The sequence below is a fragment of the Diadema antillarum genome, unplaced genomic scaffold (genome assembly GCF_040938485.1).
Source record: "Diadema antillarum isolate AM-2024a unplaced genomic scaffold, OU_Dant_1.0 seq00000169_RagTag, whole genome shotgun sequence".
Lineage (NCBI taxonomy): Eukaryota > Metazoa > Echinodermata > Echinoidea > Diadematoida > Diadematidae > Diadema > Diadema antillarum.
In genome coordinates this window covers 1,518,857-1,586,405 of record NW_027271238.1, presented here as the reverse complement: position 1 = coordinate 1,586,405, position 67,549 = coordinate 1,518,857, and the positions used below count along the sequence as shown (strand labels likewise).

The 67,549-nt window shown below is 39.4% G+C and overlaps 3 protein-coding genes across 3 annotated transcripts; 2 read left to right on the top strand and 1 right to left on the bottom strand.

Moving 5' to 3' along the window:
- Window positions 1-6,818: 6,818 nt before the first annotated feature.
- On the bottom strand, window positions 6,819-43,809 carry LOC139728207 (beta-ureidopropionase-like). Its single transcript, XM_071639168.1, has 10 exons — window positions 43,570-43,809; window positions 40,561-40,732; window positions 39,910-39,997; window positions 39,402-39,496; window positions 38,279-38,363; window positions 36,609-36,685; window positions 35,875-35,929; window positions 35,362-35,476; window positions 34,769-34,850; window positions 6,819-6,976 (listed from the first exon to the last, which is right to left on the bottom strand). Exons 1-10 carry the CDS (start codon window positions 43,668-43,670, stop codon window positions 6,875-6,877), a joined length of 972 nt encoding a protein of 323 aa, XP_071495269.1. The 5' UTR covers window positions 43,671-43,809; the 3' UTR covers window positions 6,819-6,874.
- On the top strand, window positions 21,777-26,967 carry LOC139728206 (uncharacterized). Its single transcript, XM_071639167.1, has 3 exons — window positions 21,777-21,946; window positions 24,507-24,585; window positions 25,536-26,967. The coding sequence occupies exons 2-3, from the start codon at window positions 24,547-24,549 to the stop codon at window positions 26,493-26,495; spliced, it is 999 nt and encodes a 332-aa protein (XP_071495268.1). The 5' UTR covers window positions 21,777-21,946; window positions 24,507-24,546; the 3' UTR covers window positions 26,496-26,967.
- Window positions 43,810-50,214: 6,405 nt separating the features above from the next.
- Window positions 50,215-65,562, top strand: LOC139728205 (uncharacterized protein KIAA2013 homolog). Its single transcript, XM_071639166.1, has 2 exons — window positions 50,215-50,473; window positions 63,450-65,562. Exon 2 carries the CDS (start codon window positions 63,603-63,605, stop codon window positions 65,472-65,474), a length of 1,872 nt encoding a protein of 623 aa, XP_071495267.1. The 5' UTR covers window positions 50,215-50,473; window positions 63,450-63,602; the 3' UTR covers window positions 65,475-65,562.
- Window positions 65,563-67,549: the final 1,987 nt, after the last annotated feature.

The following is a 67,549-nucleotide window of genomic DNA, read 5'->3' as shown; positions in this document are numbered from 1 at the left end:
GGGGGGCACTTTGGGGCTACTGTCTAGGGCCCCGTACAGGACAAAATAACTGGCTTTGGTGTTTTGTATGTCTCTGATGGGTACTTCTTCCATTGCAAATGAAATTAGCCGTTACTCTTATCAGCTGAATAAAGTAAATGTGTGTGTGTGTGCGTGTTTGTACGTAGGGCTTATAGGGGGTGGGGCACTTTGGGGCTACTGTCTGGGGCCCCGTGCAGGATAAAATAGCTGGGCTTTGGTGTTTTGGATATCTCTGATTGGTACTCCTTCCATTGCAAAAGAAATTAGCCCTGAATCTTTTTAATTGAATAAAATCAATGTTTGTGTGTGTTTATACGTAGGCCTATGGGGGGTGGGGCCCTTTGGGGCTACTGTCTAGGGCCCCGTACAGGATAAAATAGCTGGCATTGGTGTTTTGGATATCTCTGATGGGAACTACTTCCATTGCAAAAGAAATTAGCCGTGACCCTTTTCAGCTGAATAACACCATATTTCTGGGGCCCTTTGGGGCTACTGTCTGGGGCCCCGTACAGGATAAAATAGCTGGCATTGCTGTTTTCATGATAAGTACACCCAAAGGAACAATATCCACCAACTTTTGTCCGTGACCCCCTTCGGCTGAATAAATCCATTTTTCGGGGTCCCTTTTTGTGGTCCCTAGGCTTACGGTACAGGATGTGACTTGCCAGCAATTCATTTTATTGACCCTTGACCACATCCTTACATGATGAGACCATCAAAAAGTGTGACCCTTTTCAGCTGAATAAATGCTCTGGGCCCCCGGTCTATATTGTGAGAGGGAGACAACTGAGAAGAGAGGACGGAAAGAGGGTCGGAGGCCGAGGGAGGCTGATCGGAAGGCTGACACGTGCTCGCTTGTTGTCACGCTTGTTGTCGGGTTACGCAAAAACAAACGATATGAAATGCATGGCCCCCTCCGCCAAATGTTTTTTTTTATTGTTTTTTTTTGTTTGTTTTTTGTTTTTTGCTGCTTTGGTTTGTTTGTTCGTTTATCTGCCTGTCTGTCTCTCTATTCGCAAAATAAGCGAACATTTGGGAACAGATTAGGATGAAATTTTCAGGAACAGTTGGTAGGTAAAATGGCGCAAGGAACAGATGATTAAATTTTTGATAGTGAGCAGGATTTATAATACCACCGGAATTCACCGCCAGGATCCAAGATTTTTAGACTTTGTGTCGTATATTTGAAAGGATTCGTATCAATTCTTTAGGAAGCTGGCCATCGGCAATGACGCAAAATTAGATGCGTTCAAAGCATTGCCGCAGAGAGAAAATTAACTCCATCTTTCGTTAAAAGAGAAAAAGAAAAAAGAACGTGCGATGGAGTAAGCAAATGCAAATTGTTTTTTTTTTTTTTTTTGGTAGTTTCAGCGGGTTATTTTTTTATTATTATTATTTTAAAAGCCATGCGTTCTATTTGAGCCTTTTCACTTTCCACGGATTTGTAAACGTCATTCGTGACCCATTTTCCTTCTCCGGGCCGACATTTATAGTAATTCTGTCATAATGGTCTTTCAAGTTCAACGTACGTAATGCTCCTCGTGCTTCTGGCTTGGTTTGTTAACAGGTGGGTTAGGGGACCTTCATGGGCAGAAAATAAATGTTCATCAATGTTCCCAGCTGGTTTACATGCTATTTACACGCTGTTTACGACCACTGAAGCAAGGTGGCAGTAAGCGCGGCATTCCTTTATCTGACACCTGGCTTTCGTGGAAATTTCGTGGAAATTTCCACAAGCCATGATATCAAGTTTCCCCACTGCCTGTGGTCGTGTTTTTTTTTTTTTAATTCTTTATTACGAACATCAATTTGTTCAACTTGAAAAGTGTAGATAATTTGCTTCGAGCACGTGTTTCTTTCTTATTTTTTTTTATTGCAGCGTGGGTAATATTCTGTTTTGTTCATTGTCCGTGCATGGCTGGGGTTCACGGGATTAGAACGATAGGAATGACTGGGGAGAAAATAAACTGAAAGAAGGAAGCATCTTTTGAGCAAGCTGTCTTTGTTTTTCTCTACACCAGCATCAGTGTGTGTCTGTGTTTATTCATTTTTTTATCATGTTCTTGCTTCAAGGAGCTATTTACGCTTTTCCCCGCGTAAAATTAATAGTGGATACCGGCACGCAGAGGCCCACGTTTTGACGTGAAGAACCATACATTCTTTATCTATTTGTAATATTTTTTTTAATCTAAAATAAAGAATGTTTGGATGTTCAAGTATAAAATGTAAAAAATATTATTTTGACATTTCATGCGCTTAACTGCCGAGCATTTTCTCTTTTTTTTTCTTTTACGGGAGAGAGCGAAATGTCCTTCTTTTTAGCAATGACGGCCTAAACAAAAAGTCATGTTTATTATATGATACATATCATAATTGTGACGCAGTTTTGATTTTCATGAACACGTGAATTGTTCTCTTTCCAGATCAGTTCTTGATTTAGTGAAAGTTAACAATGTTTTTCACATTCACAAAAGCAGTTTGGTTACCCTGTGTTCAGTTCGCTGCCGATGAAATTTCTAAATAAAGCGAAGCCCCAAACGGGTTTACTCTGAGGGTTTGTTCCGAAATAATAATAGAATAATACTACATTCCTTATTATTCTGAAGGTTCGTTAATCGGACAATAATAAAGAAACAATGTCCGTTAATTTCCAAACAAAATTAGTTTTGTTGTTTCGAACGTTCTGCCAGTGAAATTTCGGAATGAAACACTAACAGTTTTCTTACTCTGAGGGTTCGTTACTCCGACAGAAAAAAAAAATAGAAATGAAATATAGTACTAGATTCTATATTCTGAAGGTTCGTTAAAAAGATAATAAAGAAAAAAATATGTTCGTAAATTTCAAAACGAAATCAGTTGTCATTTCGAACGTTAAACCCAGTGAAATTTCGGAATGAAACGACGGCACAAAACAGCGTGTTTTCGTATACTCTAAGGGTCTGTTAATCCGACAGAAATAGCAATGATAAAAATAAATACATTGTAGATTCTTTATTCTGAAGGTTCGTTAACCGAAAATTACATAAAGAAAAATGTCGGTAAATTTTAAAACGAAATCAGTGCGTCATTTCGAACGTTTTGCCAGTGAAATTTCGGAATAAAACGACTGCCCCCAAACAATTGCAGTTTTCTTACTCTGAGGGTTCGTTTATACTCCGACAGATTAATGATAAAATGATGCTATATAGCTTCTTTATTCTGAAGGTTCGTTAATCCAAAAATGATTAAGAAAAAATGTCCGTTCATTTCATAACGAAATCAGTTTTGTTATTTCGAACGTGAATTCTACCAGTGAAATTTCAGAATAAAGCGACGGCCCCAAAACGGTTAGTTTTCTTTTATACTCTGAAGGTTCGTTACTCCGAAAGAATAGTGATGATAAAATACTTTAGATTCTTAATTCTGAACGATCGTTAATCGGAAAACGATAAAGAAGAAATGTTCGTTTATTTCCAAACGAAATCAGTTTTGTTATTTCGAACGTTCTGCCAGTATAATTACGGAATAAAACGACGGCCCCAAAACGGTTAGTTTTCTTTTACTCTGAAGGTTCGTTACTCCGAAAGAATAGTGATGATAAAATACTTTAGATTCTTAATTCTGAACGATCGTTAATCGGAAAACGATAAAGAAGAAATGTTCGTTTATTTCCAAACGAAATCAGTTTTGTTATTTCGAACGTTCTGCCAGTATAATTACGGAATAAAACGACGGCCCCAAAACGGTTAGTTTTCTATACTCTGAAGGTTCGTTACTCCGAAAGAATAGTGATGATAAAATACTTTAGATTCTTAATTCTGAACGATCGTTAATCGGAGAACGATAAAGAAGAAATGTTCGTTTATTTCCAAACGAAATCAGTTTTGTTATTTCGAACGTTCTGCCAGTATAATTACGGAATAAAACGACGGCCCCAAAGCGGTTAGTTTTCTTTTACTCTGAAGGTTCGTTACTCCGAAAGAATAGTGATGATAAAATACTTTAGATTCTTAATTCTGAACGATCGTTAATCGGAAAACGATAAAGAAGAAATGTTTATTTCCAAACGAAATCAGTTTTGTTATTTCGAACGTTCTGCCAGTATAATTACGGAATAAAACGACGGCCCCAAAACGGTTAGTTTTCTTTTACTCTGAAGGTTCGTTACTCCGAAAGAATAGTGATGATAAAATACTTTAGATTCTTAATTCTGAACGATCGTTAATCGGAAAACGATAAAGAAGAAATGTTCGTTTATTTCCAAACGAAATCAGTTTTGTTATTTCGAACGTTCTGCCAGTATAATTACGGAATAAAACGACGGCCCCAAAACGGTTAGTTTTCTTTTACTCTGAAGGTTCGTTACTCCGAAAGAATAGTGATGATAAAATACTTTAGATTCTTAATTCTGAACGATCGTTAATCGGAAAACGATAAAGAAGAAATGTTCGTTTATTTCCAAACGAAATCAGTTTTGTTATTTCGAACGTTCTGCCAGTATAATTACGGAATAAAACGACGGCCCCAAAACGGTTAGTTTTCTTTTACTCTGAAGGTTCGTTACTCCGAAAGAATAGTGATGATAAAATACTTTAGATTCTTAATTCTGAACGATCGTTAATCGGAAAACGATAAAGAAGAAATGTTCTGTTATTTCCAAACGAAATCAGTTTTGTTATTTCGAACGTTCTGCCAGTATAATTACGGAATAAAACGACGGCCCCAAAACGGTTACAGTTTTCGTTCTCTGAGGGTTCGTTACTCCGAAAAGAATAATGGTAAAATAATACTCTACATTCTTAATTCTGATGAATGATCGTTAATCGAAAAATGATGAAGGAGAAAATAATATTCGTTTATATCCAAACGAAATCAGTTTTGTTATTTCGAACGTTCTGCCAGTATAATTTCGGAATCAACGGCCCAAAAACGGTTAGTTTTCTTACTCTGAAGGTTTGTTATTCCGAAACAATAACGATGATAGATGATAGATTCCTTTCTGAAGGTTCGTTGATCGGAAAATGATTAAGAAAAACATATTTGTTAATCTCCGAACGAAATCAGTTTTTTTTTTTTTAACTTTCATCTGTAGTACCGACTTTCGTTGTTGTTGTTTTCGATTACAAACCTTCGAAGTATACTCGGTAATGAATCGTTTCATTTTATGATGAAACAAACCTTCGGAATAATGACCATCATTACATTTTTGTATGATATCTCTTTGATGTCACGGCCAAACTACCGCAGTATACCCAGAAAGGAAAGTGCAACGATGTCCCGAAAGTTCTCGATCGCTTCTCGCGCATCTGCATGCAATAGGCCTACCACGTGGTCGAGCAGACGGCGAGAAAGCAAATACACGGCGCGCGTTGTTGCGATGCAGAGATGGCTTATTATTGCAACAGTGAAACAGGAAAGGCCTAAAAGAAATCGGAACCTTCACCATCGGCACCTACTTCTCTTTCATTTATCATTTAGGAAACTGCCGCCAACAAAAGGTATGGAGTTTCTGCATTGTTACTACGAGAATATGCCCCTCACAACGTTCATTACATCTCCGTGAAAATGTCGCATTTAGTGGCATTTTAGCGGCGATTTAAATCTGTGTTGTATTGAGCATTACCGAAGGCTTCCGCGCTTCACTTTGCTAGCAATCAAGAGCTCAAAATCAACTTACCATAGAAATGTCCAAAGTCATGGTGAGCTATTAAAAAAGAAAGCAAACAAATAAACAAAAATCAGAAGTAATGAGAAATATGCACACACCAATACATTTACAATTACTTTTAAAATTCTGCTGGCCGCAATTTTGTCTGTTTAGACTGGCGGGCTCAGCCGTGCTTTTAATTCAAACCTTTAAATATTTTGTCGTAGCGGCGCTCTGCTTGTAAACAAACGCAAATTGGTATAGCATGGTTTTCAGACCCTTTGCCAACTGGATTCCGTGGCGACAAAGTCGCCGTTCGGGCAAAGGCCTTTGCCGAAGGAAAAATCTTTTGCAGGACAAAACCACCTTAAACTATACTAGTTTTCGACGTTGAGGGGGTTAATATCGTGAAAAGCGAAATTATAGGGCTCATACCTGTAAATAAAATGGACTGTCCCAGACCCCTTTACAAATTCGTACCAAAGATACCAAAGTAAATGAAGAAAAAAATTAATCAAAAATCAATTGATGTAGTTTGGCAAAAAACTGAATAGCTGTAGACATGGAGTATGAATTTGTCTACAAACTGCATTTTGGTTGGAAGATGAAAGCTTCTCTGATGGAATTTGAGGGGACTATATTTCATTGGGCACGTGTACGGAAAATAGCTGATTTTTTTTGAGTGACAAGAACTCGTAGTCTGGCTTTGCGGACCCTTGGCCAGAATTAGAGCAGAACAACCCACCCTGGAAATCTGATTATTAAAACGCTGTCCTAGGAGGGGATCCGTGAAGCCAGACGCAGTCTCCGCGGAACATTCCCCGACGGACAGATACAGACCGATCTTTCGGTCAAGTCTAGTTCATGCAGTTATGCGATGCTTGTTGATGGGTTGTTGATGCACATCAGCGGTTAGTTTGTAAAGTCGCGACTGTTCTAACGTTTAATAGACCATCAATTGCCAACTGGACACACAGGGCAATTTAGGAAGTTGCATGCAGATTTTAATGATGCATTAATGTAACATTTATACTAGTCACTTTGCACATTCCTGACCGATCAAATGTTTTCTCATACTTTGTGTCCAATCAATCATCTCTATAGTATATACACCAAAGATGAAAACTGTGAGCAAAGGACTTTCTTACGACATATTTTTGTGCTTCTCTGAACCTGTGTAGCGTTTAATAGACCAAGTTAACAAGACAAGTATTGAAGTACCCAGCATTACAAATTTTTAAGTGTAGAATAAAACCACCTGGTGATGAATTGGCTGATCTTCTTACCTTTCTTTCCATCTCCAGATGTAAACTCATTAGGAAAGGACTCCTGGAAAAATAAAGCAATATCGAAGAATTACCGTAACAGATCCATCGTGTTTGATTACCACTGGTCTAACCTGCTAGCTGGTTTAGGGTGGGATTTCACGGAGCACGCGAACGATTTGCGAAGGACGCGAATGACAAAATCCAACGTTCGGAAAAGTTTTTCTCCGAATGTGTTCCGACAATGAAGCTGAAAACTATTCTTGCGCAATTTGCGCGAAGTTTCCACGACGTATGTGCGAATGTCGTGTGTATCATTGCTAAAGTACAGCATGTTACGTACACGAAGAACACGCGACGGAAATGCGAACAACGAAAAATGTTCAATAATCATGGGAGAAAATGTACCCAAGGAGAGGTGGAAGCTGTCTTAAGTTGATTTTTTTTTTCGTTCCTCTATTCTCCTTTGTTTTTCTCTCATTTCTCTATCGTGTGCTTGCCTACATTTTTTTTCCTAGGACCTATCTCCACTAGTAAAGCATTTCATTCTTTTTTTTGCAGTTCCTCCAACACATAATCTCTATATTATACAGTTCAAATGAAATTTTGCATACTTTAGATTAATATTAAGTGTATTCTGCGATTTTTTTTTTTGTATATCAAACATGTCTTTTTCTTTGATAGTCTTTAATTTCTTTTGTTACTGTAGTTGTTAATGATTGTTTGATGTGTAGATGTATGGTACGATTTTTATATGTAGAAAATGTATAGGTCATACATCCCCAAACGTGCGCCAAATGTTCGCGAGAATGTCTCAAAAGGTACGCGAACAGTCCCTTACGAAAAAATCCTGTGGTACTCCTGTGGTAATTACCACAGGACGGTACCACAGGACAGTACCACAGGACAGTACCACAGGACAGTACCACAGGAATTGTCCTGTGGTATTTTGGGACATACCACAGGACAGTACCACAGGAATTCCTGTGGTATTTTGGGACGTACCACAGGGCAGTACCACAGGAAAGTACCACAGGACCGGTACCACAGAACAGTACCACAGGACAGTACCACAGGAATTCCTGTGGTATTTTGGGACGTACCACAGGGCAGTACCACAGGAATTCCTGTGGTATTTTGGGACGTACCACAGGGCAGTACCACAGGACTAGTACCACAGAACAGTACCACAGGAACTGTCCTGTGGTATTTTGGGACAGTACCACAGGACAGTACCACAGGTCGATCATTACCACACAGCATTACCACAGGGCAGTACCACACAGCATTTCCATAGTACCACAGGAGAGTACCACACAGGATAGATCGAGAAAAAAAAATCTGGGAGACTTTTAGCCACATTTCAAGGAATATTTCTGATAGGTGAGTGATGGATTTTAGGACAAACATGGCCCTACTTAATAACCTGTCCTACTCCTAACATATAACCTCAAACGAGAGTCTAATGGCCAAGTGCCAATCTAGTCCTATAATAGATCTATATAGTCATATTCTATTCCTAGGTAGCCATCGACCCTCTCAGTACATATATATATGGCCGTCTATCCGTAAAGCATTAAGGCATGGTTACTAACTCGATTATACTTTATTATCAAGATATGAAATTACACTTTCATAACAATATCTATGATATTGGGAATAACATAACATAATTAGACAATCTTTCATAAAGTTCAAAGTAAGTTCCATCATTAATACTTTGACTTTTTAAGTCATATATGTATTTTCTAAAATCTAGAGTGCTTTTTATGAATATTCATGAGCTATGTAAAAATTTGTACCACAGGAGTACCACAGGAGTACCACAGGAGTACCACAGAAGTCCTTATGAAATTTCTCATGCTTTACATCAGCACTTTCACTAAATAGGTAATACTGTAGGAGTATAGGACAGGATAAGTAATGGCAAATCAATTGTTATAATTCACAGCATAACTCATCTATCAATTAATTGAGGAATATTTATATGTGCTTTTTTGTTTGTTTGTATTTTTGTTATAAATTTCAGTTGATTCTGCCTTACAATTTTCCTGTGTGGTACTCCTGTGTGGTAGGCCTACTGCTGTTTGATATTCTCCTGATGTGATAGTCCTCTGGTATAAAATGTTAAGAAAAAAAAAAGAATATCCTGTAGCATTTTTCTGTGGTACTTACGAATTTAATTTGCTGTGTGGTACTTCTGTGTGGAATAGCACCATATTATGATTTTCCTGTGGGATTTTGGACAGTTCCTGTGGTACTCTCCTGTGGTATACATCAAAAATTACCACAGGAATTCGTGTGGTACTGTCCTGTGGTACATCCCTAAATTCCACAGGACAATTCGTGTGGTACTGTCCTGTGGTATGTCCCAAAATACCACAGGACAAGTCATGTGGTACTGTCCTGTGGTACTATCCTGTGGTACTTTCCTGTGGTATTGTCCTGTGGTACTGCCCTGTGGTACTGCCCTGTGGTACGTCCCAAAATACCACAGGACAAGTCGTGTGGTACTGTCCTGTGGTACTGTCCTGTGGTACGTCCCAAAATACCACAGGACAAGTCGTGTGGTACTGTACTGTGGTACTGTCCTGTGGTACTGCCCTGTGGTACGTCCCAAAATACCACAGGACAAGTCGTGTGGTACTGCCCTGTGGTACGTCCCAAAATACCACAGGACAAGTCGTGTGGTACTGTCCTGTGGTACTATCCTGTGGTACTTTCCTGTGGTACTGTCCTGTGGTACTGTCCTGTGGTACTGTCCTGTGGTACTGCCCTGTGGTACTGTCCTGTGGTATGTCCCAAAATACCACAGGACAAGTCGTGAGGTACTGTCCTGTGGTACTTTCCTGTGGTACTGCCCTGTGGTACTGTCCTGCGGTACGTCCCAAAATACCACAGGACAATTCCTGTGGTACTGTCCTGTGGTATGTCCCAAAATACCACAGGACAAGTCGTGTGGTACTGTCCTGTGGTACTGTCCTGTGGTACTATCCTGTGGTACTGTCCTGTGATACTGTCCTGTGGTACGTGTCGTGTGGTACTTTCCTGTGGTACTATCCTGTGGTACTTTCCTGTGGTACTGTCCTGTGGTACTGTCCTGTGGTACTGCCCTGTGGTACTGTCCTGTGGTATGTCCCAAAATACCACAGGACAATTCCTGTGGTACTGTCCTGTGGTATGTCCCAAAATACCACAGGACAATTCCTGTGGTACTGTCCTGTGGTATGTCCCAAAATACCACAGGACAAGTCGTGTGGTACTGTCCTGTGGTACTGTGGTAGTCCTGTGTGTACTGTCCTGTGGTACTATCCTGTGGTACTGTCCTGTGATACTGTCCTGTGGTACGTCCCAAAATACCACAGGACAAGTCGTGTGGTACTTTCCTGTGGTACTATCCTGTGGTACTTTCCTGTGGTACTGTCCTGTGGTACTGTCCTGTGGTACTGCCCTGTGGTACTGTCCTGTGGTATGTCCCAAAATACCACAGGACAATTCCTGTGGTACTGTCCTGTGGTATGTCCCAAAATACCACAGGACAATTCCTGTGGTACTGTCCTGTGGTATGTCCCAAAATACCACAGGACAAGTCGTGTGGTACTGTCCTGTGGTACTGTCCTGTGGTACTGTCCTGTGGTACTGCCCTGTGGTACGTCCCAAAATACCACAGGACAAGTCGTGTGGTACTTTCCTGTGGTACTATCCTGTGGTACTTTCCTGTGGTACTGTCCTGTGGTACCGTCCTGTGGTACTGCCCTGTGGTACTGTCCTGTGGTATGTCCCAAAATACCACAGGACAAGTCGTGTGGTACTGTCCTGTGGTACTGTCCTGTGGTACTATCCTGTGGTACTATCCTGTGGTACTGTCCTGTGGTACTGCTCTGTGGTACGTCCCAAAATACCACAGGACAAGTCGTGTGGTACTGTCCTGTGGTACTATCCTGTGGTACTTTCCTGTGGTACTGTCCTGTGGTACTGTCCTGTGGTACGTCCCAAAATACCACAGGACAAGTCGTGAGGTACTGTCCTGTGGTACTATCCTGTGGTACTTTCCTGTGGTACTCTCCTGTGGAACTGCCTGTGGTACTGTCCTGTGGTACTGTCCTGTGGTACGTCCTAAAATACCACAGAACAAGTCGTGTGGTACTGTCCTGTGGTACTATCCTGTGGTACTTTCCTGTTGTACTCTCCTGTGGTACGTCCCAAAATACCACAGGACAATTCATGTGGTACTGTCCTGTGGTACTGTTGTGTGGTATACATCCCAAAATACCACAGGACAATTTGTGTGTATACTGTCTTGTATTGTCCTGTGGAACTTTCCTGTGGTAATGTCCTGTGGTACTCCCCTGTGGTAGGCCTACATCCCAGAGTACCACACGAGCCTGTGACACAGTATCACACAGTTCCTGTGTTAACATATATTTGTGTGGTACATTGTGTGGTACCAACCAGTACCACAGGGAGTACCACATGAGCCTGTTAAACAGTACCACACAGTTCCTGTGGTAACATTTATTTATGTGGTACATTGTGTGGTACTGACAAGTACTACAGGGAGTACCCTACAAGCCTGTGGTACAGTACCACACAGTTCCTGTGGTAACATTACAAGTGTGTGGTACATTGTGTGGTACCGACAAGTACCACAGGGAGTACCACAGGACTTTTTTGTTAGGGGTTTGCGATTACGTCGTAAAATGATCGGAAAAACTTCGCAGATTTCGCGTATAAACATACGCGAGACATTCTCCAAAGTTTCGGGAGTCTGTTTGGGGTTTCACGAACATTTTGCGAACATCGCGCGCGTCTTGCGAAGGTCTGGGGCCTGTCTTATAAAGACTTGTGATAGAAATCAATCACAAGTTTCTTGTGAGCTGCAATGCAAGTTGCGATTGATTTGGGGACTTGTGATTGATTTGAAGGCTTTATAAGACGGGGCCCTGCAAGCGCATATGACGAGGCTTTAAAGACACTTTCGAGAACAATTCACGAGCAAATCACGACCAAGTGTGCGGAAAAGGTTCGCAAAAAATTTCAAACTTTTTTGAAATCATCGCCGAAGTAAAAACGACATTCACGAACAATTGACGACGCTTCCGAACCCTCACGTTCGTTTGGCGATCTTTTGCAGACTAAAATACGAATGCTGGATTTTGCCTTCGCAAATCGTTCGCGTGCTCCGTGAAATCCCACCCTTATAGTGCAGTACACTCTGCAGAACTTAATTTCTAATCATCAGCAGGCAGCCCAGCAGTATAGATCTACTGTGTATCATTTTTCCACTCATATCTCGAATCAACATACCGTGTGACTTCGCAGCATGTTTTGCTTGAAATAGCTCTTCATAGTGAAGTGCAAAACTGTTTCTGAAACAGACCCTTTGGCTTTCAATGGATACACCCAAACAGCCCTATGACTGAGCTATACATGTGCCTATTCTAAATGCAGCTGTCATTTGTATGACGCACCTCTTGACCCCCAAGCCCCAGGGATCATGCAGACGACAGGTAGGTAGGTGCGTCATCGATCCTACCAATGTGCGTCATACCTTTCAGTACTAGCCCACTAGGTACGTACGTCGCGCGCGACAGGCGTATTCGCACAGCGTACTTACATCGTCTGGTGCATGGTCGGGCTACGTACCCTCCGTCACAAAAAGTGACACACCTCTATGAAACATTGACGCATTTAACCATGCAAAATGCAGATTCCACGGTCAACGGTCGATGCTACACTACAGTGAGAGCGAGATTCTGGTGAGTTTGAACAACTTTTTAATATATAATTTCAATGAACAGCTTCACACACCGGTACCACTGATTTTTCAGAAATGTGAAATACAAGTCCTTTCCTTCCATCAGTCTGTTACTACAGTGACACTCTGTACTAGTACGCAGGTGCCCGCACCTCGAGGCCCGAATACCGCCACCCTGCAATTAAAATTGTTACAAGCGCACTGAGCAAAATTCATGCCTGGGACTATGTTCATTAAAAAACTTGGCAGGATTACCACAAACGAGCAAACTGTGGTAAAAAAAGAGCAGATTTTTCGCGAAATTTGAAATTTGTATTTTGACTGTTAGAAGTATCATCACGGTCACCCGCACACATCTTTTACGTGCTTGTATGGGAGCTTCACTGTCACTCGCACACGTCTTTTACGTGCTTTGTCTATGGGAGCGCGGGTGGCGAGTTGCGGGCCCCTTCCGTTAGCTTCCTTAGCGCACAACTATTTCGCATCGTTCGCGTTTAAGGACGATAGCTGAAAATGTCCGGTACCGATCAATGAACTTGTGGTTCAGTTGGAATCTTCAGCATTTTTTCTGTATATGAGTGGGATTTCATAGAATTTCAGTGACGAAATGTGATTCAAATATGCATAAGCATTAACTATGGCGAGGTGCGGGTCACCCAAGTATACTCCATACTAACCCCGGGACGCTCCGTAGACAGTTACACACTGTGGGAGCGTCCTGAGTCAATAGAGTGCTATATCGGTAAGCTTGAAAAACATACACAGTCTGTCACAGATTTTCGCACCTCCGTAAGTTTCGAATATCACGAGGAAAAAACGTACTTTTATAGTATACATAAGATTCTTATCTAATTAATACCCTTCGTTCACCTTGTTCTTGTTCACACTGGTCCAATGATCTTGAAAAAACGTTTTTTTCACGGCCATATACGGGTCCGTAGTCCTAGCTCCCCATCCCATTCACCATTTTCGAAATCAGTATGCAGTACACTGCGCACGTAAATATTCATGTGCTGGCGGAGTCGCAATGCGTTTAGCCTTCTGACAAGGCCTGCGCGCGCGCACCCACCCAGAAAGCAACGCAATATACAGCGAGAGGGTTTGCCAACAGTATGATAAGGCCTTGCCACAAAGCTACACGACTTGACGGCCAGCGCATGCGCACAAATCTCAAATCCATTGACTGTATAAGATGTAGTTCTCCCGAGTTCTTCTCGACCGAGTCGCATTTAACTCATCAAACCGAGCAGAAAGGGACTATTGCCAGAACCAAAAGTTGAACGCAGTCAGTCTTCAACATTACATCTTCACCTGTAAGTCTTCATATTGCAGAATTTTTGCGATTTCATATTGATTTTTAGGCGCTATACTTCGCCTGTCATGATCATGTCTGCTACAATGCGCAGCCCCAACACTGCGTGTTGGGGCTGGTCGCAGTTAACTCCATACTAGTACAATGTATCAGAAGGTTCACAATCAATCGCTTCGGCCTTTGCTTTGCCGACTGTAACTGCAAGTCACATGCACGGTCATTAAACGTAAACTAATACAGTTCATGACTCATGCTACATACCATACCGTATCGCAGCGCAGCTTTGCCGGCATGCAAGCTTCGAGTAGTGAAAGGATCCAGGACAACTTGCCCTCGAGACAGGTCGCCCCGGAGGCGTGTTTTTTTTAGACGGCACAGATTGGGGAAACTAAAAATCTATCGGGGACCCTATCCCTAAACCTAACCCTAATCCTAATCCTAACCCTAACCATCAAACCCTAACCCTAACCATAACCATAACCAAAAACCCTAACCCAACGTTTTTCCCATAGGTTTAACACGCGCCATGCCCCAATCTGTGCCGTCTTAAAAAAAAACGCTCCCCTCCCCGGAGACATGTCTTGGGTCCGAGGGCGAGTTGTCTCAAGTGGCAAAGGAATATAGACCAATTCTGTGACGCGCTATATGTATTTTTGGCATGGGCAGCGCCATTACTGCGGTGTCTCAGCCGACCCCCCCCCCCTCCTCTCTCCCCACCCCTCTCATGCGCACGGAATGAAAAACTGATGCATGGTTGTTTTAGCCAATGGGCGTCTCGTACTGAGTGCGCGAATGCTTGCTTAGTGCGCGAACCTTTGTTACAAGTGCGCGATAAACATGTTGCCCATGGGGTGGGGGAGAGGGGGGGGGGGGTCGGCTGAGACACCTTAAAATGAGCTCATGGCAGCGCCCAGTGCCACAATTTGTCTGCTGCCCTCAACGAACCCGAATCGGTCTATACCCCGAATGTTTGATTTAATTTCAGACAAAATAAAAGCTGCTTAAAAATGATTTTGCATTTATCTGCCTAAATTGAATTTAAGAATGCACACAGTTTCTATTTTCTCTGATTAAAATGATTTTCAAAATGAAAATTATGGCATTTTGTTTTAATATCGCACTTTCCCAGCCCTGAGCTCGCTAGAATCGTCCATGCCCAATTTGAGCTCGCCCCCTGATTCTCATCGGCAAATTGCAGTAAATTTTTCAACTTTGAATGCACCTCTTAGACTTCATTTATTATTCAGGTTTGTATTATTGATTAATGATGCTAGATATAGGTAGTTTGAATTCGATTAATATTTCACTGTCTTTATTAAGCAAAGAAGAAGAAGATACAATCTCACAGGGGAGACATAATATGAATAGGAGTCAAGTTCATCATCAAAACTATATCAAATTCAACTTCACATTGTGAAGACGGCAAAACATTAAACCCGGCCGGCAGTGGAAGGCCAACGGGAGGCCAGAGATAAGTTTACCCCGGAGTCTCGCCCAACGCTCAGCTCTGGCATACCGGGAGCACAATGCAGCCCACAATGCACGTCGCGCTAGCCGGAGAAAAAGAGGCGAGGGCGAGATCGACTCTACTTCTTCTATTGAGTAAACGATGACAGTAAAATATAAACCGAATTTATTCTACTATCTAGCATCATTAATCAATAAAAGAAACCTGAATCATAAATGAAGTCTAAGACTTAAGAGCTAGGTGCATTCAAAATCGAAAAATTTACTGCAGTTTGCCGATGAGAATCAGGGGGCGGGCTCAGATCGGGCATGGACGATTCGGCAATTCTTGCGATCTCAGGGCTGGGAAAATGCGATAACAAAATGCCATATAATTTTCATTTTAAAAATGATTTTAATCGGAGAAAATCAAAACTGTGTGCATTCTGATATATTTAAGGCAGATAAATGCAAAATTATTTTGAAGCAGCTTTTATTTTGTCTGAGATTAAATCAATCATTCGGGGTACACTAGTATTCCTTCGGCCTTGGCCTTCACCACTTAGGACAACTCGCCCTCGGACCCAAGACAACTCGCCCTCGAAAAATGAGGGCGAGCTGTCTTCGGGGCGACTTGTCTCGAGGGCGAGTTGTCTGGCGCCCTAGTGAAAGTGGTACCGTCTATATGCTACTACTGTAGTCACTATTTTGGATAGGCTCATGCAGTTCATGCAGTCGGCAAAACGAATGCCAACCTGGCTTCCGAGTGGATGACTTGTATTGCTCAATTTCTAGTTCAAATGATCCACAACCTGAAATTTATGCATGTTGCAAGCATAGCATTTTGTTCTGTGATTGAACAACTTCACCTTATTTGATCCAGCTACACTGCAGTGCAAGCTGTGCTGTAGCTACGCTGATATCAGTCCGGGAAACCCTTTCATGAGGAGGGTCCCCACTCGTGAGGAGGGTCCCTCCTCATGAGTATCCGTCCTTTTCGTGAGCACCTCCCGGGGCCCCCCTCACGAGAAGTTTTTTTGTATTCTAAGTTAATACTCTCACATCTAACAAAATTAAAACTGCGAGTTGGTACATTGAATTTTTTGGAATATTGACTCCACTCTTATTGCTCAAATCAAGAAATAATTCTGTCCTGTTTTTGCGACCAGAATACTATAGAGTTTTAATAACTTGGTCTGTTGGTGTTGCGCGACCCGTGGAAACATGCGCTCAGACGACGTTCCGCTGTACGGCGATGCCGTATCTAATGGGGTGAGCTCATGTGAAAGTTTCGCTCATTTCTACAGCGGCTTTGACCGTTCCGCAGGCAGACCGGCCGCGCGATGGAATCGTAAATCTATGATCTTTGACTTGTATACATACGCTACAACAAGCAAACAATATGAAAAATACCAACTTCCCTGCAAGGTGTTCGTGAGTATCTTTGATGAGCTCGCGCATTGTTGGGCAGTTTCAAGACTATTTTGTGCGTGATTTAATGTCACATAAATATTCTCGTACTAGCGTACACGAGGCAACTGACCTATGGACGAGTACGAGACTATTTCTGCGATAATCACGCACAAAATAGTCTTGAAACCGCCCAACAATGCGCGAGCTCATCAAAGATGCTCATGAAAACCTACTCAGCTCCTAGAATTTCAAATTTGAAAACACATTATAAATGAAATATCCACAAATGTGCGTAGAAATAATCAAAATTCAAGGTAAGTTGGTATTTTTCGTATCGTTTGCTTGTTGAAGTGTATGTAGATTTATACAAGTCAAAGATAGATTTGCGATTCCATCGCGCGGCCGGTCTGCCTGCGGAACGGTCAAAGCCGCTGTAGAAATGAGCGAAACTTTCATGTGAGCTCACTCCAGTAGATACGGCATCGCCCTACCTCGGAACGTCATCTGAGTGCATGTTTCTACACGTCGCGCGACATCGATTTATTAAAACTCTAATTTTTTTGGAAAAACAGGACGGAATTTTTTCTTGATTTGAGCAATAAGAGTGGACATGTCAATGTTCCAAAAAATCGATGTGCCAACTCGCGGTTTTATTTCTGTTAGATGTGAGAGATAATTAGAATACAAACTAGAAATGTCGCTATGGCGACTGGTATGCCTCTGCCATAATGCATGATTCTCCTAACAGGTCTATAGTACATGTGGACAATGTGTGATTACATTTTCACAAAATTGGCAAAATATTAAAATGACATGTTTGTCACAAATGTATCGAATGTTCACCTTCCTTGACCTAATGTTTAATTGGATGAATAGGAGAGCATGTATTTGTTTGGGGATTTAAGAACTTTAACTTCGATTTTGACCCTTTCATAAGTTTACCCACTTGAGTAATTTTCAAGGTATGGAGAAAAAGTGCAATTTCTGTATTGAACAGTAAATTGTTATCATTTTCATCTGGCCTTTGCTTCATAAGAGAATCACTGTCAGGCAGAACATACATAAATATATACTAAGTTTAAAGATAACTTGAGCCACTTCCGAGATATGGAGAAAGAAGTAAGTTCAGCACTTTAACTTGATCTTTGACCTTTGACCTTCTTGGCAAAAAAAAAAAAAAAATCCCAGAGAATCTCTAGTGGGTTATAATGCATACATCAAGTTTAAAAAATAATCCTGCTGGCACTGCATAAATATAAGGAAAATAGTAAAATTTTAAAGTATTGCCCTTGACCTTTGACCCCTGGCCTTTGACCCCATGAAGCCCAAATTCCCTAGACAACCACTGCCAGTCAGTACATATGCATATACTTTGTTTCATAAAGATACCTTGAACAATTTCCAAGATACAGAGAAAAAAGTGAAGTTTTAACATTTTATTTGACCTTTTGACCTTTGACCTTTTGACCTCATGACCCCAAACTTTCACCAGAGAATCTTAATTGGGTAATACTTGTATACACTAAGTTTCAAGAAACTATCTTCAGGCATTGCATAGATATGGGGGAAATAGTGAAATTTTAAGCATTTGACCTTGACCTTTTGACCTTTGACCTTGAGCATGTGCACCCAAAAGTTGATAGGCACAACTTCACCCCCTAATACACATACATGCAAAGTTTCATTAGGATACCTCAAAAGGTTTTGATAGTTACCCTGTCCACAAAATTCATTACGGACGGACGGACGGATGGAAGGAAGGAAGGACAGGCGGACGGACAACCCGAAAACATAATGCCTCCGGCACCACTTCGTGGCGGAGGCATAAAAACTTTTCTTGAGGGGGGCCCCTGGAGGTACTCATGAGGGGGACAGAGATACTCATGAGGAGGAACACTCCTTACGAGCGGGTTTCCCGGACTGATATGTACTAGACGTTTATGTAGATTTAACATGTGTACACAAGCCTAGCAATATAACATTTTGATCAAATACACCATATAGATCTCAGGGTGGTCCACGAGGGGTTTTAGCATGTCGCTGCAACATGCTAAAATTCTTGTGCAACATCCTAAAAAGCTAGCAACATGCTATGCAACATCCTCAAGAATATGCAACAAGCTCAAAGTAAAAGTATTCAAAAATGTGCAAAACATGTGCATAACATAAGAAACATCAAACTACCAGGTACTTTAGATATTTGTGTGCAAAACATGAGAGAGAACATTGAATGTAAGCAGCACAAAGAGAGATAAGCAGCAAAATATTGCGTATTATGTACTCATCGTGTGCGCTCCGCGCATATTCAATTTCTGCAATATTTTTCAGATTCTGAGCTTGCAACATGCTAAAATTTCAAGTTGTGGACCACCCTGGATCTATTTAAAAAAATGAAAATTCAAGCATGAAAATTCATTCATATGAAAGACAAACTACCTCTTTTATAGAGTCAGAAAAATAAATACAATGTAGAAGTCTATATTGAAAACAAAATATAAATATTATTCAATTATCGTTTTGAATACGAATAGAATAGTTAGAAGAACGCCAAGCTTCCGATGCGTCTTGACGAGCTTCAGACTAGCGTATGTCTACACTGCAGTACCTGCCACCAAGTGCGGCTGGAAAGCCACTGACAAGCCAGCGCCGACCAGCCAGTGCCGACCAGCGAGCGCCTGCTGAGCTGTGCTTCTTCCCAGCAACTTCCCAGCAACAATTGTCTGTCCAAAGCTTTGAAGGTATGTATTTAGGTGATCCGAGTATCCTTCGGATCACCTTCTGTATCTGTACGGATTCTTTGTTCTTCTTCTTCTTCTTCTTCTTTCTTTATTTCTGGACAAAATTTGTGTATCGATTAGCTCAGAAAGTGTTCTTCCTATCAATTTCAAACTTATACCATATCATGTATCATGTCCCAAAGACGACGGGTCTAATAAAATCATAGTGATCAGTCGACCGTGACGTCACTATGACGTCATTATATGAAAACACATTCTCAATCATATCTCATCAATGGAATGGAATTTTTCAATGAAATTTACATCACATATATTTCAAGTTATGCCCATTCTATTCACCTTCTCAAAATTCATATTTTTTCTTTAAACGTGCGCGTACGCGCGCGTTGAAATATTTGTATGCTCAAATCGAGCTCAAATTTTTTTTTACACACGTTTCAGACCATTTGGAGCATTTTTTGAAAATTTGAAAAAATTGGACGGACGCATACGCGCGCACACATATACGCACGCACAGCTCATATGCAATAGAAATTTCCCATTGTTTTACTTTTATCGGATGCCTGAAATGTCAAGGAATATTTCTACCAAGTTTCAAGTCAATTTAACTCAATATGACATCATACGGGCCCGTCAAAGTTGAAATTCCGCGCGCATGTCAATGGCAATATACAGTGCAACAATGCCAAAAAACCGCCAATTTTAAATCCGAATTTACTCGCCAGAATGGACGGTGACCCCTCGTTTTCTTTACATATTTTGAAAGCTGATGAGTTGTACATGTCATTCCATGGGTTGGCGATGCTGGAAAAATGATGAAAAGATATCAAATTTCTTAATGAAATAAAAAAAGTAAATTTTCAAAATGACGTCATCAAATTTCAAGTTTACTCGAGCATATCTCACTTATCCTTGGCCAATTTTCACCCAGATTTCAGTATGTTGTAGCTTATTTAAGGCTCTATAAGTTTTAATCAATCAAATATTTCGCTGGATGAAGTCTTCACCTCGTAAAAATAGATTGAAGGTAACCTTGTCAAATTTGACCCATTTGCGAGTTATATCTATAGGAGTGCACTTTTTCTTGAAATGAAAATTAACATGACTGTCTTTATCGAGCACTATCTCACTTATTCTACTGTGAATTTCTCCCAGATGTTAATATGTTCTTGCTGAGACTTTGCGCTATCGGTAATGTGTCCTCCGTTTTTTCATACGACGTCGAAATTACATCGAAAAACTTCGCTTAAATTAAAGCTTAGCTTCAATGTATTTTCATATTTCTTTCTTTTTGCAAATTTCTTTACAATAACACATGAAAGACATTCTCTAGTACCCCTATATTGTGCACATGTTTAGTTCATGTGACGTACATTATTTTATAAGGTAACAACTACTTGATCGAACACCATCTTGGGTAGGTAAATTAGGGTCAAAGGTCATAAATGTATCATCCTGTATCTTGGTGAATACATGTCATATCTTTCCAATATTTTGCACACACAAAGACCACATTACCAGGATCATTTCACAAAGTAACCACTTTTTTCTCAGATGCCATCTTGGCTGTGCAAAGTGGGGTCAATGGTCAAATATACTTCATTCTGTATCTTCGTTACAGTGTATGAGGAATATGGCACCAAAGATGGCAGACCTGACTCCATTTTTTCTATATGAGAATCCGAACATCACACGGCCAATGTCCATTAACACAGATGAAACCTTTACGGTCATGCCTATTGGGATCAGGACTCAAATCATTGATTTTTGAAAAGATCGGATCACCTAATTTGTCAGTCTTGACAAATTCCAAGTCTAGTTTGTTTTTGTTTTTACTTCCTCAGTTTTTGACCAGTGTTCATAAAACTTGGCACACACATGCTGGGTTTTGTAAGATGTGCAAGACATATTTGTCGAAGGTATGGGAAACTGTTGCCATGGTAACGGCATGTTTATTGCAGAAAGTCAGGGATGAATATTTCGGAGTGAACTACTTCATCAGTTCTAGACCGATACTCACAACACCTGGCACACACATAGGTAGGGACAGTGATTTTCCGTTTAGAGAAATGGTCTTTTCCGTTTCTGAAAATATGTAGTTCCGTTTTGTCTATATATTAAAAACAAAATATAAATATTATTAAATTATCGTTTTGAATACTAATGGATTAGTGAGAAGAACGCCAAGCTTCTGACGCGTCTTGACGAGCTTCAGACGAGCGTATGTCTACACTGCAGTACCTGCCGGCGAGCTTGGCCGGAAAGCCACTGACAAGTCAGCGCCGACCAGTGAGCGCCTGCTGAGCTGTGCTTTCCAGCAACTCTGGGCCTGGAGGCCGGGGGAATTGTCTGTCCGAAGCTTTGAAGGTATGTATTTTGTTTTTGTTTGTTTTTACTTCCTCAGTGTTAGACCAGTGTTCATAAAACTTGGCACACACATTGGTCTTGTAAGAAGATGTGCAAGACATATTTGTCGAAGGTATGGGTAACTGTTGCCATGGTAATGGCATGTTTATTGCAGAAAGTCAGGGATGAATATTGCGGAGTGAACTATATACTTCCTCAGTTCTAGACTGATACTCACAACACCTGGCACACACATAGGTAGGGACAGTGATTTTCTGTTTAGAAAAATGGTCTTTTCCATTTCTGAAAATATGTAATTCCGTTTCAAACTTGATCTAAATCGGAAATTCTGTTCTGTCATAGAAAATGTACACAGCAAAAACATGAATTCCACTTTACAAAGGTGAGTTCCATGAGTTTTCAACCGAAAAGTACAGAGCCCAAACGGATTTTCCATTTTGATTTACCAGTTAACGGAAAATCACTGTCCCTACATTGGTCATGAAGGTGGAACATGTAAGAAATATTTGTGGGTGTGTCAGAAACTCCTTTGCCATGATGGCATATTATTAAATAAAAATCATGGAAAATATTGTGAAGTGAACTACTTCCTCAGTTTTTGACCAAAGTTTGATACTTGGTACATACATTGGTATCAGTGGGAAGAGGCGCAAGATGAATTTTTTTGATGTGTGGAAACAGTGTTGTCATGGTAACAGCATATTTATCGCAGAAAATCAGGGAAAAAGCTTGCGGAGTGAACTACTTCCTCAGTTTTTTACCAATGCTCTTGAGACTGGGCAGACACATTGTTCTTGGTGGGCAGATATGCAAGACATTTTGTGGATGTGACAGAAACCATGTTGTCATGGTAATGGCACATATTAATCTAAAAAAAATCAGGGAAAAATATCGCAAAGTCAGATACTCAGTTTTTGACCATTGCTCATGACACCTGGTACATACATTGGTATTGGTGAGAAGATGTGCAAGACATATTTTTTATGAGTGGGAAACTTGCCATGGTAACGGCAGATTTATTGCAATCGAAAAATTTTGCGGCATGAACTATTTCCTCAGTTTCTGACCAATGCTCAAGAAACTTGACACACACATTAGTCTAGGTGGGAAGATATGCAACCTTATGGATGTGTCGAAAACTGCATTGTCATGGTTATAGCATATTAATCTAAAAATAAAAAAAAATCAGGGAAAAACCCTCCAGAATGAACTAATTTCTTATTTTTTTGACCAATGCTCATGACACTTAATAGTACACACATTGGTCTTGGGAGGAAGACATGCAAGACACATTTTGGGGATGTGTCAGGAACTATGTTGCCTTGGCAACGGCATATTTATTGCAGGAAATCAGGGAAAAATCTTATGGAGTGAACTGCTTCTTTAGTTTTCGACCAATGCTCAAGACTATTAAAACACACTTATTAATAGTCTCAAGACTTAGCACACTTATTGGTCTTGGTTATTTTAAAGACAGACATATTTTTTGGATGTGTCAGAAACTGTTGCCATTTTTATTGCAGAAAATCAGGACAAATCTTGCATAGTGAACTTCTTCCTCCTTTTTTTGACCAGTGCTTAATATGAGACTTGGTGGTGGGGAGGGGCTATTATTGATCACCTTCAGTGATATTTTTTTTTTTTTTTTGGGGGGGGGGGGTGGCGGCTATGGAAGTGATTTAAATCAGTGATAAAAAAAAAAATCAGGGTGATTTAAATCACGATTTAAATCAAACCGATTTAAATCGTGCCAACCCTGATACTGTAGCGTATGAAGTAAATAAACTAGCTAGATATGCCCGAAAGGTAGTATTATGGTATGGTGTTCATCGTTTCTCTGTTAGCAGATGCTTGTGCGGATAACTCCTTTGTTATTCAACAAGAATTTTTATGCCTCCGCCACGTGGTCGGAGGCATTATGTTTTTGGGGTTGTCCGTACGTCTGTCCCATTTTCGTTCTCACGATAACTTAACCATTTGATGGATCAATTTAACACTTGGCTCATGTATGCATACTAGGGTGACGATGATCTGATTAGATTTGGGGGTCATGAGGTCAAAGGTCAAAGGTCACAGAGGTCATAATACACACAAAAGTAGCCAGGTCTGGCGATGACTCTTGAATGGTTTGACATTTTAACTTCAAACTTCCGTTAAAGTGTATATTCTCAGATCTGGCAAAAGGCGGAGGCATTAATTTCGACTGCATGCAGTCGAGATTATCTAGTTTCATATTTGTTGCGATGAAAGGTATGGCAGTCGAGATTATCTAGTTTCATATTTGTTGCGATGAAAGGTATGGATGTGCAGATGTGCATAATGGTGATATACCTTGCATATGACGAAGCGTTGCCAAGGTATCCACATTTTATTGAAAACATTAAACAAATCTGAGTTGGCATAATTATGCTTTAATTGAAATTGAAAGAGAACTGGATTATTAATCTTTGGGCGTATAATGGTCTGAATCGCAGAACTTGCGTTCCGGTATGGTATTCAAACTGACTGACACAACATATGAGGGTCTAGTTTTATATTGTATTTCTCTTTTGCTTTCTAGTGTTTTTCAGACTCGAGTCAAGGCATTCAGAGGAAGGAAAATGGAGGTGGCTGAACAAAGCCAGAGCAAGGAAATTAAGGTAAAATAGTTTTTAAAAACAAAATGAAATTTTTCCTAGAATTTAAAGAGATGGCCATTTTGAAAAGAGGGGTAAAATGTGCCATACTCAGTAGTACTGGACAAATTAAAGAAGTGAAATTTCACTTCAATTGAATTTGATGGTGACACTTAAATGGAATGCTGCATTACATGTTCTGAGTAACACAAGCATCATCAGTGATCCGTAATCAATATTCCAGGCCATGAAAAGTTTAGGGGAGCATTTGAGGTGATGAATGTATGTAAAGTTACTTAGAATCACAATTAAATGCTTGTTTTCTTTCATTTGCTGACTTGTAGAAAAGTACTTACATGCCTCTGTGATACAGGTCAGTTTCATTTTGACATGACATTTAACCTGATCTTTATTGTGAACTGCCTAAACGTACATGATAAATATCTTAATACTTATTCATTTCATTGTCAACTCATTGAAAATTGCCTGAATTGCTTTAGCTCAATGCATGATGAGCATTACATCATTGGTGTTCTTGTTTTTTATACCCCCGCCAAACAAAGTTTAAGGGGGGTATATAGTAATCAGAGTACGGGCGGTCCGTTGCAAATCTTGCAGATCAAAGTCCTTTCTCAGTTTTTGACAAATAGTCATCAAACTTGGCATGTACATTGGTCTTGATTTGAAGATGTGCAAGTCATATTTTGGGGTTGAATGGGAAACTGTTGCCATGGTAATGGCGTATTTATCACAGAAAATCGGGGAAAATTTTGAAGAGTGAAGTACTTCCTCAGTTTTTGACCAATGCTCACGAGACTTGGCACACACATTGGTCTTGATTGGAAGATATATACGCAACCATATTTTATGGATGTGTTGGAAACTGTATTGCTATGGTAATACTATTGATTTCAAAAAAAATCTCACTTATTGACCAATGCTCATTACACATAACACTTGTTTATTTTCCGCAGGGTGTGACCAGTGTGAATACACCAAAAGCACGTGTCCTTGCCACAGCCGTTGTTGAGATGAAAGAGGTCATCAAAAAACCTCTTATGGCAGCAACCATGGCTGAAGTAGAAAAGGAGTTGAAAGAGGCTTGTGCAGTTATTTCTAACCTTTCAGTGGAAAGAATGTTGGTATATGACAAATTCTTTGAGGAATATGTTGATGAACCAAATCATGTCCTAGTGGACAAAGACAAAATAATCCTCCATTTTGCATCAGCTACCATGCCTTCAACAACTGCAGCATCTTCAACAACTGCAGCACCTTTAACAACTGCAGCACCTTCATATGCGAAGCCTTCAACATCACAGTCAGCCCTGGTTATCGCTAAAGATGGCACCCTCAAGATCAGCTCAGAACCTCCATTAGTGCTGGAATCCAGCCAGTCGGACTGTGGCCAGCTGTCTGAGAGAGATATAGAAGAAAGGGCGAAGATATTTGGCAGAGATGGGAAACCTGTGAATCGTTATGGCAAGAGAATCAATGCAGTGGCACTTTCCTTAGCCAAAGAGGACCCATCACTTCTGCAAAACAGAGGGAATCTTCTCCAAAAAGCAAGACTGGCTCTTCATGAGTCTGGCTACGAGTATGCACGTAGGAAAAAAACACGCAGTAAGAAATTTGGCACCGAGCGCGACGAGGCAAAAGAAGTTTTTAATCACAGTAGTGAAGTTGTACGCCAGGACCGCCTAACTGAATTAACAGAAATTATCAGTAGCCTCCAAAGACAGATTTCCTATTTGGAGAAGGGAAAAGAGCAAGCTGTAAATTCAAATATGTATGGTAAGGCAGCTACTTTAGATCAGCAGGTATCTGAGATGAACCTGAAAATCTGGAAACTGCATGTGGAGAAGACAGAGATCATACGACATAACGCCAGGTTAGAAAAGAGAAGAAGTAGGAAGAGAAAAGAGAAGAAGTAGGAAGAGAAATAGAAGTGGGAGAAAAGAGGCCAGAAAGCAGTCAAAGGAGACACACAGTGGTAATGTAGATAGCAGCACTGACGTAGATACATTGTAGCAGTGTTGATTTCATATCTGTTGATGATCAGAATGGCAGTGTTAAATCATCTAAAACAGAATCTGTGCTTGAATGATGTCACACATTCTTCTGTAAAGTTTATTGTATAAGATTTCAGATAGCTCATAGGTCAGTTTCTTTTGATCCACTAATGTAAACCATGCTTTGGCTCCTTGTGGAACATGTACAATTATAATTGTAACTTATTGCGATAGAAGGGAAAGATTTTTCAAAAAAAAAAAAATGGAAATTTTGAAATGTGAGATATGAGAAAAAAGAGTGTGACACCATCAGCCAACTCAATTACATATTGCCCACGTAGATATATAAATTGCAAATCACTTTTTTATGAATTATTAAATGCTCAACTTCAAAATGCTGCAACTTTCTTAATCCTAACTTGGGGGGGGGGGGGGGGGGGGGGAATCTTGCCCCCAGGACCTTTAAGCTTGCAAAATAGCCCAGGTAAGTTGTAGGGTTAGGGTTAATGTACAATGTTGATGATTTTTTTTTTCTAATTTATTGATATTCTAATGTGGAAAGAAATTGGACTGAGCTTCTTTAATTTACAGATGTACTTTTCAAGAGCTTTTCCAAGACATTGATTTGCAGTCTTGCTATAAACCACATATAAGATACATGTAGATTGAAGAAAAATTCTTAAACAAGACACTGTGAAATTAAGGGAAATCAAAATCTCATTCAAAATAAACACACAAAAATATATATATATTAAACATCCATTATATTTGCAAATCAATTTTGAAATCATTACATACATGTTTACAGATGGCAATTAGCAAACTAAAGTACATGTACCAGTGTACATATACATTCAGTTTTTTCCTCATTGAAATAAAACATGCTATAAAATAACCATTTTGAAGGCATACCTGAAACTAACCAGTTTTCCCTCAACCTCAAATTTAATGGTCAAATATCCAAACGTAAATTTTAAAACCTCTATTCAACATGAAGGTGAACATATAATTGAAATTGGTCATCTAAAGGACATATATACTAATTAAGCGGTTTTGTAAGGCTGCCTGCATGGAGCAGATATCGAAGTAATGTTCAAATTTTCAAGATGTGTAGTATGTGACCTTTTCACCCAAACTTGCTCAATGTTGTAAATGAGTTTTTTGTTGTTCTTTCCCAAAGTATGTGTACTGTATATATAAGTGTACAAGACAAAGAAGTTGTCAATATTGAAGTTGTAAAAATTATTTGCATTTACATTGATGCAAAGAAACCAGTTGATAAAACTATTAACTACTAGTTGTCTTGGACCTATATGTTCCAATTATGACACTTTTCTTTTCCTTTGTAAAAAATCTTGACTATAAAAAAGTACACCACACATTATTTAAAGGCATCACTTCACTCACTTCATTTTATCTTTGCAAGAAATGAGAGACAACAATATGTCAGCATCAAAGCAACTGAAACAGTCACATCGATGCATCTAGTCCTAATAAATTCATCATGCTTCAGTATTGGAAGAAGTTTCTTTGCAGGATTTATCATTGGTCTTGGTACAGTATATGTGCAGTTCTATCTACCCTAGGACTTGCATGCTAAACTTCTTTTACTGTGACTTGCAGAATGTATCTGAGATGGAGAGAAAGGAGAAGCAATTCAATATTCTTCAACTGGTTAATAGTTTATGAATATCATACAGTGGACAGTATTGAAGATTGTGATATTTTGGTCATGATGATGATGGAGATGAAACTGATGATGACAATCACAAGTGATGTTCAAGGCATTTATTGATGATGAAGGTGATGGTGAAGATAATGGAGGTGATGATGATGATGAAGGTGACAGAGGTGATGACCATAATAGGCATTATGATAACCACATAAAGACATGATAAAGATGATTTGAAATGGAAAATAGGGCCATCAAATTGGGGAGGGGGGCTGCTCCACCCTCCACTTTGGCACCCCCCCCCCCAAAAAAAAAAAGAAAAAAAGATTAATTCAAAACATTTTTAATTGTAATTGCTCATTTTCCATTGGCTTCCAAAAAACCATAAAGCCGCAAGGGCTTTGGGGGGCTCTGATCCCAATCCAGGGGCCCTACTGACAGTCCATGGACTCCGCCTCTGTGTCTGTGTCAACCCACTATATTAAAACACCCCCACATCAGACAGAAAAACGTTCTGCGGGCTCTGGAAGATATTTAAAGGGAAGATACAAGTGAATTTCAGTTTATTGAATGAAATCCATTTTGGATTGATAACAATTTTTCACAGAATGTAACAAAATTATGCAGAATATAGCAGAAAGTAACAATATACTAGAAAATGATGAACTGACGATTGCACAAGCATTGAGAGGATGAACACAAATACAAATATTAAACACGGCACAGAGTGGAATGTGTTATTCAATGACGTGCATTGCGAGGAATCTTTATATTGGTGCGCATCTACGCACGAGCCGCTTGCGGCGAGTGTGTAGTGAGCACCATTTAAAGATACCGAGCGCGCACTAGTACTCGATGTGTATAGTGTGTGTGGTTTTTTTGTTTGTTTTTTGTTCTAAATAAAATTGCTCTGTTCCTTAATTTGACCAGTCCCGATGCCCAAAATGCGACACATTACCCGTCAATAAATTGGGTGCCGTCAGCAATAGGGCAGACATGCACATACGACCCAAAAGTCATATACACTCTTGAGTGATTGCTTGAGAGTGCAATATGACTTTTTGATAGTAAATGTCTGCACGCAGTATTGCACTCTTGAGCGATATCTATATCGATCACGACATTTCACGTAGATCTTCTACCACACCTTTAAATAGCCAGATGTATTATTTTTTAACGTTCAAAAGGTTATATTGAAATTCTAAATCATGTGTATAAAACTAAACTGTGTAACTAGATTTTATTATAAATATACAACTCTAATCTATATCCAGATTTTCTGACTTTTAGGCTTGCAAAATAAAATTTGATCATACAAAATGCCATCGAGTTCATCCAGTGTTCCGATTTTCTTAACGATTAATAGAACCTCTGATTTGAGATTCAATTCCGCTTTATTCTACATTAGATCTTTATTAAAGGCTGAGGCCTGAGCCTGTGATTAATATGACTAGATTGTAGAATTACTACATGCAGCATAATATACATTTTATACAGCTGGGGATTCCGATTCGATTTCCTGAACTCTATTAAAAATTTAAATAGAATTCTAGATCTATCCAGACTAGCGACAATTCAGATTCTATACGTACATACAGGATTATTAAATACATGTATCTTGATTTTACTTTGTTCATTGGTCCTATTTTTTCTAATTTATTTCTTACACCATGAGCGCCGAAAGGCGGATCTGCGCGCTATACAAGTAGCCACAAGTAGCCACAAGTAGTAGAACGATCACATGTGGAGTACCACAAGGATCAGTGCTGGGACCCACACTGTTCCTATTATACATCAATGATTTACCTAGCTCATGTAACTATTTTCAGTTCAGACTATTCGCTGACGATTCAAACATTTTTCATACATTTCCCAAAGGTACAAAAGAAATTGATATGAATGATGTAAATTGAAAATTGAATGAGGTACAGAAATGGTGTATTGTGAATAAATTAACTATCAACTTGAAGAAAACAAATTACATGTATATGATTATTAAAGGACCAAGACAACCAATTGCAGTTAAAGGTGTGTTAACAATCTCTGAAACGGTTATAGAAAGAGTAAATGTAGCATCTTTTGTAGGAATCCAGATTGATGAGACCTTGATGTGGAAGGATCAGATTCAATGTATCAACAAATGCATTAGGCGCAAAATTGGCTTAATCTTCAAGTTAAGATACTTTGTTCCAAGGCATGTTCTCATGCTTTTATATAAATTCTTTATACAATCACATATACTTTATGGAATTGAAGTATGGGGAAGTACCTAGAGAAGCCACTTAAATTGTATATTTTTAGCGCTAAAAATGGCCGTGAGAGCAATCAGGTTCTAGGCCATTATTCACCAGTCTAGGAGTGTTAGATGTTTTTGACCTGCATAAGCCTGCAGTGTCTACCTTTGTATATGATCTACACAAGGGACATTTACCACATTCTGTAACGCAATATTATGAGCCAATGAATCATGCATACAGGACTAGAGGCAAAGATCACTCCATGCTTAGACTCCCAAAATGTAAAACGACACATGGTACATTTTCTATATCTTTTGTCGGATCAAAGTTTTGGAATAGTTTGCCCAAAAATGTTCAAGAGGAAAGAACTACTTTTTGTAGATCTTCATTTCGAAGAAACCTAAAAAATCACTTGTTAAAAGAAGTTTAGTGATGAAAAGAAATTTCAGTGTTTAGTTTAATGTACTTCTATAGTACAGTTACTTTAAAAGAGTACACCTTGCAATACGCAGCTTAAATATACATGTAGCTATAATGGGAGAACCATTCTCGACTAGCACTTGTGCTAACTTATGGTTCCTCCTTTAACAACATTATCTTCTGTTTTTCTAGTATTTTTTTTTTTTCAGAACCTCTGTCTATGCATATATGTCTACATTACATACTTATTCATTCTCTTTGCCTTTTCAGTGATAAATGTATCACAACGAAACTAAATCTATTATAACACATGTATTCTTATGTAAGGTAGATATAAGTATGTAAAATAAATGCTTGCAAAGCTGTAAGAACCTTGTACAAAATCATTGTATTCTCATAAAAATTTCATGTTATTGTATCTTACACTGGAATTTCATGTTATCACATTCACATGTATGTTGTTGATAAACTCAACTCGACTATCATTATTAGCATTATTATTATTAACTATTATTATATTATTATTATTATTATTATTATTGTTATTATTACTGTTATTATTATTTATTATTGTTATTATTATTATCATTTATCATTCATATACACAGTATTACTTCTTTTCTAGCAGATTCTAGCTTCGTAGTCGTACATGTGTGCTGCAATTTTATAAATGAAATATACGAAATCATCAAATTCACCGTCACATACACAACGCCAACAGTGTATCGTTTGACAGTAGTATGGCCTGCTGCGCAGTGCGGTGCATGCCATAGCAGCGTCCGCCTCGGACCCGGCCCGGCGATTGAAGGATAGCGAGCTTCGCGAATGACCGACTGTGACGTACATATGGGTCAGTATTGTGACAGACATTTTGCTCCCATGACGGTACCAAGCGTCATCAAATTGGTGGTACAGTGGAAACTCGATATAACGAGATGGTCGGGACCGAGTCATTTTCCTCGTTATAGCCGATATCTCGTTATATCAGTAGGCATAAAGAAAGCATAACATAAAGACATCAATTTGCACATATGGGGCTACCCATCATCTTTCAATCAATACTGATACAGTGGAAACTCGATATAACGAGATGGTCGGGACCGAGTCATTTTCCTCGTTATAGCCGATATCTCGTTATATCAGTAGGCATAAAAGAAGGCATAACATAAAGACATTAATTTGCACATGTGGGACTACCCATTATATTTCAATCAATACTGACAACTTGATATTGTGTGTGAGGGAATTACTCACCTTTATGGGTAAGAAGATGTTTTTCGCCAAGGAAATCCAATATCAAGAATGTGTTTCTTATTAATTGTAGATGTTTGAATTTGTAAATTTATATAGCTTGCGATTGTATCAAGATCGTCAGTGGATTGGTATGTGGTTATCTTATGTGTGTGTGTTGTGTGGAAAGCTTGAATTATATGGTCTGCACAATGCTGTGTGTGTATGTGACACATTCTGTATGTACATTATGACCGCGTGTGTGTGAAGATGGGGAATTCCCTACATAGAAGGCCAATCACAGCATCAGATTGCCTCACACCTGCTAAACGTCACGATGATGTCATGTATACATATGGCCGTCCCACCACATTTTCTGCATGTATCAGTGTGCACGCACACACACACTTACACGTACAACATGCAGTGCTAGCTGGAGTGCACTGAAGAAAATGATTATGTGTGTACAAGACAGTTTTTGGCGCATCAAGCTTTACAATCTCGGAAGATGATAGCACAGGTGAAGTAAAGTCTTACCAAAGGCATTTTGCTTTACCTCGCTATAGCAGGTTTGATTGACTATGTTTTTCTTTGTTTGGAAGTCACAAAATTTATCTCGTTATAGCAGTTATTTCGTTATAGCCGATCTCGCTATAAGAGTAGCATTTTACATAGACTTGTGTGGAAGGAAATTTGGGACCGGGAAAATTTCCTCGTTATAACCGATATCTCGTTATAGCAGTGTTCGTTATACCGAGTTTCCCCTGTAACTTGATAATGTGTGTGAGGGAATTACTCACCTTTAAGGGTAAGAAGATGTTTTTCGCCAATGAAATCCAATATCAAGAATGTGTTTCTTATTAATTGTAAATGTTTGAATTTGTAAATTTATATAGCTTGCGATTGTGTCAAGATCGTCTGTGGATTGGTATGTGGTTATGGTATGGGTGTGTGTTGTGTGTGGAATATGGTCTGCACAATGCTGTGTGTGTATTTGACACATTCTGTATGTACTGCGTGTGTGTGAAGATGGGGAATTCCCTAAGTAGAAAGCCAATCACAGCATCAGATTGCCTCACACCTGCTAAACGTCATGATGATGTCATGTATACATATGGCCGTCCCACCACATTTTCTGCATGTATCAGTGTGCGCGCACACACACATACACGTACAACATGCGGTGCTAGCTGGAGTGCACTGAAGAAAATATGTGTGTACAAGACAGTTTTTGGCGCATCGAGCTTTACAATCTCGGAAGGTGATAGCACAGGCGAAGTAAAGCTTTACCCGAAGACATTTTGCTTTACCTCGCTATAACAGGTTTGATTGGCTATGTTTTTCCTTGTTTGGAAGTCACAAAATTTATCTCGTTATAGCAGTTATTTCGTTATAGCCGATCTCGCTATAAGAGTAGCATTTTACATAGACTTGTGTGGAAGGAAATTTGGGACCAGGAAAATTTCCTCATAATAACCGATATCTCGTTATAGCAGTGTCCGTTATACCGAGTTTCCCCTGTACTTGACGCGACCATGACGCACCTTTCCCGGGGGTCAAGAGGTGCGTCATACAAATGACAGCTGCAGAAGTCTTGTTGCAATTTTCGGTAAAAATAACTGGCTTTTTTTCTACCCCCCCCCCCCCAAACCTTTTCTTTGTTTTTTCTATGCAATAAAGCAGCTGCAATAATAGAGCTTCTTTGATGTTACTGTTGTTATCCTCTGTTTGTGTTTCCGTTGTGAACACTCCTCATGATTTGGTTAACAGGTATAATTCTTTTTTTCCAAAACTTCTTGCACTTCTATGTTTAGTTCTTCAGGGATCCTCAAGTCAAGGGGGAGAATCCGTCACTTCTATGTTGATACTTTGCTTTGACCAAATGTAATGAACACATTAATATTCAACGATGCATTCTACATTGAAACTACACATGTTATGTTTGTGTGAGACCCTGAGAAAGTGTTGCCTCAAGTGAGGGCCATTGCTGCAGTACCCCTAATTGTAGTCAAGGTCGTATACTGACACCGTCGTCAACCCTTGTGGCCAAGGCTTGAAGATTATCCACTTCACAACAAGAAACTTTGCACCATTCTGCATCTTTCCTACCAACCCTTCCTACATGCACTCCCACACCTGTATTGACAATCCAGTTAAAGGGGACCTCCGGATGATTTTCAGACTTTTACATTTGAACAACTATAAATTAATCAAACTGAGTACAGAGTTTCAGAATTTATAGTGATTGGGATAAGGAATGAGAATGTTTTCAAAATTTGCAACAAATTGCAACGAACAAGGATGATGACATGACAGCCTCACCATAAGAATGCATGAGTTGGGGCTCAAGGGAGCAGAACAAAAGAAGAAGGCATGCATAGATTTTTTCACAGGTGTATTGTTGAGCAAGCGGTATTGTAATGGAATTACACTGCTACATTTCTGAAATATATGAGGCTCTGATGTCATCAACACTGTTCAGTGTAATTTGTTTAAGACTTTCAATTTATTGGTTTCTCTGCTCAAGGACCACAATAAATTCCACGAATCTATATAAGGAGCTGTTGATTTATGTACTTCACAATGTCAAATTATGATAATCGTCCGGAATGCCCCTTTAAGGCTGGTATTCATACCGTGCCAACCCGGTTGATGGCTGCAGTGAAGTAGGTCTGGGCTATGGCAGCATTCCTGGCTTCAATGGACCACATGGGTTCACTGTGAATGGAAGATACAATCTCTATCAGTCACACATGGCCACAGCCTTTGAGAAATTGCCGTATATTCCACTTCATGCTTTACCAATCTCTTCCTAATCTAGTCATAATTTCCAAACTTAATGGGATACTTTTAAGATTGGATTGCAAACATATCTGCAAATTACAAAGACACAGGGGAAATTACACCATTACTTTGCACTGAACTGCCATCTCATCATGCAGCCTTGCTTTATTTCCTGCTATCACTGTCCGGCTTGGTACAGAATAATATTGAAGGCATTGCATGTCTATTTTCAATACCAGTCAGCATCAATAATGTCCTTTGAAATACAAAGTTTTTGTTTTACATGCAGAATGAAATGTAATTACATCTAGTATTGATTTTTTTTTTTCTAGAGACAGCAACAAATCACACATAAAATATATGCTGCTCAAATGCAAGCAGCCTCTTCATACACAAGAGTTGGGGCACCATCTGGTCCCAAGTCTCCATCGCCATAGCAACTAACCTGAGAGCACCAACGGTAGCCGATGGATTGAAGACAATCTCCGCCCCGTTCAGGCCATACATCAGCCAGTTCAGAGGATGATGACGCCCATAGCAGATGTTGATGGCAATGCGGCCTGTGTATAGAGGAGGCAAAACGGGCAAATGTTGAGACGATAACTCTTGAGGAAATGACAAATATTTAGCACCAATATTTTGGTATTAAATTGGGATCTTTTTTTTCTTGCCTGAACTCTAGGTCTACTGAGCCAAATACAATGGCGAATGATTAATTCCAAATCATCATTAATTTGGCTTTGATAAACATAGGAAAATAAGATGAACAGAATGGTAGAAGTATGCATAAATTAAGCAAATCAAGGAGAAAATTTGTCCTACTTACACTAAACCTGAACCATTTTTTCCATCCGATTTACTGTACTAAGTCTTATTAAGGTCACATATAGCATGATGAGGAATATATCATGAGCCATGCCCATGATGCACAGTGTGCTATGATAACTTTCCAACTCACCAAACTGTGTCTCAAACACTCGATGTCCAGTGTTCCCTTCCATGTAGTAAGTTGACTAGAAATGTATGAAAAGACAAAGTAGACTCTTTACACAATGGAAAAGTTGTGTGTTGTATATTTTAAAGAGATCACGTTCTGGGACGTGAAAAGTCATCACAACACGAAGGATAAAAATACAAACTGAGTATGAAACACAGATAGAGGCAGGACATGTTTACTGTAAAACCAGAAATATTTGTAGTATGAATCTTTCTCAGATTGGAGCCAACAGCCTATATTGCTGCATGGAATTCTCATGAATTGCCTACAATGAAAAGAATTAGAGTACACTACAGGTACTGAACTGTGCAGACAAAAACTTCCGCTTGCATTTTACTTTTGTGTACCATGGTTCCTTTCAAAATTCACAAAGGTTTCATGCATAAGAGAATTTCTTGTTTTATAGTAGATGTCTATCACACTTCTGTATGAAAGCAAACAGGGTTCCTATTGTAAACATAACCTGTTTGCAATTGCCATCAAGCCCCAACATATGCTCCTTTCCTAGACTACAATTTGCCTGTTGTAAATTTTGTCAGTGGAAAAATGAGCAAAGAAAATGGGATTCCATTGTTGTAAATTTTGATGCATCTGCATTCTACCTCTATGATGCTTGCCGAAGTTTTTTTGAAACGACATAATGTTGATAATCTCAACCACACTGTTATGTTGATATTTCCACATATTTCACAAACCTCGTTGAAGTCTCCAACTCTTGGGATGTGGTTCTTCCTACTCTTTCCAATGATGTTCCCTGAATTAGAGATCACGACTGCCATGGGAAAAAAAAAAGTTATAAATGAAATAACCAACATTAAGTGTACACCAGACAGACTCTCAATGACACCAGTAAGGATCTTCAGAGGTAAGTATTCACATGGAATGTTTTGCAGAATGGAAAAGTTCATAACTTTCGTGTGATGAGAAACTAGCATGCACAAACACACACGCAGATATACAAGTAAATACACTGTATTATGTCTTTCAAATTTGTTGATATGAGTACATATTCACATCAACAAATGATACAGAATACTTGTAAATCTGTCTATGTGTGTGTATATATGTGTGTGAACCAGTATCACTATTACCAGTCACAAATCAATATTTTAACTACAGTTTGTATTACAAAATAAAAAAAGACAAAATTAATCTCTCTTGACTGAGACTGTACTATTAGCTGTGCTATGATTTAAAACAATATATTACCTGATGTTTGCTCCACATAAACATGTAAGTGCACAAGACATCCATGACACATGTATACACACATTCACAAAAACAAGAATTTCAAGAAATTGATAGAATACAGCACTTAATATATGACTTGTAATTAAAGAGATGTCAATTCAAATACACATTTTTAGGTCACAGTTTGGCAACTGGCCAAGTACTTTAGTTTGGCAACTGGCCTAGTACTTTGAGATACACATATGTAAAATGAACAGAAGATACCTCTTATTTGTAAATACAAAACCCGGGATGTCTATACTCTTGACATGTATGCATGCCTACAAATCATAATTGCTGCACTTTGGGAAAAAAAAAACTGGATCTGACCTTTTCTTTTTTGTGAAAACAGGAGACTAAGGGGATGATGTTCATTTATATTTCTCGTGGGCAATTAAGCACCATAACTATGAATTCAAGACCTACCTATTATGCAGTGATTTGGAACATCACTGGGAAATATGACTTACCAAAAGAATTCTCCTCTTTTCAGCACAACTCTTTGTTTTATTATTATTATAGAATATTACTTTCAGGTCTCTGTCACTGATAAATTAAAACTCCTGCAGATTATACAACTTTGCTCAGATATTTTTTTCACATTATCTTGAGCCTTGGATGTCTTTCTTCAAAGAAAGGTTAAACATATCACAATTGCTACTGTCAAAGTCTGTTTGTCTTACACTTTCTAAAATCTTGATTGAGAGGGTAAGATTCCTTTCAGCAAATCATAACCTTTCACAATTTAAGTATCTCACAGGAATTTTATCATGTGGCTGAAGGAACTTACTCTCAGAGAATAAAGATAAATTGTATATCAGCTTTCTGGTATCAAAGAAATAATGTGACTGTGTTCAAATCATGGCAAAAAAAAAAGGAGTCTTGTTGAATATCAAACTTCAATTCAGCAAATATATCTGTGGTGCATTATCAGAGCTGCCAACATTCATTTGTCAATGCCAGGGAGATATGTGTGTGTTACATGCAACTCAGTGGGCAAAAGTAAATCCAAAATCAGGAAGATTGTTATATTCTGCTATCTGGAAATGAAGAAATATTTAGATGTTCATGAAGCCTCCTTCTGCATCAGGGAGACTTGGCAGCTCTGCTTTAGGACTGTTGGCTTTCTACTTACCAGCAGTGTTGTGCAGGGTTCCATGGTAGATGTCATCTCTCTCTAGGATGGGACATATGATCACCATGTTGTAACGCTTGGCAAGCTGCAAAGTAAAGAAAATTACAAAGAAATAAATTAATCTCATCCTATATCTTTCTCTGCTGAGAGCCACAAGGGAGTTCAGCCCGATAAGCACTGCAATGCAAGAACAACCTTCCAGCTCTCAGCTCAAGAATGCATGGCAGACATATACTGGATACGCCAAATATTTCGCAAGGGTTTTATTTTTGTGAATTTGGGAGTCAGGTGCAATTCACGATATTAAAAGACATGCAAAAATATTTACTCTGATCCCAATATGAATGTGACGTTCACATATCCATCCATTTCTCCAATCAGTAGGCCCTACTGTAGTCCATGATCGCAAATTCGACCACTTGCGAAATTGTCAGGAAGTCTTGATTTGTGAAAATTTAGACTCGCTAAATATATGGCATACAGTAAGTGATAACTGTCCCATACTATCAATAAACTTCACATTTACAAAGACACAAAAACAAAAGAGGAATTCAGAAATCATGTCATTACACGAGCTGCCACAAGAAATCAAGATTGAAGTCAACAGCAAGTTTTGCCTATCATTGAAAAAAAAAATAAAGAGACATAAACTTGTTATTTATAAATCACAGCTTTAGTTGATGTGCACATAGATTTGTTAACTCTTTAGCAAAAATGGAACTCTCTCACAAACATCCTATCTCTAATATGCTGCATATCTGATGATAAAATGACCACAAAGGTTTGTTTGTATTTCCTTCATTCACAGAAGTTAGATCTTTTTAGCACATTGTATCCAATAAAACGTGTATCCCTAATTGGAATAAGTGAGCAAACCGCTGTAAAATCTGAAATTTTCGCATGCATGAAACTTTTGCGAATTTTGAGATGAGCAAAGACCCACGTAGAATGTATCATACATTGTTTTTCTACACAGTGCATTAATTGCCAGTGGCAATTCGTAAAAGGTTCATGCTGCAAAAAAAAAGGACGTAAGCTCCATTTCAGGAAAATGTAATGCTGGGGATGCTTCTGGTTTTAGAGTAATCATCCATCAAAGCCCCTCTTTCACTGGAAGACATACCTCCTGGCACATTGAGATGCTAGGGCCGTCCCTGGCAGACTCTGCAAACTCCGCCCAGGGCATTTTCTCTCTGGTGCAGAAGGCGAAAGGCATGGCTGCACAGTGACATGAACATACAGAAGGCACTGACACTTTAGTTCATGGAAAATCTAGATTTATTAAAGGCAGCATATAACCACAGCATGCTTTCAAAAGCAGTCAAGTGAAAACAGAAGCATTATGGACAAAATGTGGCAGACAAGTATCAGGTATAGAAAACAAATTTTATTTAGATGAATCTTACACTGCATGAATAAAGTGAAATAACATAGACAAATCATATCTCATAAAAAAGAGGAAATTTAGGAACTAAATGTGAAGGAAGTAATGAACATTTGAATATCATAGAGTCATAAGCCATGACATTTAACAGACACAAGAAAAGAAATGCAGTATCATTTTCTTTTACTTCTATGATTTGTATATCACATCTATTATTCATCTATTCATTCATTGTGATTGTACTCACCGAATGTCTCCTGTAAGCACAAAATATTGACACCCGCTGCACCAGCAGCCTCAGCTATCTCAGAAATACGGTTGAGGATAGCATCTTTCTACATAGGATCAGATCAAGAGCAAGACACATTTAAACTCTATGAAGACTTCAGAGGAACTTCACATAGATCAGCTTTACACCGCCAGCGCAATCACCATCCTTCCATTAGTCTCAATAACTACAACATTCATTCATGGATAAGTGGATGTTTCAGGCATCGATTTGTTTGAATGGGTATCCAATTTAACATCATACTGACAATCACAAAATATATCAATACAACCACAGGTTCTTTGTCCTCAGCTCATCAATCAATCAACCAAAACACTCATCAGGGGCAGATCCAGAAATTCTGTTAAGAAGACGCGCCTTTACAAAATTAAAGAGGGGCGCACGTGCCCCCCTCATTTTTTTTCATTTTATTTCTTTTGTTTTAACAAGAAATAAAGAGGGGGTGCACGCCCGGTGCGCCCCTCTCTTGATTGCCACTGCTCATCTCAAACATTTTATGAAAAGTTGAGAATGTCGGAAATTGAAAGAAATATGGAATAAAGAAATAATGCTCTGTTGGGCAAACATGAAACACAAACACACACATTTGATACACATCACACTCTATACCTGCTCCTTGACTGGGGCTGTTGTTGGCAGTACTATCTGGTTCTGGATCAGACCAATCCGGACAAGACGTGGTGAGCGGAGCTGCTCAGGCTGGGCTAGAATTTGGTAGCCTTTCACCTCAAAGTTCTTCTTCTCACCCAGGGCAGCCGCCTCACTTGGCAGTGCCAGGACCCTGATAGGGAAACAGCCAAATAAACGGGATCCTCAAAATCTCATTGATACACATGATTTTAAAGTCACTACCGACCATATTGTACTTTGTGGCCATTTACCCTGATGATCGATTATTCAAAATTCATATATATATATAAATATATATATAAATCAAATTAATAAGTCAGGATAAACATTTCATCCCCTTATTTTGCATGTTATTTTAATCAAATGAATGCAAGTCATTACAAACAGAACAGAAAGTAATGAAATGACCTTTTATTTTTGTACAAATTACCTTAAAACTCGTGGGACACAGAAATATACACTTAGCAAAAAATGACCCACATACAAAAAATATAAAATATATATACAAATGACCCACATACATGTAGCCTATATATTTGTGTAACTGTCAACTGTGGTAGTGATGGGCCGGGTCAATTGTATTTAATTCTTTCCTTGTACTTGTATTGCCTGCCTGTGGGCAGGTAGTAACCTAGGATTGCTTATCACATGCTTTCATTTGCACAGGAAATAAAGTATGTACTATATATAAATATAATATATAGCTAGGTATACAGATATCACAACAAAAGAAGAAGAAAAAAAATAATAATGTGGGTATGTCAGAGCTACCAAGTCTCACGCATTCTGCGTGAGACTCAAGCATTTAGGGGCCGTCTCACGATCTCACGCATGGCACCCATTTTTCTCACGCATCGGGCGAAGTCTGCAACTTTGGCCTATAATAATGAGCATAGCTCAAAAGATTAAAGTGATAGTTGCAATTGAAGGTACATTTCCCTTGTGTCTTTCAAAATAAGTAAAAAATGGTCACTTAAGTATGCACCTGATCGCACCATTAAGAGTTAAATATTGAAAAAGCTCCCTACCGTGGGAGGCCACAGGGGGGAAAAACCCCTCCCACACCCTCGCTCGCTGGCACATTTGCGCCCCGAGATGCCGAGCGATGCCGAGTCATGAAAATCTCACTCATTAAAATTTTTTGAACTTGGCATCCCTGGTATGTATGCTTGTTTATCAACCCTGGATCAACAAATCCGGCAAATCTTAAAAATTACTTTCTACAGTAGACTCTGTACATTGACAACAGGTGTCTCTTAAATCTGCTTTTGTCCAGAATTAAGTAGGGTACATTCATAGATGAGGCACTGCACTGGTAAAGTGGTAGTACGTCTATAGTCGTAGTTATAGACAGCCAGTACACAATGGTACAGGAGGGGTATTCTAGGTAAGTTCCACAGACAGCGACAGCTAACTTGTCATAGTTTTGACCAAGTAAAACGGGTAATCATGTAGAAATGCACACCTACCGTTCGCTTCGCCGTTTGTCAATAAAATTTTGTGCAGCTATTGGAGATGCTAAATTGAACCATATTAGATAGTTTTCATGGAATCAGAAAGCCGAAAAGGTAAGAAAAATGAGAAATTGGAGTTGAAAAGTACGTCGGTCGCGAACATAGTCTCCGATGTAAAAGCAGTGCACCGATTTCGCTGAGAACGATGTCAACGATTATAATCGATTCTGGTAGTCTCTAATTAGCCGCTTACTAACAATATCGAACTTGACTCGTGCAATGCGTGTAGCCCCTATTTTCTTTTTCATATTTTTTTAGTTAGCTCACCTGAGTCGAAGGTCCAAGTGAGCTATTGTGATAGTTCTTTGTTTTCATTGCCACTATCATAATTATCACTTTTCAAATTATTGATACAGATTATTCATACCAGGATTTAGACATCGATCGTTTCTCTAAATATTGTGGCAAGTATTGATTTTATCATGACAAAAGTTGATAATAATAACTTAATTTGAATAGTGTTGAAGGGAATAGAATGAGGTTGAAGGAAAAGTGGAAGAAAAAGGTTAAGCTATTTATTACAGTATTTAGGAGGGAGAGAGAAAGAGAAAAGAAGATGAGAAGGAAGTTGAATTCAAAGGGGATTTGTTTCTAGTTATCTACATAATTTATAGGCCTAATTTAAATAATAAATTAATGAGAACAGTATAACAAAAGTGCATGTTATGTTGTATTAACGTTAATATTGTGGACCTCTCATAAAGTGCTCATTTTACCTAAAAAGAAACAGAATATTGAAATTGAAATAGTAATTTGTTTTTAATTGATAGGTTCAACTTATACAGTAGTAGAAAGTAATTGTCTTTATGATAGTATTTACTTTTCCCATTTCATTTTTTTTAATTATGTATACAAAAACTGCAACCCCAATATTTGCTTTTGTTTTGTAGTAAAAATCTATTTTATTGTGCAATATTCATGATGGATAATTCCCATTTTTTCATATATCTTTTACTGACATTTTGTACACATTATCTGTCCATCATTTAGTCAGCAAAAATGTTGACAGATATACAGTCACACGCAGGAGAAAATTAACTAAAACGATAAAAAACAGACGCATCAAGATCACTTTCTTTCTTCCACATTTTACTGTCGAGCCGACGTAATTATTGTGGTTAAACACCAAACAAGCGGCTGTATCACAGACTACTACGATCGATTATCATCGTTATTTCGCTCTTCCACATAATCGATCATCCATCATGCTACGCTGACACAGCCGTCGATCGGCGTACTTTTGAGTCAAAATTAGCTACTTTTCTTCTGTAATTGACTATGAAATTTCATGAAACCGTCAGATATGGTCCATCTTGACATTTCTGATAGCTACAAGAAGTTTTCATTAACAAATTAAGGAAGGAAATGGTAGATGTGCATGGTGTGCATTTCTACATGAAGTTGCACTGACATTGCTCTACGTACGCGACAAACACAAACTGACATTTAGGCTACAGTCATGGGATAGGTTTACCTGGCAGACGATCCATAAAGGATTCGGTTGACAGCTTCGAGCTTGTCTGCTGGAAGATGTTCTTCCAAGATCTTCTCTATGCTCTCCAACTCCGCAGCCATTATGTCTAGCTATGAGTAATAGAGTATGAGCAGCGGACAACCTACTGTATGACCATGGAACGAAACGTTTGTCGATGCAGCAGGTGTGTTACAAAGATAGTCTAATCGTTCGACTCTAAAAATGCACCCTGGCCCTGTATTATTGATCTGGGCGCCTACCCTAGCGTGCCGTGCCTATACTCCTAGCCGCCTGACTAGCCACTGTTTGGTTAGCGCTCGTTCTTCCTGTATGAGAGAGAACCAGGAAAGTGCGCTTGCCCTCACCACGGAAGTGTACGTGGTCCCTTCCCACCTCTCTGCTCACACACCTCTCTGGTGGGAAAACCAACGTGTGGAATACCTGGTTACCTAGACGGTGTTCAGTTGTGACGGATGATAATGATACCGAATTGATGATGATGATGCAGATGATGATGATAATAATTATGCTGATGTTATTGGTTTTTGCAGAGATTGTCAGGAGTACAGTTTGATCCAGCAATTCCGTACTACTATAGTAATAAAGGGGGCGCCTTTACAAAATTAAAGGGGCAACCCCCTACTTATGATTTCTTTTGATTTAACAGAAAATATAGGGGGGAGGGGGCACGCCCGGTGTGCCCCCGCCTGGATCCGCCACTGCTTATGGAGATGGCAAGTTTCCCCTAAAGGCCGATATACAGGGCGTATCCAAAAAAACAGTTACAATTTTTAAAAAATTTTGGAAGATTTTTTCATATTTATGGATGCCCAAGCAATAGTCTCATCTATCAAGTGCAACCAACAAAACAAATTTTTGTTCACGCTTGGCTGAACACTGACGCTCTTTGTCAAAGTGTGAAAAATGACTTGCGCCAAATTGAAAGAAGAAGGAAAATTCAGCCAGCAGTACAAATAAAGTGTTCTCATTCAAACAAATTGCTCTTTTGCTCACAGTTTTGATTATCTTATGATAGTTTAGGAATTTTCTGGCGATTTTCTGTCAGCGCGTTTTAAATGATTCCATTGTGTATGGAAGGTTGATTAACAACATCAAGATCATACACAGACATATCAAAACCACATGCCAGTCACTCAGTCAAGAAGAAAAGTACAAAATTAATGCATCCTCAGATCATTCAATCAATACAATCAATCCAATCCAATCAATCAACCAGTCAGTCACTCAATCAATCAATCAATCATTCATTCATTTAATCAATCAATCAGTCAGTCACAATTGTATTTCGACATAGGGAATATCATGACCTCCCGTCCCCCCCCCCCCCCCCGGTCACCTGGGGGGAGGTGATATTCCCTATGTCGATCTGCCACTTTAAACATGCATACAATTGTGACTGACAGATTGATTAAATGTATGAATGACTGTCCTCGATCCCAATCCCCTGGTCCCACCCTGGACACTGCCACCGATACATTTACCGTAACATAATATGACAAAATACAGATTTTTAGTAACGAAATGAAAATTTCGTAAAAAGATGGTAATATTTTGTAACTAAATGATCAGTGATCATGGGTGCTCGCAGTCTATTCTTGCCTACATTTCTTGTTTTCCTGAATGTAAAAGTGGGTGGTGACTGATGAGCTGAGATGCAAGTTGATGGTGGTATACGTTTTAGTTCGGTGGTATTCTCATGGTCGGACATCCGGGTATTTTGCGTGTCACGGGGTCATGGATAGCGGTGGAGTGAAAACAAACAGTCGCGTGAGCCTGGCTGGAGGGGTAACGCTGTACGTGTTTTCTGCCGGGGCGCCCCGCGAGCACAAGCTGTACTACTGTAGCTGTGCGGGCAGCAGGATTAGGCCCTAGACTAGGCCTACCCTAAATTAGGCCCTACCTTAAGCCTACTACAGTACTAACGTTATATAGGCCTATAGACCTACCTGAAGTTTCTATGAGGTACTAAGTAAACGTAGATATCGGGGTAGGGCCTACTCAATGAGGTTCTACAGCACATCTGGCCATTTTCGGGTCGTTGATCCAGAGTCCTGCCGCGATTTCATACGGGTACAGGTCCAGTCCGGCTGCCTTCAACTTGGCAAAATACCGGGATCCGACCGATCGATCGACAGGATCCAGATTTTTAGAATATTGCTGGCAAGACATGATGTATGTATCTCATGAATAAATGACAAAATGAATACTAGTAATGAAAAACAGTCCCCATGTCTGCGTAGAGTTGCACATAAAACGCGTCGCACATGCAGGCACAGCATGCAGTATGCGCATTATGCATAGCATATTATGCAGGCTTAGCGCGTGCAAGCTGTTTGTTTTCACTCCAGTCAACCGGAAGTGACGTGTAGCCGACCGCAAGAATACGTACATGGTGTAGGATCGCGCGCGCTTTAATTCGGTTCACACACCGCGTTGTTATGGGACGCCAAGTGTCGCATGGTCTTTTTCGTTACGAAATCATTTAATTTTCGTTCACAATGGCCATTTCGTTACAAGACATAAATGTCATTTTGTTACGAAATGATCATTTCTTCGATGTAAAAATCTAAATTGTAACTATATGCTCAACATGGCTTCAGCAAACACCGTTCCTGTAAGTCACAGCTAATCCTTGCAATTCAAGGTTTTGCCAAGCGAATAGATGAGAAACAATAGCATTGTTTGTTTTATTTTGTTTGGTTTTGCCAAGCGAATAGATGAGAAACAATAGCATTGTTTGTTTTATTTTCACATATCAAACATCAACAAATTTCATACAGTAAGAAGAATGTTTTACATAAAGGTCACAAAGAAAAAACATACCGAGGGTAGCCCGACAATAGCATGATGTTGTAAGACCCAAAAATGCGTTTTCTCCCCACTCCTCGCTTCCCTCCTTAAACGTCCTTGTAGTGCCCTATGACGCACTGGGTTATTTGGAAAATAGTCAACCACCACTGACCCACTCCACCCATTGACTATGTGCCCCTTTGTTTTAATGAGGCTACCGGCTAAACGCTTGACCAGCACAAAACTTGACCAGCCCATTCCGTTGTGTTGACAACTACAGCAGAGTAGAGAGTTCATTCATGAATTCTCATGACCATGATGGTGTATAAGAACATTCCCCCTTACCAAAATTTGGATTGTCCCTCTCATAAATATCCAGCATATGTATTAGTAAATATTCTAATAATCTTCCCTTTCATTTTATTCAAAGTATCAAGTGTAATATAATAGATTATTATCATTCACAAGCTAAAGTATATGTCCCTGAGTGTGAACATGTGTTCTGAGTTCTTGTTCAGCCCGAACACTATCTGCCAGACCTCTTGCCACCCGGCAAAAGGTATCCTCGATACACTCCAGCCCCGACTGGGAGCAGACTAGGTCCCGAGTGTCAAGTGATCGTATCGACAAATTCAACAAATAAGATACATCCTGCTGAACTGGACTTCATTCGTGTGGCACTTTCCTTCGTGTCTCTTTGACATCATTATTATCATTTTGTCTTCAGAAACTTCTATTATAGACCTATCTCTACGTAACATACAGTGTTGCATTCTGGTGGCAGCTGTATAGTAACATTCGCAGACTAAAGTGCACGCTTTACCTACAACAATTGAATAAGAGTGTTCCAATGTCATCCTGCTTGATTTCTGCAAGGCGTTTGTCAAAGTGCCCCATGCAAGACTACTCCACAACCACAAGTTACAGCACGTGGCATCTGGGGAAGTATAGGGCCTACACATCTGTGGATTGCAGATTTTCTTATCAAATTTAAATTTGCAGCCAGCAAGTTGTCCTGGAAGGATCTCAGGCACGGTACAGGTCACTTCAGGGATACCGCAAAGTACTGTTATTGGCCCGCTGCTGTTCCTTATGACCTCCCTGAGTACGTGTAACCAGGATGTAAACTACAGAACGTCTGTTTGCAGACGACTGCATGTACGCTGTACCGGGAATTCAACAATCACGCCAGACTCAAAACAACTACAACATGACCTTGATGCTCTGCAGGCATGGGAGAGTGACTGACTTTCAACCCACGAAGTGTCAGGTCCTGCATGTCACCAACAAGAGGAAATCTCTGGGTAAGCACACCTGACATCCCTGGACAGCCTCTTGTGACAGAAGATATGTAGGTATCCATCTCAAGAGCAACCTCAACTGGACTCATCATATCGAATCCACAACCAGGCAAGCCAGTTCGAGTGCATTTCTCCAGCGAAACATCCGCACTTGCCCAAGAAAGATGAAGACACTGTGCTACCTCACTTTAGTTCGCCCCATCCTAGAGTATGCCTGCGTAGTGTGGGACCCTCATATGGCATGATAAAACATCCACAGGCTGGAAATGGTCCAATGCCGCTACGCCAGGTTTGTCATTGGAGACTTCGATCCATCGCACAAGCAGTGTGCATGAGGCAAATCTCTCGTTTGAAGAAGCTACACCCCTGTAGACAATGCCAGTGTATATCTTGGCAATCAAGGACTTAAAAACCAAAGATATAAAACACCTGTTTCTTGACCCTGGCCTAATCTAAGCATCAGTCACTGCCACAGGGGGGGGGGGGGGGGGGGGGGGGGGGCACCCGCGAGAGGAGGAGATTGTTTTGGTTTTGGCATGGGCTATATGTAGCTCCATGGTGCGTGTGTGTGTACGTGTGTGTGTGTGAGTGTATACATTCAGTATTAATAGGCTTGTGGGTGCGAAGTGTATGCAGACAGAGCATGCATGTACTGCAGTGACAATGCTCTCCTTCTTATTCCTGTATTTTCGTTATTTATGGGTCAAATTTTTTCGTTCGAAATTTAAAAAACGGATGACCATAGAATTTCTCAATAGAATATAAAATTGATTTAAATTGAAAACTTTAAAAAGAATAGAGAAAATTGAGTTCACTTTGAATGGTCTGCCACAGGCAGATATCCTTATCATACTCTTACGTAATATGACAGCTGTTGTAGTCATTAAACCCTGGCTTGGCCTCCAGGATTGCCACGCCTGAGTAGAAAGTTATTTTGCAATGGGCAAATACATATCCTCCCACTTCTCAAACGAGGATTCGTTGGGGGGGTACTCACCCCATCAGCTTCGTTTGCCAATGGGGTCTCGTCTCAAACGGGGGTTTGACGGCATGGACAGCACCCTAGCAGTGTGACAGCAATGCTAAGCAAACTCTAATGGTTATTATATACCTCATTTCTAGAATCCTCTCATCTGATTGGTTAAAAGGGGAGTCATGAAAATAGCTGTGCCCTATTTTTGAGTTACTGTGACCGGGGGGCGGGCACAGTTAGTAAATAGGTTTTAAAAACAGTCGCGACCCCGTACACATAGATCGCTCATATGTACGCACCAATGATACGACCGCCGCGCATTCTATCAGCGTGCTGTAAAAGAGACTAGCGGACTGGTTTGGAGACAGTCGAAACTCGCAACCCCGTACATATATACACTGTGTACACATAGATGATCACTCATGTACGCACCAATGATACGTACGACCGCCGCGCTGTCGATCAGCATTGATTACATCTTACAAGTGCCGTAAAAGAGACTAGAATCTATATTTTCGGTATCTATGTTTTGAAATTATTTTCGGTATATAAAACAAATAACAACTGCTTGATATTCGGGGTACAGTTAAAATTATGTAGGCCCTCGGTGATGTGAAAACCATAACCATGCCCTCAGCTTCGCTTCGGGCGTAGTTACGGTTTTCACATCACCTTGGGCCCATAATTTTAACTGTGCCCCTCATAGCAGTCATTATTTGTATAATGAAACACCCTGCTGGAAGATAGCTAGTCACCACCACCTCTGCAAACCTCTTCAAGCAGGAGATGCAGAGCTAGCATCCTGTATTTCTTAACAGAGGAGCATTGTTTTTAGCTGCACATAGTAAGATGTAGGACTTTTTTTTTAGTCACTGTACATACACCACACCAGACCTGCCAAATAGTACGACTATGCACCCGATGGTGGACTGTACTTGTAAAGGAGAAGAATATCATTTCAATGATGAAATGTAAATTTCTTAACGAAATTACTATTTTTCGTCACAATTCAATAAAGATAAAAATGTCCATTTCGTAACAAAAGTTTATCACTTAACTTATGAAATATTGCCATTTCATTATGAAATGACCATGTCATAAGTAACAAAAAACTATCACTTTACTGATGAAATATTGCTATTTCATAATGAAATGACCATAGGATGCCTATATTTCATAAGCAACAAAATGAAGTCATTTCATCGACGAAATGACCATTTCGTAGCAAAATGACTACTAGTATTCTGTAACGAAATGCGTAACGAAATGGCCATTTCGTAACGATATGACAATATTTCATAACGAAATACATGTACAGTTATTTCGTATTCAAACGAAATGAACATTTCGAATCGACAAAATGACTGATATCGTAACGAAATAGACCATGCGACACTTGGCGCCCCATAGATACCGTACTCTTTCTCTAGCTACAGCCACTCACAGTACACATTTTACTCGTACTCCATATACCGTGCGAATCCGCATAGCGCCATACAGAGCTATTATAAGGTACACAATCTCGCTACAGTAGTAAATTAACCCATAAACAAACATGCAAACGAGTAGTTTGGTAGCTGAGCTGCAGCAGGTGTGATGTGGCCGTGGCTTACTTCGTTCAGTCGAGTCAAGTCCTACCTGTATGTTGAGAACTAACTCGTTAGACTCTTGTTACACGCACGACAATCACCCACCGATCAGCTGAGAATTTCCTGACGACACCAAACCCGGCCCCTTCCTGAATGAACAACCTCTAATAAAGCCTCTTGTGATTGTGTTGAAAACAACACAACGTAAAATCGCGGGGAACACGAGACGGGTAAGCGATCAACGAACAGTAGAAACAGTAAATTTACTAGATCTAGACAGGATTAGCTTACAACACGTGTAGTTTTACAGTGATGTAAATAACTAAATTTAGACTAGAAGTTAGTAGACGTCTAATTGCGACTAACACTCACGACAATTTAGATTAGACTAACGTTAGTCGTTAGAAGTTATGTAGAACACTTATTTCAGTCCGGGAAACCCGCTCATGAGGACCACTCCCGCGTACGAGGACTGCTCGCCTCATGAGGACCGCCCCCATGCCTCATGAGGCCCCGGGGGAACGCCTCATGAGGCCCCCCTATTCATTTCTATTCATCTCACATCTGACGTATAAATTGTCGCAACTTTGCACGGTGATTTTTTTGTTACACACACATGTCCACTATCCATGATGAAAAGAAGAAAAAATCCTATCTGTTTTTTTTCTTCAAAAATCGAGTTTTAATCAACCGATGCAGAGCGCCCATTAAAACACGTGTGTTTTAAGCATGTGTTCCGGTACTCGTGGTACTGTGCTGTGTGCATGTGTGTGAGATTTTTTGTTGGGATGCAGTGTGTGCATGTGTCAACGTGAGTGTGCGTAATGAAAGCACTTACAGTACACCACATTGCATGCACATGGTTGCTCTAATGCCCTTCCCTGTGCGGCATGATTGAGAAGAGACAAACAGGTAACCCCGTCGCGGGGCGCTGTAACATTACGTATTTGTCCGTATGGGGTCGCTGCTGCGGTTAACAAACAGGGTGCTGGGCATTGGCACACAACATAACGCAATCAGTGGTAAACTTTCATCCTTCATCATGATTTTAAATGAATGGACGCTGCATTATTTTAATATCTCAAGCAGGGGATCAATAATTAACCTATCGCAGAGGACATTCTGTCCACTGCCTTGGCAAAATTATTTGGTGAAATAATGAAAATAAAAAAATCCAAAATTTTATCCCGATTTGTCCGTTTGTTGTGTTTATATCATGGTCCATGCAGTTACCGATTTACTCGCCTGATCGGCTGCGACCAGATACCGTGCAACATGGTGCAAAGCACGTCCGCACTTGTGTACAGTGACAGGGCTGTGTATCACACACAAAAGCCTTGCCCGCGCGGGTGGTTTGCGCGATTTGTGATGGGGTCGGAATGGATGACGGAGGCATAAAAATACTCACATAACTTGTGGCTAGCCAGGATGGAAGCTATTGTTTCACAGACTTACTGCCAGCTTTCTCACATTTTGTGCCATGATCATGACAGTTTTCTGTGATGTAACATTACAAATGCAAAGCTTGATAATCCTGCAGTGAAGAGGAAAGGCACGCAATTTTGCGATCGCACAGTGTTCGATGTGTGAGCTACGCAGCTAGAAGTGCAGTGAGTGAGGCGGGCTTTTTAGTAACCTTATCACAATGTCAATGGCATCCCATATATACAACAAGAGAAGCTCGCTAGCTGCTCAGTGTGCAGTGGTTCATGGGATATCACCTTTTTTGCGTATGGGGAATGAGGTACCGATAATATAGGACTGTAAAGTGCACAATTGCCTACAGTCTGTAGACCCTAACAGAAAATTATTTTTTGTTTTGTTTTGTCTTGTTCTTTGCTTGCCAGCAGATGAAGCTCCAGTACAGTGTATAGCACCAGAAATATAAACTGTGAATTTATATTGGAAGGTGTACAATAGGAATAAGTGCAAAGAATTTAAGTAAAAGCTCAGGCCCCTTTTGACTCCATTTTATTCCATTGGCTTGTCACTATTTGATAAGCAATTTTCAGCAGCTTTTGTTTGCTACACTTTTGAAGGTATTACAGGTTAAATTTCTTTGTAAATTCTGCCGTCCGCCAGCCTATGGGTGCCTTTCATGTGAGCATCCCATGGCATCCAGAGCAGACACTGCGCAAGTCATACAAACCGTCAGATTTTAAGAGCGAGCTTGTGCATGCACAACAGGAGATTTCTGCATGTACATAGCATTTTATTGCATGGCTTGTGTGCCGTCTGTCTGCACTTGAATGAAAGACACCAAAAGGCTTATGAATGGTGGAATTCACAAGGAAAGTGAACCTGTAATACCTAGAAAGGGATAGTTTTGCTGACAAATTTAAGTACCCACCTACTCTATCAGTGTGGAAAGATTTAATTTAGAATGCACAAGATCAGGTTAGTTCTGATTTATTTTTCTCTTTACAAATATTTGTGAAGTGATGTCAGACTTTGAGTTTTACGAAGCTGATTTGTACGTGGAGAGGTGAGAGCCACAAAAACAAAAAAAAGCACCAAAAATTTCGAGTCAGATCAGGCTTATAGGTGTGGCAGCCCAGCATTGAACCCACAGGCGCCTGTGCTTTGGTGGGTGGCTGCACATTGGTTAATAAAAATTCAATTTTTGCCAAAACGAACAGACAATTTTTTTTTCTCTTTTTGGCATTGATTGTGGACATATGTGTGCATAACAAAACATCATCATGCAAGTTTGTGGCAGTTTATATGTCAGATGTGAGATGGATGAGAAGTGAAGAGGAGACCTCAGAGCATCGTGAGCCGAGGGCCTCAGCACTCCTGGGGTGCTCATAAGGGGGAGAGTACCTTATGAGCAGAAGCCCCCGTCATGAGTGGATTTCCCAAACTGATTACACAGTTGTACTGTGGGAGCCAGAACGCTTCATGTTTGTGCTGGACGCAGTTGGGGCCAACTGGACGGGGGTGCGCTGTGTTGGTGGCACAGTGAAAGGGTTAGAAGCTACCAATAGTTCCCAGTTGATTTAGCTTGCTCCTGAATGTAGTATTGTTTGTAACATGTTTGTGACTGCCGATGTTTCACCACGCGTCACCGCAAACTTTTGTCCCCTGCATTGTAATTGGCCATTCCCCAAAAGTGTAGAATTCTAACCCCTACTGAGTGATATGTATCCATGTTTGTAGGCAGCGCTGTGGGATGATGAGAGGCCGAGGGAATTTGCAGTGAATCAGCAAGTTGCATGTATTACCGGTAGGTCACACTACATGACTACAGAGATCAAGTCGTGCAATACTGCCTTATGGGAAGGATAACAACAACAAGATGGCACAAACTAGATTTAGACATGAAATGTGTATTAAACTGGTGTAGTAATTCAGCTTTATGCCCATGGCTCTCAGCTGGCCGCCCATGCATTGCCGCAAGTCACAAGTCAAGTTCAGCTATGTTTTTGGGAAGGAGAATTTAGTTGAATGGTATGGGAGAAGTAGTGAAATTGTAAAAATGTGACCTTGTAATTTTACCTTTGTGTCTTGACCTTGAGCTTGTGCTTCCAAAAGTTGAAAGGCACAACTTTCTTCATTCACACATACATACATTGTATGCCAGGTATACTAGTACAACATACTTTCATGAATGAAGATATCTCCAACAGTTTTTTAGTTATCTGTACACTGTCCACAAAATTGATTGCTGACGAAAGGATGGACAACCTGAAAGCATAATGCCTCCGGCTGCATCATGGTTTTATAGCTTGATGTATACTTACAAAAGTGTTCTAAATCACCCTTTGAAATGGCCAGGTAGGGGCTTGCTGGCTTCAGCGACGTCGTACACCCACTGGAACCAAATTTATCTGAGTACCTCTTCCCTAGGCTGTTTGATCTGAGGTACATGGACTGACAGAAGCATAAAATACTGTGGATTGTAGAAATTCCAGAATGCTTGATGTATTCTACAAACTGAAAAAGGATATATTTCACTGTTCACTGGACAAGGATTTTACAAGGTTGCAAAGAAATGCTCCGCTATCGAGAGTCAGCACTTGCCCTGGGATTTTAAGTTCATATTGCCCAGCCTGTCAGACACTCAGCTGGGGAATTCTGTGCAAAGATACTGATGTTCTGCGTGGGACTTGACAGGGACTTGGCCAGATAATTAACATTTTAAAAATGCATTCTCAATGCAAGTCTCGGCCATACCCAGGTAAACAGGGATCGGGACAACAATTGACAAGTGCATTAGTCTAGTAGAAAACATCCTGGGACTGGCCAGTGGAACATATTTTATGAGATGGTGAGCTTGATTATCCTTGATTGTATGGCTTCTACATGTAGGCAAAAACCTCCAACCTCAATGAAACTTCTAGCCAGTCAGGATTATTTGGATCAGTGCAAAAGACATGGGCATAGAGCTTCTGGAAAATATACGAAGTCTACAGTTACAGTGTACGTGCTGATTAGCAACATGATGCGAGAGAATCAGAAAGCATGAGGCCATCTTCTGATGTGGTGGTATACTGCATGGTATAAATTTTGCCAATTTGGGATTTTTTTTCTCAGACCAAGGTGCATACATAATTTACCTATGCGAACCTATGAGTGAACATAAATGGCCATTGTTTTTGCCTCAACCATGGCATCATTTTGATACAGCTTAGTTAACCATGAAAAAACAAGTTAAATACATCAAATTTCGTAGAAATAGGTGCATAAAGTTTAGCATGTTACTACATTTATCCATCACATTAAAGTAATTAAAAAAAAGATCCCCAGATTTCCATTTTTCTGAAAATTATCTGTACAATGATAAGGAGACAGAAAATAGCATGGCAAAAGGGAAGGGGAAGTTAAAGTTTATTGATAATAAATGAAGGTTTGATTTATGATTTGATGAAGTTGCATTGGTTGCCAGGAAGACAGAGAATTGTATTAAAATGTTACTTGTTAAAAGGTACTGCATGGTCAAGCACGTGGTTATTCATCAGAATTGATATCAATGGAATCACATTCATATTCTCATAATTTGCGAAGTACACATGATAAGTTGCTTCTAAAGCAACCTCACTTAAAAACGAAAGTAATTTTGGGGGATTTTGCCTTCAGTTGTGCTGCTCCAAAACTTTGGAATAAATTACCTTCAGGAGAAAATGAGGAAGGCCCCATCACTTGCTGTCTTCAAATCTTTGTTGAAGACTTTACCTTTTTTCAGAAGCCTTTAATTAATTTGTTACCTATTTTTTGTGTGTCTAATCAGTAACAATGTCAGGAGCTCTGTTACATCACAGCGCAGCAGAGTATATTTACATAGTACAATTGTAGCTGCGCTATACAAATTTGTCTAATTATTGATTATTACCGGGTATATTGACGGTTGCTGTATCATGGCATATTACATAAAAGATGGCAAATGCTCCACTTCACTCCATTCAGTTGTACAATTTTCATAGGCTTATTTTCTTGTATGATTTTTTTTTTAACCATCTGATATTTAGTCCCTGTACCTCAGATGTGTCACTAATAACACTTGGAACTCTCAAACATAATAAGAGCTTAAGAGTTGTAATCTGGCAAGATACATCAATTTTTCTGTAAGTTATCAATATTATGACAAGACTGGATGTCAGTGGTTCTCTTTTCTCTTTTTCGTAAGGAGAGTGTATGATAAAAGCACAAAGTAATTTTGCCACAAAGGAAAGGCTTGTTAAACTAGAAAAGCACTCGGAGAGCGCAGACCCTTGCCAAGCAAGCAACTCATAACCACCATTGATTTCCACTCATAAATGCATGCAATTTCCTGATATAAAAGCTTCATTGTTTACCTCATCAGTTTCCAGCTGCGCGGTGCCTTGCCTGAGCAGAGCCTGCGCTTTAGTGTGCGTATCATGTAAACCTCCAGGATGTACAGCTTGATCTTCCAAGTTTGTGACCTTGTATGCCAAAAGATAAAAAATCCTTCATAATTCCATAAAAATTTCTGGATTACTACCACTACCGCTCTCTGCTCCCTGTGTCATTATCAACTTTTCCTGCAAGTTTCATTAAAGGACAAGTTCACCCTCATAAACATAAGGATTGAGAGAATGTAGCAATATTAGGAGAACACGTCATTGAAAGTTTGAGGAAAATCGGACAACCCGTTCAAAAGTTATGAATTTTTGAAGTTTTTGTGTAGTAACCGCTGGATGAGAAGACTACTGCAGTGTATGAATAACTTAGATGTCACATGCGTACAACAATATAAGGAAAATATAAAGAGAATTTCACAAAATTGCATCTTTTGAAAAAAGTACATATTCCCTTGACTCGTTACCGACATATGTTAGGGGTAATATTATTCCCCCTGCTTTTAGAAAGAGACAAGTCAAGTGCTCTTTTATTATGCGAAAAAAGTGAAAATATGTTGAATTTTCTTTACATTTTCTTTATCCTGTTGTACGCATATGACTCACAAGCTGTAGTAGTCTCCTCATCCAGCGGTTCCAACACAAAAATTTTAAAAATTCATAACTTTTGCATCGATTGTCCAATTTTCCTCAAACTTTCACTGATGTGTTCTACTAACATTGTTGCATTTTCTCAATCCTTATGTTTATGAAGGTGAACTTGTCCTTTAAAATTCATTTAATTTGTGAGTTGTATGAGGAACAGATGATTAAATTTTGGTATAGTGATCCGGGAATTTGTATTATATTTTTGAGGGATTTTCAATTTTTTGGCAGGTAGGGTCAATGAACTTGGGAGTTCAAGCTGCGCATTTTTGAGGTTTGCATACGCTCACCAAAGTGTGTGCTCTAGTTTCTGCTAGGGTGAGGCGCCGCACAGCTGGAAGTTGATGACGTAAGAAAAGGCTTCTACGGTATATTGGGAAATCAGGCAATTTTCAGCATGCATTCGTATCCATGGGTGGAAGTCACTGACCTTCATGGAAGAACAAGATCAGTCGTGGAAGTACACATAGTTGTAAGCTGCTTGGCAGAGGTCTGCACTCTCAGAGTGCTTCTCTAGTTTCTTGTTATTTTTTTACTTATTTTTCATGTTTCTTATGCATCGTGATGGGGATGCACACCACCACCACCAAAAAAAAAAAAAATGCTTAAAGGGAAGGTAAACCCAAAGAGCAATGTGGATTGAGTGAAAGCAGCAACATTAGTAGAACACATCAGTGAAAGTTTGAGGAAAATCGGACAATCGATACAAAAGTTATGAATTTTTTAAGTTTTAATGTTGGAACCGCTGGATGAGGAGACTACTAGCGGATATGACGTATGAGTGGACAACAATACAAAGAAAATATAAAGGAAATTCAACAAAAATTCGCTTTTCTAGAATTATGAAAGAGCAATGGACCAACCGCTTTCAGAAAGCAGGGGGAATAATTGCTACCCTTAACATATGTCAATGTCAAGTTGATGGAATTTGTAATTTTCATGAAAATTGGATTTTTGTAGTATTTTCTTTATATTTTCTTGGTATTGTTGTCCACTCATACGTCATAACCTCTAGTAGTCTCCTCATTCAGCGGTTCCAACACCAAAACTTTACAAATTCATAACTTTTGCATCGATTGTCCGATTTTCTTCAAACTTTCACTGATGTGTTCTACTAATGTTGCTGCTTTCACTCAATCCACATTGCTCTTGGGGTTTACCTTCCCTTTAAAAGTGCATGTAATGTTGTAAATCATAAAATGATGGAAAATCTGTGATCCCATGACTCTCTCTTTCAATCTGCCATAATTACCGGTAGAATTCTATTCACACCAAGATGCTACATGTACATGTATACGAAGTGTGTGTTGCAGATGCTTGACTTTATCTGCATTACATACAGGTGCTGTTATTCATCAAACTCTTTATGTGTTTAAGTGCATTTATACTTGCCTACAAAAATAACAATAAAAATATATCTTGTGCATATGGTTGAAATATTAAATTTGAATTGCTTCCTTGTATACTTCCTAGACACAATGATTATTTTCTCTGTCTGTTTATAGGTATTATTTGTGTGTGTGTGTGTGTGTGTGTAGTGTTTGTGTGCATTAACAGACATTCTATATTCTACAGTATGTGTATTTTGAGTAGTGGGGAGATCAGCCATAATTCTCTCTTCCCACCTCCCTGCTCTCATGATTTAACACCTGTTTTAGCTTCAGAGCGATAACCATAGAAAGTACATGCGCTAGTGAACTGCTGCCGAGGAACTTACAAAATTGTTTTCATTTGGATCTGCATTTGGCAAGTTGTCAACCATTGTCCAAAAAAAAAAAACTTACTGTAAAGGGCTCCCCTGATGGTACAAGCTCATGCCCTCAGTTCCATTGTGTTGCAATACACAGAGCATTGTGATGTGAGTTACATTGCACACCAAGGAGGTACGAGAGAACACTGTACTGCTCTAGACATGAGTCCTTTGGGGGAATAAAAAATCATAAAGAACCATGCTAGTTGTGCTTGTGTCCAGGCTTTTCAGCCAACAGAGTTACTTGCAGGGATTTTTTTATTTATTTATTTATTTATTTATTTATTTTTTATTTTATTTTATTTTATTTTTTTTTTTTTGGGGGGGGGAGGTGTTGAAGATGGCTCTCTAATTTGCTAATCCTGCCCCTTGCTGTCTCCCCGACTTACAGTGTTTCCCTGGAAACCTGAAGGCTCTGGGTGGGTTCAGTGGCTAGGTTCAATGTTGTATGAAATCCCACTCAAACCTCTACCGTCTACTTGTACAGGCAGTAATCACAGTCGTTAATTTGTTTAATCTAACATTGGTTGTGGTTTTCTATCTTGTCGTGATATGACAAGTATGAGAGTCAAACTCTAAAGGTGACAAAGGGTCATCACCAGGTGACATCATCAAACTGGTAATATCCTGTCATACTCTTGATATGTGTCAGACTTCAAGACTTTGCTACAGCTTATATCACGGCAGTCATGGTGCTTTTTGTCTGTCAGTGTAACAAAATACACCCATGTATTCTAATTGAAGGACAAGTCTACCTTCATACATGTGGATTGAGTGACTGTAACAATATTAGAAAAACACATCAGTGAAAGTTTGGGGCAAATCGGACAATCCATTCAAAAGTTATGAATTTTTTAAGTATCTGTGCAGTCACTGCTGGATGACAAGACTACCACAGTGTATGATGTCACATGCGTAAAATGGTATAAGGAAAATAAAAAGAGAATTTCACAAAACTTTACTTTTTGAATAAAGTGCACATTTGTTCGACTTGTAACTAATGTATGTTAAGGGTAATATTATTCCCCCTGCTTTCTGAAAGTGAGAAGTCAAGTGTTCTTTATGATATGCGAGAAAAGTGAAACTGTGTTGAATTTTCTTTGTTCTTTCTTTATATCATTGTACACATGTGACATCACAACTTATAGTAGTCTTCTCATCCAGTCGTGACTGAGCAGAAATTTCAAAAATTGATAACTTTTGAACGGATTTTCAGATTTTCCTCAAACTTTCACTGATTTGTTCTACTAATATTGCTGCATTCACAAAACCCACATGTCTATGAAGGTGAACTTGTCATTTAATGTGATTAGACTTCCAGTTGCAGGCCGAGTGACAAGTGTTTTGTACACACATGGAGTATGGCGATTCTTCTTCTTCCTCTTCTTCTTCCATATGTGACCGTGCATCACAAAACGAACAAAAAGTCGCACGCACTGATTTTGTGTGAGGAGGGAAAATAGGTGAAAAGTATCAATTTGGTCAATCTTAACTTTTTTATGTTTTCTAAAAGAGCAAGTCGTCTTCTACATTATGCTAAAATTTGGTATTATAAAATGAATCGGAAAGTGTGTTTTTCAGCAATTTATCTCGAACACTTCTTTTTAAATAGTGTGAATAGGGGAGTCCCCCCTTCATTTCTTTAAAAAAAAAACCTGTACACACTCTTCACTTTTGACTCTAATAACTTTAGAGAGAATGATGCTACTGCTTTGAAAGTTGGCATTTATCACGGACAGAAAGTGTTAATAGAACATGCTCAATTTCAGCTTAATCTGATAATCCCTTTATTGCAGTTAAATCGGTGGTTTTCATCCTGTTTTTTGTCCCATTCATTGCATAGGTAGCACGGCTTGGTGAAGATGTATAACGCTTGAATAGATCCTGTACTTCAGTGTCTCTTCTCTCAGTTCGCACTTTTCAGAAGTGTGTGCTTTCTTTCCAAAATTTAGATAGGTTAGGGGAGTCCATTTGATTTGAGTTAAATACATTATTTTAAAGCTTGAAGTCTGCTCTTTCAGAATATGCTCTTAACTTCAAATCCATGTCTGGTGACTTTTTGCTTGTTTTGTGGCTCAGGGTCACATATGTAGTGTATCCTTCAGGGTCTGAACATTAATCACACTGCAGAGTCTTGTCTTTTACTCTACAAATAATTAGCAAGTTATCAACTTTATTCCTATGCTGCTAGGTAATTCAGGTATCAAAGCAACAACAAAAAAAAAAGGAAAAGAGAGAGAGAGAGAGAGTACATGTACAATACAATTGAATGCTAGAGTCAATAGCTTTGTTGAATCTCACACATTATCATAATGATGTTGAGTGATAATACTGTAAAATGAGGAACTGTTCGCGTGCATTTTAATTTCGCGAAAGCCAAGATTCGCGAAATTGAAATGCATGTGAAAGTTGTTGTCTGCACTATAGCATTGAATGTTAGAGGCAACTCGCGAAATTTCATGCCGCGAAAATATTGTTTTACAGTATGAACTTTGTTTATCTGTATTGCTGATTATAATGATAACTGCTAATTATTCACATGCAATAAAAGAGAGTAATGTATAGTATTACTTGATTCTACAATGTGTTAAGTACAGAAAATTTCATTTTCATTGACAGTGTTAGCAGGGTGTTGAATTTTTTGTTTGACCAATGACTTTTTATATAAACATTAATTTTGATACTGCCAATACACATCAAAGGGCAGATGAGTTTGGCATAGGAGATCAATGTTTATATCTGATCATTATTTGAAGACTACAGTGTACATAGGTTCTGGCTTTGCTTTCCATATAAACCCATCAGGTAAATGATCAGAGCGGGCATGTCAGCCACTTCGCAAGGAGACAATATATTACTCAGCTTCTTGGGTGAGACATTCAATGAGGGTCCCATGAGTAGGAGAGTCACAAGACATGCATGATTACAATCCCACTTCACCTCTTGTAAAGGGCAAAAGGGCGGTTGGATGGATGTCATGTCTACATCAAAATTGAGGGGCTAGGTTCGAGTACATTGTAGTTTGCAGCCACAAACCCTTGTTGTTTGTAAAGGAGTCTCCGCCAAGATTATTATGTGCACCACTGGCACTCTCCTACAACAAGTAGTGGATAGGCCCTGCGTTGTAGCAGGGAGGTGGTCCACCTCCCTACAGTGATACAGTGATACAGTGATTTTTATATCTTGAACCGCTCCTTCAGGGGCATGGAAGAAATACATTTGAGTATCAACAATCTTTACTTTACAACAAATATAAATATACATATTAAAAATATATATAATAGCTCTAACAGCAAACAAGTAAGGGCAAGAATTTATTAAAATGAAGTACATGTACACTGAATGGACTAATAACATGACATATTCTATTTTAAAAAGTCTGCTATGAACACTAGTTTTTTTTTTTTAATGTAGCTTCTGGGAGAGGCTGCAGTGCCAGTGGTGCATGTAGTAGTCTTGGCACATGCAGACTCCTTTACAACCAACAAGGATTTGTGCCTGAAACTGAGGTTTGAGTCCCAGTGAGTCCAGCTGAATAATTGTTTAATACAATGTGTATGTACTGTCTGTACAGCTGTATAAGTAAAGTGTACCTGCCATCCCCTCTAGGTTATGGTAGAAACACTCAGTCCCTCGGTAATATAATAGAGATCCCATGTATGATGAGAGAGTCACTGGTCATGGAAGTGAAAAGGTTCCACTTCACTGTTTGTTCCATGCACAGACTTCAGAAAATTATGCCCACATCTTGTGGTATGCCCCCAAGCTACTGAATAATCAGCAAATGGTTCCACCACAGCACGCTGTTCCACATGATTAGATTACCTCGAGCAATGATGGGAAAACACATGCAGCAGAAAATGGGTTGCCATATTGCATGTGTGGTTCATTATCCTTTAACCGAGGTGTTATGTATCAGTACATATGTACTTTACCTGGCTGTATTAGAGTTTATGTATATTTTTACCATACGAGAGAGATTTTAGCGCAGATTTTAAATTTTATATGAAATATATCCGTTGTTACAAACTCAGGTGTGGTATTTTTTAAAAATCATATTATATTGTTACATTTTGTATGTACTGTACATGATACAGCTGGATGTTGAAGAGATGATAGAGATGAAATTAAGTCAAACTTGACCCCAATTATTATTATTATTATTATTATTTGCTTTGATACGTTACTTGTACAGTAAAACTGGCCTTCATGTATTTTCGGACACTAAAAGTATAACATGCACTTACAGCATACAAGAAGAAGCGACATGTACTTTGTATGTAGTTTTTGCACTTGCTAGTATATAATTTCTTTTACCCATTTTATAAAATACAAAGTAGTTTCCTTTGCAGTGAATATCGAAAAGATCCCACGTGAGATGTTCTTCTATATTTATGGTTTCTCATCAGCATGAGGGTAATATTCATTAATTACTCTTGGTCCAACCCCAAGGCTGTGTGTAACATCAGAATTATCCTTAAGATTAAACAAAAGTGGTATTACAAGAAAGAAGATGAATAGATTTGACTAAATCCAGCATTAAGAGAAGAAACAGACCTTGGGCTTTCAAAACAAAGAGATAACTAAACCTTGGTAATATTTGATACTATGGACACCAAGCACTATCGACAAATAAGATACCACTAGAATGCATACTAAATTAAGATTCATGTTTATTTTAGAAATTGTTCGAAGCTTTGTGGGCCATCTCTTCCTTTCACACAGAGCTCCTAGAAAGACCAAGAAAATATATGTAGTGCATTTTGATTGTTTTAATAGGAAATTGATATTTTAGGACCATGTTGTACTTTGATTCACCAGTACACGTTGTACTTTTAAAGTACGGGTACACATGGTGTTGAAAAGGGAGAAACAATTATTTAAAAAAATCTGTAATCTAATTATATATGAAACAAAGAGTTGAAGAATCCCTGTACTGTTGGTCATTCTTAAAAGATCTTCTTCTGTATTTCTCTTTGTCAACCTACTCAGGTATACCTTGTGAGAGCTCTGCGTCAGCTGTGTATTCTAAAGTCATCGTCAGCAAGGGCACAACTCCACATCAGATCCTCTCCACAGTGCAAGAAGGAAGTTTGTTTCAACTGGGGCGCCATGCTTAGGTAGCATACCATCAAGAGTGTTCCCATGTGGCTCCAGGGTCGCTTCAGCCAGCTGACTGGGTCCCTCCCAGCCTTCAAGTGGAGGAAGGTCTGCCTTGCTGCAATCCTCATCTTGGTGGTCTTTGGCTACATTGGGCCCCTGGTCATCCACCATGGCAAGACCACACAGGTGACCATGGAGTGCCTGGGCACCATTGTGACCCAGATAGAGAAAGAGTATGGTCCATCGGGTGCCACGATACTCCATGCAGGACGTGACCCTGACCAGCCCAAGGTGCTGCCACTTGTGGGCAATGGCTACCTGGAGTTCATAGTTGACCACACCAAACCGTACAACCTTCACCTACGAGGAGACTCATGGGTGGCTGATGCCCCCTATCGCCCTCTGCTGCGTGTCAAAATAGATGGCTACACTGACCAGCGGGCAACAGTAGTAAATTACAGGAAGGGCATGGTGGAACACATACAGTGCTATTATGTACAAGATTCTTGTGTGCAAGTCAAAGTAACCACACTCGCACATAGAACTCGGGAGGCCATCTTGTACCAAGAAGTGGAAGTGGAGAATACAGCATCTGTGCCTGTTACTCTGTTGGTTTCCAGGAATGGGCCCAGCCATTGGAAGGGCTCAGGAACAAGTAATGAAATATTTGAAGTCAATGGAAAGTCCATCAGTTATGTCATATCAACTGGAAAGTTTCCGGCACCCTATGTGCGAGACACACAGGGACAGCACTATGTGGCATTGGTCATTGTGGCTACTGACTTTGATAAGAGGGTGGAGATACAGCCAAACTCTAGGTACTCTAAGGAGACCATCACTGTCACTCGCTTCTCTGAGCCTGTATTAGACATACATGCTGACACTGATGTGTTGGCAAGCCTGACAGATAAAACAGAAGAGGAGCTGTTCTCCTTGTTACATCTAGATTTTAGAGACATTCTGGATGAGCATCTCAGTGTATGGTCAAATAGCATGTGGAATAGTAAGCTGCTTGTGGAACCCTTGCTGAGCTCTGAGGAGTCTCCCAATGTCCCGCATTTGACGACAGAACTTGTCACAGCGACATTTTTCTACATGATGTCATCTGTGAAGGCCCCACTCCTAGTACCTGGTCTTGGTGCACAGGAAAAGAAGGGCTTAGTGAGTGCCTTGCAGCGACCACAGTCCTGTTTCAATGGACAACCAACATTCAACAACGCTGAGCTGTGGAAGCAAGTTGAGAAGGCCCAAGAACTCCAGGATCTTGTCTCCCACTGGATGCACACGCTGTACAAGCATGGCTGCAGCTCCCTGCTCTCAGCTGGGGTGACTGGTGTGACACAGGCCATGCTTCTCAGCATCTTCTCAGCACAGTTCACTGACAAAGAGCTTTCATTTCATGCTGACCCAGCTCAACTCAAGGGCCGATTCCTTTTTCAAAACATTCTGTACAATTCATCCTACCTGCAAATAAATATTGATCCTTCTGGCCCAGCTGAGAACCAGAAGGTCACCTTGCGGGTGAGCCACTCCCAGAACCAGGAGGAGCGGGCGCGCCCTCTTTTTGCCTGTGGATCTGGGTGTCTTCAGGCATTGCAACTCACAGAGAAGGACCAGAAACTGGACTTGAAGTGGACAGAGCCCCAGACTCCGTTCCTGTATGTGTCGCATGACCGCAAGCACCTTGAATATCTCCAGCACATTATCCACTTCAAGAAGTTGCGCTGGCTGGATGAGATTCCTGCCAAGACTGGCGAGGACCACCATGGGTTTCAGGTACCAATGCTGGTCTGGGTGGTGCTTATCAGTCTCATAATCTGCTTTCACTTCATCCTCTTTAAGATGATTTGGAATGAGTGTTGTCGGGATAGTCCCACAAACTGGCCTAAGTCCAAGTTTAATGCAAAGCCATGACTTTTTTTTGTTGTTTTGTTAACAATTTATCCTGTGTCATATCACTGTCAGACCGGATGGAGGAAATTGTCAGCTGACATCATATAGCCTGTGGAATGTAGATTTTTGGTTTTTAGTGGTTTGGGTCCCCCCCCCCCCCTTTCAGTGTCATATCTATATAAATTATCTTAATGATCCTTGGGGGTAAGGGGGGGGGGGGGGCGTAGGGGGTGTTTCACGAAGATTTAAGTCGAACTTAAAGATCAACTTAAAATCATGGTATGCCGTTGGTTTCTCTTTTCAGTTTTATTAAATGTCTTCAGAATCCACTTGAAATTGTTATCAAAATGTACAGAAAAAAAATCCTTTGTCCCTTCGTTTATTTTTAAAAGTAATGTATGTACAGTATGTATAAAAAAAAAACAAGTTTCCAAAATTTCCATTCATACGTGAAAGTCAGAATATTATTGAAGTCACACACAGCCTGCCATACTTTTAAGTTGATCTTACAATTTGAGATTGACTTAAATTCTTTGTGAAACTGCCCCCTGGAGTGTTTATTTATCATTTGAAACTATGTGTATCTCCCTTCAGCAGTGTGGGCAGGATGTCATATCTAAAATCCTCAACCAGTGAATTTTCCCAACAGAAAAGCTGTTTCATGTGAAAGTTGTCATATCATTCTAATTTACATTAAAAAGAATGAAAGTTTTGTTGGGTGTGCTACACACATTCTGAGTAGTAATTTGCAAACATTGAAGAATACCAATGCTTTATGGTCATGGAGCCTATAGGGCACATATGACTATCAGTGAGCAAAATATTATTCAGTGTTCAACAATACATTGCCAGGGTCATTTTTTTTTTCAATAGATAGCATGCAAAGTAAAGGTGGGGGTATTAATCACATTGAGTGATAGTTCTAGTTTTTTTTGGTTTTTTTTTTTTTGCATTACTTCTTCTAAATTCTATTTTTGCGGTGTCATGAGATGTTGATTTCCACTGTTTGATGACTGCTGTATAAAGTGTTTTTCACGATGCTTTATTTTCACAACTGATATTCGGGAAATCAACAACTCACAGAAATATTTCCTTATGTAATACGAATGCATTGCATTGTATTCAAGGTACTCAGTCAATAATTTTTCTCTTTAAAAGTGATGAAACTTTTTCTCTCATTTCATCAATGTGGCTTTCAATCACAAAATAAAACACTTGCATGATATTCTTGATACAAGTTCCAATACATGAAATAGTATAGTCATGAAATGTGTGATGTATAGAAATCTACAATAATAAATGTAGATTGTAGTGTGTTTTAGATGTTTGTTCAAACTGTGTGGGCTGGATATTATTCCCCCTTTCTATGCCTATTTGTCATGCTCATTCACAACTCTGAGAGGATGTTTGTGACCTTATGATATAGATAAAATCAATTCAAGTTTATTGATCACATGTATGTTTATAAGATTATGTATTGACAGAATCCAAAGAAACCATGAGAGCCAAACAAGATTACAGCATTACAATAAGCATTGTATCTTTATAAGTGCCATGTGCTGTTTTTTTTTTTATCTCAAATGATGAATGTCATGGAAGTGCATGGCGTTCATGAGTCACATTCATATTTTAGAAACACTATCAACCAAATCCACATATGGCAGCAGTTACAACAAGCCTGGTAAAAAACAAAAATAGTGCCTTTTGATCATGGGATTGATAAAACTGTTACCAGTTAGGGTGGAGTAACTACTTGGGAGTCATGTGTAGACTAAAGGATGAACTGTATAATTTCAACCCCCCCCCCCCAAAAAAAAAATAAATAAATAAATAAATAAAAAATAGAAAATAAATAAATAAATAAATAAATAATAATAATAATAATAATAATAATAATAATAATAATAATAATAAAATAAAAAATAAAAATAAATAAAAAATAATGAAAAATAATAAAAAAATAATAATAGAGGTCCCTTTCCCAGATTGAAGCTTTAAGGTTTTTGTGTTGAGGTTATGTCAAGGAGCTGTTAGAACTGGAACTTTGATTTGATTTGATACTAACTACACTACATTGTAGCAATGCCCTTCATAGC

Excerpts from the sequence above, each read along its gene's own strand:
- LOC139728207 (XM_071639168.1), bottom strand. The coding sequence starts at position 43,670 with ATGGCTGCGGAGTTGGAGAGCATAGAGAAGATCTTGGAAGAACATCTT. Across the intron at positions 39,497-39,909 it reads GTGCTTACAGGAGACATTCG|CCATGCCTTTCGCCTTCTGC; the intron begins GTGAGTACAATC and ends GTCACTGTGCAG. Across the intron at positions 35,477-35,874 it reads AGTGTTTGAGACACAGTTTG|GCCGCATTGCCATCAACATC; the intron begins GTGAGTTGGAAA and ends CTCTATACACAG.
- LOC139728205 (XM_071639166.1), top strand. The coding sequence starts at position 63,603 with ATGTGGCTCCAGGGTCGCTTCAGCCAGCTGACTGGGTCCCTCCCAGCC.
- LOC139728206 (XM_071639167.1), top strand. The coding sequence starts at position 24,547 with ATGGAGGTGGCTGAACAAAGCCAGAGCAAGGAAATTAAG. Across the intron at positions 24,586-25,535 it reads GCCAGAGCAAGGAAATTAAG|GGTGTGACCAGTGTGAATAC; the intron begins GTAAAATAGTTT and ends TATTTTCCGCAG.